Source organism: Manihot esculenta, chromosome 16 (assembly GCF_001659605.2).
Source record: "Manihot esculenta cultivar AM560-2 chromosome 16, M.esculenta_v8, whole genome shotgun sequence".
Lineage (NCBI taxonomy): Eukaryota > Viridiplantae > Streptophyta > Magnoliopsida > Malpighiales > Euphorbiaceae > Manihot > Manihot esculenta.
The window spans coordinates 11,743,860-11,815,948 of record NC_035176.2 but is presented as its reverse complement, the minus strand read 5'-3'; positions in this window follow the sequence as shown (position 1 = coordinate 11,815,948).

The window sequence follows — 72,089 nt, the reverse complement described above, 5'->3', positions numbered from 1 at the left end:
AGTTAGCTTCCTGTAGTCCATGCATACTCTCCACCCATTCTGAACTCTAGTTGGAACAAGTTCTCCTTTAGCGGCTGGTACAATGGTGATTCCAGTTTTCTTTGGGACTACATGCACAGGACTTACCCATTTGCTATTAGAGATTAGGTAGATGATTCCTGCATCTAGAAGCTTGACTATCTCCTTTTTCACCACTTCCATTATAGGAGGATTCAGTCTTCTTTGAGCATCCCTGACAGGCTTGCATTCCTCCTCCATGTGTATTCTATGCACGCATGTGGTGGGGGAGATGCCTTTTATGTCATCTATGGTCCATCCTATGGCTCCCTTGTGCTTCTTCAGAACTTTCAAAAGGCTTTCTTCTTCATGCTGGCTTAGTTGATTAGACACTATTACTGGATGTGTCTTTTCAACTCCCAAGTGCATGTATTTTAGGTGTTCAGGAAGAGGTTTCAGATCTAGTTCTAAGATTTTTTGATCCGCAGTCTGCCGTCTGGGTGGACAGGTGTCTGTCTGCGTGGGATCCCTAGCTGAACTCGATTCCGCTTGCTCTTCTGGTGCATGGCCTTTCTCCGTTGGATGTGTAACGACCCCAAAATGGACCGTCACCGGCGCTAGGATTCAGGTCGGCTTAAGGCCGCCAGAACCCGTAGCAAGCTTGCTATACTCTCTGTGTACCTGAAAAACTCATACATGATCATACATTTTCTGTGAAAATAAAAACTCTTTTCTCTGAACCAAGGCTTAACCTGTGCATGCACTATCTCTGTACTCTGTACTCTGTACCCCTGACTAGAGCTTGCTCTAGATGGGTTAATTCATACCTGTTAAGCCTGATTTTTCACATACAGTATAACATATATACATATACAGATCATGTACAAAACAACATCACTAAGTCAAGCACATTTCTAACTTTATACACAACTATTACATCTCTTTCATATTACATGTTCATTCTAAGCTATTACAAATCTCTTTACTCTTTCTGTACTCTGCTGGACTGTCCCTGTGTATATTGTACACTGAACCTGCAAAACTGGGGTTAAGGGAGTGGGATGAGCTCTATAGACCAGTGAGTAGAATAGTAAAATATTTTAGTAACATATGATCTCATGGAATGCACCATATCACAGACAAGCCACATCAAGAGCAAACCTGTCACCACATAGTCCCAGTAACTCTGTGCCAGGGCGTAGAATCGAGCACCTGGTCTTCCTGTCATATAGATATATGTGTATATAACACCTCTGTACTTACCATTGCCAGGGCATAGTCAAAGGCTCCTGGACTTTGCTATACCTGCCAGGGCATAGTCAAAGGCTCCTGGACTTCTCTATACCTGCCAGGGCATAGTCAAAGGCTCCTGGACTTCCTGTCTGAGACTATTGGATCATTCAGCATTCACTCACATCACCAAATAACGATGCAATGCAACAGATTCGTGGATACTAATGCAATCAACCTATGGCATAATCATGATGCATGAGATATGCTAAAACATTCCATTGTGCAAGTAAAAGAATTAAGTTTAGTTCCACTCACCTCTGGCTAACTGGACTGACTCTGCAGGCTCTGAAAACTCTGGAGCAGAACTCACTGCTGCTCTCTCTGGTTCCTCTGGTCTGTACCTATACAGATAGACTGAAATGAGGGACCAAACTAGCTTATGACCAACTCTATTAAACTCCCCAAGAATCCCCTTAAACGCACTCTAACATCCATGCAAAGCATGCAAAGGAAAGCTGGACAGAACACTTTCGGCGGCAGGTTCGGCGGCCGAAAGTCCTCTCCAGAGACGAAACTCAAGCACCTTCGGCGGCCGAACTTCCACTTTCGGCTGCCGAACCCTTTCGGGGGCAAGTTTCGGAGGCCAAAAGGCACTCCAGAGACGAAAGTCTCAAACCTTCGGCGGCACCTTCGGCGGCCGAACTTCCCTCCAGAGCCGAAAGTCCAAAAGCTCGGGGGCAAGCTTGGGCAGCCGAAGCCACCTCCTCACACCTCCTTAGGGGTTCGGCGGCCGAATGTACCTTCGGCTGCCGAACCTGAGTTCATCAGCAGGGCAGAAACTTGCCCTGCCTCTCGCCAAATGCACCAAACTCCTCTCCAACATCACACCACACTTCCTCAACTTGCATACACTCATGTATATGCTCAAAGGGGTCAAAAACTACCTAAAAACCCCAAACATACAACACAAACAACACAGAAACAAGCTCTATGCACAAAATCATCAAAACCTCTCTTTTTACCCTATTCATGCAACTCTCTCTACAAACCCCATAAAACCTTCAGAAAACATAAAAACAAGCTTAGGATCTTCACTTACCTTGTGAAAACAAGTAGATGAATGATCCTCACGTGGAGTTTTGGAGCAACTCTCCTTCAAACTCTCCAAACTTCACAACTTTGAGTTTTTATCTTAAAACCTTCAAAAGATCATAAAAACTAATCAAATCTTTGCATGATTTCATGAAAACATGAAAGAAGACTCACAAACGACAGAGTTTCACCTCATCAAGTGATAGAAACGGTGCTCATACCGCTTCAACCGACTGAGGGCCATTTATAGGTGGCTGGCCAGACCACCTTCGGCTGCCTATCGTGAAACCGAAAGCCATGCATGTTCGGCGGCCGAACCTCAACTTCGGCGGCCGAACCTGGCTTTTCTGCCTTGGTTCATTTCACTCAAAAACTCATTTCCTTATGCTTTAAAACTATGAAACATACCAAAACATGTTAGAAAACATCACTCTAACCCTTCTAGAGACGTTCGACATCCGAAACTCCATCGGAAAGTAGAATTCCGATGCCGGACTCCAGTCGGGTATTACATTCTCCCCTCCTTAAGAACATTCGTCCTCGAATGTTCCTAACATAAATAAACAATGAACACATAAAAAGGAGGAAACTAACCTCAAAACAAATATGGATACTGCTGGAGCATCGACTCTCGCGTCTCCCAGGTGCACTCTTTGAGATTATGGTGGTTCCACAGGACTTTCACCATCGGAATCTCTTTGTTCCTTAGCTGTCTGATCTGTGTGTCCAGAATCCGCACTGGCTGCTCTCTATAGGTGAGATCTGTAAGACTCTCCACCTCAGGCTCACTCAGAACCTGATTCGGATCTGACACAAACTGTCAGAGCATAGAAACATGAAATACCGGGTGAATTCTCTCCATAGAAGCAGGTAAATCCAGCTTATATGACACATTTCCGATCCTCTGCAACACCTCAAAGGGTCCAATGTACCGTGGAGCTAATTTACCCTTTTTCCCAAAACAAACCACTCCCTTCATTGGAGACACTTTCAGCAATACCCAATTACCCTCCTGGAACTCTAACTGCTTTCTGCGAACGTCTGCATAACTTTTCTGTCTGCTCTGCGCTGTTCTGATTCTCTCTCTGATCATGGGCATTACTCTACTGGTAATCTCTACTAACTCTGGCCCTGCAAACGCCTTCTCTACTACCTCTTCCCAGCAAACAGGGGATCTGCACTTCCTCCCATACAAAGCTTCATAAGGAGCCATCCCTATGCTAGCATGATGGCTATTATTGTAGGCAAACTCTACCAAAGGTAGATGCTGCCGCCAAGAACCGCCAAAGTCTAACACACACAATCGAAGCATATCCTCTATGGTCTGGATGGTCCTTTCTGACTATCCATCAGTCTGTGGGTGGAAAGCAGTGCTAAAATCCAACCTCGTGCCCATCGCACTCTGCAGACTCCGCCAAAAGCGGGAGGTAAACTGAGGTCCTCTGTCTGAAACTATAGATACTGGAACTCCATGTAATCTTACTATTTCATCCAGATATACTTGTGCCAACTTATCCACAGAATAGTTACTCCGTACTGGAAGAAAATGAGCAGATTTCGTGAGTCTGTCCACAATCACCCATATAGAGTCTATCTTGTTGGACACTGCTGGTAAACCCACTACAAAATCCATGGCTATGTTCTCCCATTTCCACTCTGGAATCGGTAATGGGTTAAGCATTCCTGCTGGTTTCTGATGCTCTAGTTTCACCCTCTGGCAAACCTCACAGGCTGTCACAAACTGCGCCACTTCTTTCTTCATGGCTGGCCACCAATAGACCCTTTTCAGATCCTGGTACATTTTGGTGGCTCCTGGGTGAACACTATACCTCGCATTATGAGCTTCCCTCATAATGTCTTCCTTCACACTGCCCCTATCTGGTACACAAAGTCGACTCCCATAGCGGAGGATCCCTTTGTTGTCAAATCTGAACTCTGCACTGTTGCCTGACTGAACAGTCCTGGCAATTTTCATCAACTCAGGGTCCTCATGCTGTCTCTGAGCGATCTGCTCCAGAAACACAGGTGTCACTCTCATCTGTGCGATCAATGCACCTGTACCAGACAACTCTAGTTGTAATCCCTCTTCGAAGAGCTTGTAAAGCTCCATTACGACTGGTCTCCGCTCTGCTATGATATGGGATAAACTGCCTAGTGACTTTTGGCTTAGGGCGTCTGCCACAACATTCGCCTTACCCGGATGATACTGGATCTTACAATCATAATCACTGAGCAATTCGACCCATCTTCTCTGCCGCAAATTCAGCTCTCTTTGACTCAAGATGTACTGTAAACTCTTGTGATCGGTGAAGATCTCGCATTTAACCCCGTAGAGGTAATGCCGCCACATCTTAAGTGCAAAGATAAATGCTGCCATCTCTAGGTCATGGGTGGGGTAATTCAACTCGTGCTTCTTCAACTGTCTAGAAGCATAAGCTATCACCCTATCACTCTGCATCAAAACACAACCCAATCCCACTCGAGAGGCATCACAGAACACTGTGAAATCCTCATTACTAACAGGCAGAGCTAACACTGGTGCTGTGGTCAATCTCCTCTTGAGCTCCGCAAAGCTCTCTTCACACTGGTCTGACCAAATAAACTTCTGGTTCTTCTGCGTCAATTTGGTCATAGGAGCTGCTATCTTTGAGAAGTTCTAAACGAACCTCCTGTAGTAACCTGCCAGTCCCAGAAAGCTTTTAATCTCAGTCACTGTCGTGGGTCTGGGCCAGTTAGCTACAGCCTCTATCTTCTTGGGATCTACCTCAATACCCTCGGCTGATACTACATGTCCCAAGAAGGAAATGCTCCTCAACCAAAACTCACACTTCGAGAACTTGGCATACAAACCATGCTCTCTCAGTGTCTGCAGAACTATCCTCAGATGCTGGGCATGCTCTTCTGCATCTCTGGAATACACTAAAATATCATCGATGAAAATAATGACAAAGTGATCCATAAACTCACTGAAAACTCTATTCATGAGATCCATGAATGCTGCAGGGGCGTTAGTCAACCCGAACGGCATCACTAAGAACTCATAATGCCCATATCTAGTTCTGAACGCTGTCTTTGGCACATCTGCCTCTCTAACTCTCAACTGATGATATCCGGATCTCAGATCTATTTTAGAGAAACAACCTGCTCCAGCTAGCTGGTCAAATAGATCATCAATCCGAGGTAAAGGATACCTATTCTTGATAGTGACCTTGTTCAACTGTCTGTAGTCGATACAAAGTCTGAGGGAGCCATCCTTCTTTCTGACAAAGAGCACTGGAGCACCCCAAGGTGAGGTACTAGGGCGAATGAAACCCTTATCTACCAAGTCCTGCAACTGTTCTTTCAACTCTTTTAACTCTGCTGGCGCCATCCTGTAGGGAGGAATAGAGATAGGTCTGGTATCTGGCAACAATTCTATTTCAAACTCTATCTCCCTACCGGGTGGTAGTCCTGGAAGTTCGTATGGGAAAACATCGAGAAACTCTCAGACTACTGGTACTGTGGCTGGTTCCCTCACCTGACTGTCTAGCTCTCTCACATGAGCTAGAAACCCCTGATAACCCCTCCTAAGCAAACGACGAGCCTGAAGGGCTGAAATCAAACCTCTGGGTGTACCTCTCCTGTCTCCTCTGAAGACACACTCTGATCCATCCTGGTCTCTGAGACTCACTATCTTTTCTCTACAGTCCAAAGTAGCACTATATGCAAATAGCCAATCCATCCCTAGAATGACATCAAAATCTGTCAAGTCTAGAACCACAAGGTCAGCTGGAAGGCATCTACCCTCTATGAACACTGGACTGAAACGACAGACTAACACTGCCACTGATGGATCACACTTAGGTCCACTGACCCAGAGAGGATACTCTAACTCAGACCTGATCAAACCCAATCTCTCTATGGCTCTCGAAGCAATAAAGGAATGAGAAGCACCGGGGTCCATCAAAGCATACACATCTGAACACCCAATGATGAGATTACCTGACACCACTGTGTTCGACGTGTTAGCCTCCTCCTGTGTCACAATGAAAATCCGTGCTGGGGCTACCGGATTTCCACCTCGGGAACCTGCTGCTGAAGTAGAGGCTGCCCCTCTCCCTCTACCTCTGCCACTACTCTGAGGCATGACTGGAGCTACTGGTTGTACAACTGGCTGTACCACACTACCTGAACTCATCTGCTGGGACGGTGCAAAAGTCATCTGCGGACAATCCCGAGCAATATGCCCTTCCTGTCCACATCTAAAACAAGCTGTAGATCCCAACCGAAAAACTCCGCCATGTGGTTTTCCGCATCTTCTGCATACTGGAGCTGTGCCAGAGCTTGAGCCACTACCTATTCCTAGACCTGACTTGACTTTACTCTAGAACTTACTCTTTGTTCCTTTTGCTCTATCCCATCTCTTACTGCCTGACGTGCCTGAACTGGGGGCCTTAGAACCCGAAGCCTGTGCCTTTGACTGTTTCTGAATATTGGCACTAGCTTCCATTTTCCTGGCTGCGTCTACTATAGTCTGGAAACTCTCCTTTTCTGCTGGAAGAATCAAGGAAGAATACCTGGGATGCAATCTCATAGTATATCTCCTTGCCTTCTTCTGATCAGTATCATAGGCTTGACCCACATACTGAAGCAAATCCAGGAACTTATCTGTGAATTCATCAACACTCATCTCATCTGTCTGTCGCAACTGTTCAAACTCTATTACTTTCATCTCCCGAGAACTGTCAGGAAAAGCCCACCCTGCAAACTCATTGGCGAACTCTCCCTAAGACATACTGGTCATCCTGGGTTCCACATAATTCTTGAACCATTCTCTGGCTTTCTTGCATTTAAGTGTAAACCCTGCCATCTCAATGGCTCTACTATCATCAGCTCCCAATTCACTGGTTATCATCCTAACGGATCTGAGGTATTCAAATGGATCATCTCCCGTGTTATATTTAGGAGCATCCAATTTCAAGTACTCCGTCATTTGTACCTTACCTCCAGATGAGCTAGGTTGATGTCTGTCAACAACAGGGGCTACTGGTTCTGGTGGTGGTACTGGGTCATTTGGCTCTGGGTGTGCTGCACTGGGATGGGTAGGGGAAGATGGATACATAGGATACGGTGGATAATAAGAAGGATAAGGCATATATGGCATGTAAGGAGGATATGGGATAAAACTAGAGTACTCCGACATACCTCCCATCGGATACTCTGGGTCCTGCGGAAAGGCTGGATAGCCAAAACTTGAGGCCTGAGCGCCTCCTTGCGACTCTCCCATACCTTCCTCAAATCTGCCTATACCCATGCTGTCATCTATCGACTGGTCAATTTCCATAGCCTCCCTCCTTTCTTCTGATCTTTCTCCTCTTGCTGTACCTCTTCTGCTCTCGTCTACAGACCTTCTAGGGTCTATTGACGTACCTTCCCTGCTAGATCTCTGAGACCTTGCCCTCGGCAATGCAGGAGTACGAGCAGCTGGTCTCTCACTCTCTGGTGGGACTCCAGTCAATCGAGCTGATCGACGAGTTCCTCTCATCTTTACTTTCTGAAAAACAACACATAACATAGCACTTTAGCACATAAACATCACATATCAATAATGCACATGCAAAACTCATGGCATAGCATAGCAGATAGGACTCAAGACCCTATCCTAGTGGACATGATTTCCTATTGTGCTTGACCACTTCTAACCTGTATGAGCCCAACACTGTCTCTATAGGTCCAATCATGTGAACCTAGGGCTCTGATACCAATCTGTAACGACCCCAAAATGGACCGTCACCGGCGCTAGGATTCAGGTCGGCTTAAGGCCTCCATAACCCGTAGCAAGCCTGCTATACTCTCTGTGTACCTGAAAAACTCATACATGATCATACATTTTCTGTGAAAATAAAAACTCTTTTCTCTGAACCAAGGCTTAACCTGTGCATGCACTATCTCTGTACTCTGTTGTAACGACCCGGAAACCGGTACCTCTCTGTAACGGCCCGAACCGCCCGGCACTAGGATCCAGATCGGCTTAAGGCCGCCTAGACCCGTAGTAAGCCTGCTATGAACTCTGTGTACCTGGTAAAATCCCATACATGATCCGACATCTGTATAACTTTTCTTTCAAAACTACCAGACTTAACCTTTAAAACACTCTGTAGGTCCAATCATATGAACCAATATTCAGATATACTAGTCTGAACTACCCCTCAGGGGCTAACCAGTGATGCTCTACCAAGTAACCTCCATGCACTGTGCGCACAGCAGCACAGAACCCACTCTGTAAGGGTCCGCATATCATAAGTTAACTTGGCTACCATAGGGTCGCAGGAATCAAACCCGGTCTTCCCCAATGGCCTCTCTGTGGATCACAGGAATCAAACCCGGTCTTTCCTCTGTATCTGATATATGTCACTGGGTTTTCGAAACACAACATCTATTAAGTCTGGTCTGACTCATTTCTCATCAAGAAACTATAAAACAGGATACATGTATATACTCAAGGGATCAACATACTCATCCTATAGGCAAAAGCACATTCTATCTCATATACACACTGACTGACTATCTATTACATCACTTTACAATATCTCTTTATTTTACATCATGTCCATACTATACTATTACACAGGCAATCTTCTAGCATATACTCTGATGCTCCTACTCTTCCCAGCTACTCTGAAACCTGCAAAACTGGGATTAAGGGAAAGGGATGAGCTACTAAAGCCCAGTGAGTAGAAACACTGAAAACAGTTCATTCATACATACTTTATATGAAATGTGTCACAACTCAAACATTTCACATCTTGGATTAGACATGACCTCAAAACTCCCTCGACGGGCTATTGATGTCGCCTTGGTCCAATCCTCACTATCAATGAATAAACCTGTCACCACATAGTCCCAGTATCTGTATCGTGCCAGGCCATCGACTGGGGTCCTGGTCTTCCTGTCATGCATACATGCAACGTATATTCATTTTAATCTGTCAGGCCAGTGATGAGGTCCTGACTTTCCTTTATAATTATGACCATGCATACTTTTTAATCTTCCAGGCCATGGAATGGGGTCCTGGATTCTCTATACCTGTCTGGGAACTATTGGATCATTCAGTATTTACCCAACTCATATAATAACTATGCAATGCAACATCTTCGTGATTCTAATGCAATCACCCTGATATAAAATCATAGCATCCATGATGCATGAACTATGCTCAAACAAGCAATCTGTTACTTTAATATAAAACATTAAGTTTAGTTCTACTCACCTCTGCTCCTCTAGCAGATACTGAACTGACTCTGCAACCTCTAACTCTGATGACCTCCTCGATCTCTCGGGTCCAGTCCTGAATCAAATGGACTCGAATGAGGTGTCAAACATACTCTATCATAACTCTTAAACATCTTCCCAAGAATCCCTCTAAAACCTCTCAAAACAATCACATAAAACATGCAAAAGAAGGCTGGACAGAACACCTTCGGCAGCACCTTCGGCGGCCGAATGTCCAGAACAGATCCGAACCTTGGGCATGTTCGGCGGCCGAACTCCTCCTTCGGCTGCCGAACCTGAGTTCATCCAGAAACTCAGCTTCACGCGCCAGCAAGCTTTCCAACCCTTCCAAACCTTCAACACATGCATAACTCTACTCCTCAACTCACATATACTCATGTATATGACCAAAGGGGTCCAAAACTACCTATTAACCCCAACAAAACAGAAACTATAACACATAATCATGCTTTATCAATCAAAACACATAAACTCACTTAAGCATGCAACTCATGCATAAACTCTTTACTCCCTCTTTAAAAGCTGGTAAAAACTCATTAAAACAACTAAAAACTTCCCTTACCTCTTGAAGACAGAAGCTGGAACAACTGAACTCAGCAACTTCTCCTCTCCAGCTTCAAACCACCAAAACTCACTTTTCTCTCGTTTTCTCTCAAAAACCTGCAAACCCTTTGGCAAATGACCAAACCCTCTGCATAAGCTGATTAAAGCTTGCAGATGAGTCAAGGGAGACGTGGCTTAACCCCCTCGCCATGATCTGGAGGCAACAGCTGGCCAAATCACGGACTGAGGAGCATGCACAGCTTAGCCGACCACCCCAGCTTCGGCTGCCGAAACTGCATGCAAAACCATGCAACTTTCGGGGGCCGAACTTAACCTTCGGGGGCCGAAACTCTCTTACTTTCGGCGGCCGAACTTAACATTCGGGGGCCGAATCTGCCAAATGTCCCCATGGTCTTTTCTTTTCAAAATCAAATCCGGTTTGATTCAAAACCTTCAAAACTCTTAAAAATCTTTTAGAAAACCTTCACTCTACCCTTCTAGAAACCTCTGACATCCTCGAATTCCACCGGACGGTAAGAATTCCGATGTCTGATCTAGCCGGGTATTACAATCTTCCCCCCTTATAAAACATTCGTCCTCGAATGTAAAAAAACAAACACATAAGCAAGGAAAGCTTATCACTTTTCTCTAAAGAGAAAATCTATACCTCTACTCTACTGATCTGAGTTCATACTCATAACCTTTTTCTGAACTCCACAGCTTTCGCTGCGCTACTCTGATCCTTACTCTTCTCTTTCTCTTAACTAAACTAATCTCTGTGTGAAAACTCTCACTTTTTAATGCTTAACAGATACCAATCTATAATGATATCAATCCGTAATCCGTAATCACACTGGAAACACAACTAGTTATAGATCACCAATCTTTTCTACCAATCAGGAGGTTCGATACCAATCTGATATCAACCTATACTCCTAATCCTTGCCCGCCTTTCGTCTTCCTTACTAAACTGATTTAATCTACTCGCAACAGGTATTACTCCAATCTGTACTCTGATCATACCAATCTGTAATCCAATCTTCTTTGATTAGAACAGAATTGGCTCTACTAACTGTTCTATTAGACCACTAACTCTAACTAGGAGTAACTGTCACTAATAATCAATTCCTAAGGAATTATCTTTCGTTTCCCGCAACCATACTGGAAACATTCCAGGGTAAGGTACTAGGTTAGATAAAACCTTTATCTACTAACTTTGCTACTATTCTTACTCTCTCTCTCTGTCTCTCTATCTGCAGGTACCATCCTGTCGGGTAGAAGAAAAGAATAAGATGGTTCTGTGTCCAGACACCACTCCCATTCTCAACTCTGACTCCCTGACATATGGGAAACCTGACAGCTAGGCTGGGAAACATCTAGTACTCACTAGGAATGGGCACTGAGGCTGATTCCCTGTCCTGATTGTTATATCTGCTCACAAGAGCCGGAACCCTCTGATAACCTTTCCTGAGTCCTATGAGCCTGATGGACTGATATCAAACCTCTGAGCATCTCTTATACTCTGTACCCTGTCCTCTATAGGACTATCTCTGATCCATCCTTAGCTCTGAACTCTACTACCTTGTCTCTGTGGACACAGGTAGTACTATGAGTAGCTAGCCAATACGCCCTAGGTTGACATCATCAGTCACCCCTAGAACCATAAGGTCAGCTGGATAGCATCTACTCACTATAAACTCTAAACTGTACTATCTGACTCTGCATCAGATGGATCACACTTAGGTCCACTGACCGTGAGAAAACATTCTAAGCTCAGAAATCATCAAACCCACTATATCAATGGCTCATAAACAACAAGGAAAGCGAAACACTGAGGTCTAAAACCAACAGCACACACATCTAAACACTTCTAAGTGAACGTATCTGACGTCACCGTGTATGATGTGTTAGCCTCCTACTGGGTCAGGATGAAGATCCAAGCTAAAGCTAATGGAACTTCCCTCGGGAATCCTACGGAAGAAAAGGCTCACCCTTTTTCCTCTGCCTCAACTACCACTAATCCCAGACTATCTCTAATCTCTTTCTGCACTCATTCTTACTTCTCTGTCCATGGGGACATTTGGCAGATTCGGCCCCCGAATGTTAAGTTCGGCCGTCGAAAGTAAGAGAGTTTCGGCCCCCGAAGGTTAAGTTCGGCCCCCGAAAGTTGCATGGTTTTGCATGCAGTTTCGGCAGCCGAAGCTGGGGTGGTCGGCTAAGCTGTGCATGCTCCTCAGTCCGTGATTTGGCCAGCTGTTGCCTCCAGATCATGGCGAGGGGGTTAAGCCACGTCTCCCTTGACTCATCTGCAAGCTGATTAAAGTCAGGACCTCATCACTGGCCTGACAGATTAAAATGAATATACGTTGCATGTATGCATGACAGGAAGACCAGGACCCCAGTCGATGGCCTGGCACGATACAGATACTGGGACTATGTGGTGACAGGTTTATTCATTGATAGTGAGGATTGGACCAAGGCGACATCAATAGCCCGTCGAGGGAGTTTTGAGGTCATGTCTAATCCAAGAGATAGTCCTATAGAGGACAGGGTACAGAGTATAAGAGATGCTCAGAGGTTTGATATCAGTCCATCAGGCTCATAGGACTCAGGAAAGGTTATCAGAGGGTTCCGGCTCTTGTGAGCAGATATAACAATCAGGACAGGGAATCAGCCTCAGTGCCCATTCCTAGTGAGTACTAGATGTTTCCCAGCCTAGCTGTCAGGTTTCCCGCCTTTCGTCTTCCTTACTAAACTGATTTAATCTACTCGCAACAGGTATTACTCCAATCTGTACTCTGATCATACCAATCTGTAATCCAATCTTCTTTGATTAGAACAGAATTGGCTCTACTAACTGTTCTATTAGACCACTAACTCTAACTAGGAGTAACTGTCACTAATAATCAATTCCTAAGGAATTATCTTTCGTTTCCCGCAACCATACTGGAAACATTCCAGGGTAAGGTACTAGGTTAGATAAAACCTTTATCTACTAACTTTGCTACTATTCTTACTCTCTCTCTCTGTCTCTCTATCTGCAGGTACCATCCTGTCGGGTAGAAGAAAAGAATAAGATGGTTCTGTGTCCAGACACCACTCCCATTCTCAACTCTGACTCCCTGACATATGGGAAACCTGACAGCTAGGCTGGGAAACATCTAGTACTCACTAGGAATGGGCACTGAGGCTGATTCCCTGTCCTGATTGTTATATCTGCTCACAAGAGCCGGAACCCTCTGATAACCTTTCCTGAGTCCTATGAGCCTGATGGACTGATATCAAACCTCTGAGCATCTCTTATACTCTGTACCCTGTCCTCTATAGGACTATCTCTGATCCATCCTTAGCTCTGAACTCTACTACCTTGTCTCTGTGGACACAGGTAGTACTATGAGTAGCTAGCCAATACGCCCTAGGTTGACATCATCAGTCACCCCTAGAACCATAAGGTCAGCTGGATAGCATCTACTCACTATAAACTCTAAACTGTACTATCTGACTCTGCATCAGATGGATCACACTTAGGTCCACTGACCGTGAGAAAACATTCTAAGCTCAGAAATCATCAAACCCACTATATCAATGGCTCATAAACAACAAGGAAAGCGAAACACTGAGGTCTAAAACCAACAGCACACACATCTAAACACTTCTAAGTGAACGTATCTGACGTCACCGTGTATGATGTGTTAGCCTCCTACTGGGTCAGGATGAAGATCCAAGCTAAAGCTAATGGAACTTCCCTCGGGAATCCTACGGAAGAAAAGGCTCACCCTTTTTCCTCTGCCTCAACTACCACTAATCCCAGACTATCTCTAATCTCTTTCTGCACTCATTCTTACTTCTCTGTCTCTTGTTCTGTTTTCTGCTTAATCTTACTTTACTTTTTCTGTAACTTATTCTATTCTCTGACTTTCTTACTCTATCCTTCTTCCTTATACTCTTACTCTTAGCATAATTTCACTATGGTCTACAAAAATAAACACCGCAGATCATTTAAAGAAAAATTGAATGACCATACCTGGCAGCTCTGTCTCAGATGTATCAACCTCTCTTCCTTGCCTACTATCCTGAGCTACTCTACCTGTGGGACACTCACGTATCATATGCCCCTCCTGTCCACACCTATAGCAAGCTGTGGTCCCTGCTAAACAAACTCCTCTATGCAATTTTCCACATCTTTCACACTTTGGTTTACCTTGACCAGAACTCATACTAACTTTTAAATTCTTCCAAAACCTGCTCTTTTTCTTACTCAAAGTTCTTGCCCACTTCACTCCTCTCGAGGTAGCTGTACTCCAAGTAGAAGGTTCACTCTTTCCTCCACCTGACATTTCAGTCTTCTGAGTCTGAACATTTTCTTCTTTCATATTCACCTGTACACCTATATCTCTTCTTTGGTCTCCTGATACTCTTTCTAGATTCAGTCCTTCTCTACTTTCCTCAAAAGATCTCTCAGAAGGATCAACATATAGAAACAATCTTGAGCACACATGTTCATATGAAAACACATGAACCTATATCATATACATGCATGTAAAACAGAACATTAATACTCATGCTTATACTCATGAGCATTTCACATCAGCATGCAAACAACTTCCTATCTTAGTGGACATGATTCTGCTTATTGTGCTTTGCCTTTCTATAACCTCGAGACCAACCTCTTTCCAATGTAAAACATCGTACTTTTGAGGAACCTATGCTCTGATACCAATCTGTAACGACCCGGAAACCGGTACCTCTCTGTAACGGCCCGAACCGCCCGGCACTAGGATCCAGATCGGCTTAAGGCCGCCTAGACCCGTAGTAAGCCTGCTATGAACTCTGTGTACCTGGTAAAATCCCATACATGATCCGACATCTGTATAACTTTTCTTTCAAAACTACCAGACTTAACCTTTAAAACACTCTGTAGGTCCAATCATATGAACCAATATTCAGATATACTAGTCTGAACTACCCCTCAGGGGCTAACCAGTGATGCTCTACCAAGTAACCTCCATGCACTGTGCGCACAGCAGCACAGAACCCACTCTGTAAGGGTCCGCATATCATAAGTTAACTTGGCTACCATAGGGTCGCAGGAATCAAACCCGGTCTTCCCCAATGGCCTCTCTGTGGATCACAGGAATCAAACCCGGTCTTTCCTCTGTATCTGATATATGTCACTGGGTTTTCGAAACACAACATCTATTAAGTCTGGTCTGACTCATTTCTCATCAAGAAACTATAAAACAGGATACATGTATATACTCAAGGGATCAACATACTCATCCTATAGGCAAAAGCACATTCTATCTCATATACACACTGACTGACTATCTATTACATCACTTTACAATATCTCTTTATTTTACATCATGTCCATACTATACTATTACACAGGCAATCTTCTAGCATATACTCTGATGCTCCTACTCTTCCCAGCTACTCTGAAACCTGCAAAACTGGGATTAAGGGAAAGGGATGAGCTACTAAAGCCCAGTGAGTAGAAACACTGAAAACAGTTCATTCATACATACTTTATATGAAATGTGTCACAACTCAAACATTTCACATCTTGGATTAGACATGACCTCAAAACTCCCTCGACGGGCTATTGATGTCGCCTTGGTCCAATCCTCACTATCAATGAATAAACCTGTCACCACATAGTCCCAGTATCTGTATCGTGCCAGGCCATCGACTGGGGTCCTGGTCTTCCTGTCATGCATACATGCAACGTATATTCATTTTAATCTGTCAGGCCAGTGATGAGGTCCTGACTTTCCTTTATAATTATGACCATGCATACTTTTTAATCTTCCAGGCCATGGAATGGGGTCCTGGATTCTCTATACCTGTCTGGGAACTATTGGATCATTCAGTATTTACCCAACTCATATAATAACTATGCAATGCAACATCTTCGTGATTCTAATGCAATCACCCTGATATAAATCATAGCATCCATGATGCATGAACTATGCTCAAACAAGCAATCTGTTACTTTAATATAAAACATTAAGTTTAGTTCTACTCACCTCTGCTCCTCTAGCAGATACTGAACTGACTCTGCAACCTCTAACTCTGATGACCTCCTCGATCTCTCGGGTCCAGTCCTGAATCAAATGGACTCGAATGAGGTGTCAAACATACTCTATCATAACTCTTAAACATCTTCCCAAGAATCCCTCTAAAACCTCTCAAAACAATCACATAAAACATGCAAAAGAAGGCTGGACAGAACACCTTCGGCAGCACCTTCGGCGGCCGAATGTCCAGAACAGATCCGAACCTTGGGCATGTTCGGCGGCCGAACTCCTCCTTCGGCTGCCGAACCTGAGTTCATCCAGAAACTCAGCTTCACGCGCCAGCAAGCTTTCCAACCCTTCCAAACCTTCAACACATGCATAACTCTACTCCTCAACTCACATATACTCATGTATATGACCAAAGGGGTCCAAAACTACCTATTAACCCCAACAAAACAGAAACTATAACACATAATCATGCTTTATCAATCAAAACACATAAACTCACTTAAGCATGCAACTCATGCATAAACTCTTTACTCCCTCTTTAAAAGCTGGTAAAAACTCATTAAAACAACTAAAAACTTCCCTTACCTCTTGAAGACAGAAGCTGGAACAACTGAACTCAGCAACTTCTCCTCTCCAGCTTCAAACCACCAAAACTCACTTTTCTCTCGTTTTCTCTCAAAAACCTGCAAACCCTTTGGCAAATGACCAAACCCTCTGCATAAGCTGATTAAAGCTTGCAGATGAGTCAAGGGAGACGTGGCTTAACCCCCTCGCCATGATCTGGAGGCAACAGCTGGCCAAATCACGGACTGAGGAGCATGCACAGCTTAGCCGACCACCCCAGCTTCGGCTGCCGAAACTGCATGCAAAACCATGCAACTTTCGGGGGCCGAACTTAACCTTCGGGGGCCGAAACTCTCTTACTTTCGGCGGCCGAACTTAACATTCGGGGGCCGAATCTGCCAAATGTCCCCATGGTCTTTTCTTTTCAAAATCAAATCCGGTTTGATTCAAAACCTTCAAAACTCTTAAAAATCTTTTAGAAAACCTTCACTCTACCCTTCTAGAAACCTCTGACATCCTCGAATTCCACCGGACGGTAAGAATTCCGATGTCTGATCTAGCCGGGTATTACATCTGTACTCTGTACCCCTGACTAGAGCTTGCTCTAGATGGGTTAATTCATACCTGTTAAGCCTGATTTTTCACATACAGTATAACATATATACATATACAGATCATGTACAAAACAACATCACTAAGTCAAGCACATTTCTAACTTTATACACAACTATTACATCTCTTTCATATTACATGCCATTCTAAGCTATTACAAATCTCTTTACTCTTTCTGTACTCTGGTGGACTGTCCCTGTGTATACTGTACACTGAACCTGCAACACTGGGGTTAAGGGAGTGGGATGAGCTCTATAGCCCAGTGAGTAGAACAGTAAAACATTTCAGTAACATATGATCTCATGGAATGCACCATATCACAGACAAGCCACATCAAGAGCAAACCTGTCACCACATAGTCCCAGTAACTCTGTGCCAGGGCGTAGAATCGAGCACCTGGTCTTCCTGTCATATAGATATATGTGTATATAACACCTCTGTACTTACCATTGCCAGGGCGTAGTCAAAGGCTCCTGGACTTTGCTATACCTGCCAAGGCATAGTCAAAGGCTCCTGAACTTCTCTATACCTGCCAGAGCGTAGTCAAAGGCTCCTGGACTTCCTGTCTGAGACTATTGGATCATTCATCATTCACTCACATCACCAAATAACGATGCAATGCAACAGATTCGTGGATACTAATGCAATCAACCTATGGCATAATCATGATGCATGAGATATGCTAAAACATTCCATTGTGCAAGTAAAAGAGTTAAGTTTAGTTCCACTCACCTCTGGCTAACTGGACTGACTCTGCAGGCTCTGAAAATTCTGGAGCAGAACTCACTGCTGCTCTCTCTGGTTGCTCTGGTCTGTACCTATACAGATAGACTGAAATGAGGGACCAAACTAGCTTATGACCAACTCTATTAAACTCCCCAAGAATCCCCTTAAACGCACTCTAACATCCATGCAAAGCATGCAAAGGAAAGCTGGACAGAACACTTTCGACGGCAGGTTCGGCCGCCGAAAGTTCTCTCCAGAGACGAAACTCATGCACCTTCGGCGGCCGAACTTCCCTCCAGAGCCGAAAGTCTAAAAGCTCCGGGGCAAGCTTGGGCAGCCGAAGCCACCTCCTCAAGGGTTCGGCGGCCGAATGTACCTTCAGCTGCCGAACCTGAGTTCATCAGCAGGGCGGAAACTTGCCCTGCCTCTCGCCAAATGCACCAAACTCCTCTCCAACATCACACCACACTTCCTCAACTTGCATACACTCATGTATATGCTCAAAGGGGTCAAAAACTACCTAAAAACCCCAAACATACAACACAAGCAACACAGAAACAAGCTCTATGCACAAAATCATCAAAACCTCTCTTTTTACCCTATTCATGCAACTCTCTCTACAAACCCCATAAAACCTTCAGAAAACATAAAAACAAGCTTAGGATCTTCACTTACCTTGTGAAAACAATTAGATGAATGATCCTCACGTGGAGTTTTGGAGCAACTCTCCTTCAAACTCTCCAAACTTCACAACTTTGAGTTTTTAGCTTAAAACCTTCAAAAGATCATAAAAACTAATCAAATCTTTGCATGATTTCATGAAAACATGAAAGAAGACTCACAAAGGATAGAGTTTCACCTCAGCAAGTGACAGAAACGGTGCTCATACTGCTTCAACCGACTGAGGGCCATTTATAGGTGGCTGGCCAGACCACCTTCGGCAGCCTATCGTGAAACCGAAAGCCATGCATGTTCGGCGGCCGAACCTCAACTTCGGCGGCCGAACTTGGCTTTTCTGCCTTGGTTCATTTCACTCAAAAACTCATTTCCTTATGCTTTAAAACTATGAAACATACCAAAACATATTAGAAAACATCACTCTAACCCTTCTAGAGACGTTCGACATCCGAAACTCCATCGGAAAGTAGAATTTCGATCCCGTACTCTAGCCGGGTATTACAGGATGAATGGTGGAACTGTCCTGCGATTGGAGCTGAAGAGGTGCGATTGATCTTCCCTTGGCTTTATGCGTTCGGCTGCAGCTCATTTGCTGGATGATGCAGACTATTTCCTTTAGCTTTGGCTCTTTTTGGCTTCCTTTATCTTCCTGGCTAGCCTCCCTGCAAAGATCATTGTTTAGCATATCATCTTGATTCATATCAAAAACTTCTTGGCTCAAGCAATCAATGATATCTAAACCATAAACAGGGGACATGTCATAGGAATATTTCATAGCATCATAAACATTAAACTTTATTACTTCCCCTTTAAATTCCATGGTTAATGTGCCATCATGCACATCTATCTTAGTTCTGGCTGTGCTCAAGAAAGGTCGTCCAAGTAGGATATCTGAAGTAGTATTGTTACCGTCTTCCTTCATGTCAATCACATAGAAATCTGCTGGAAAGACAAGTTGATCTACTTGTACTATAACATCTTCTAGAACTCCTTTTGGGTATACCACAGATCTGTCAGCCAATTGGATCACCACTCTAGTGTCTTTCAGTGTACCTGCATTTAAAGAATTATAAATAGACAGAGGCATAACATTGATTGATGCACCTAAATCACACATAGCTTTCTTTACGCCAACATTGCTAATTTTACAAGAAATAGCAAACATCCCTCTATCTTTGGCTAGTAGTTCTCTCTTTATGACAGCTATCACAACTTCACCTACACTTACCTTTTCTCTCTCGACAAGCTTTCTTCTGTTAGTGCATAGTTCTTTTAGAAATTTTGCGTACCTGGAAATCTGTTTCACAGCATCTAGCAGAGGTATGTTGATCTCCACTTTCCTAAGGTCTCAAGGATCTCTTTTTCTTCTTTTTCTTTTTATGACTTTTCAAATCATTTTGGGAAAGGAGGTGGAATATTGAAACTTACTTGTTGATTTGTATTTTGTTGATGAACAGGTTCGGTTTGCCCAATCGGTCCGGACAGACAGTGTTCTGGCTGCTTTTCTGCAGCAGCTTGTCTTTGCACTTGTGAACTTCCTTCATTAGCCTGGGCATCCTGGAGCTCTTTCCCACTCCTTAACATGATAGCATTTACATTATGCATAGGATTATCTTTGGTTTGGGAAGGTAACTTACCTCGGGATTCAAGCTTGCTTACTGAGGTGGCTATTTGTCCCATCTGCTGTTGGAGACTTTGCTTAGATGACTCGCAGTTGTCGAAGCCGGTCAAAATAATCTTTCCGGTTATCAACAATAATACTACTGTAGATAGTGGTAAAGGATCAAATCCACAGAGAATTGAAAACTAATCTATTTCTCTTAACAAGACCAATAGAATTAACTGAACGAGAAACTGAAAGCAAGCAACTGAAAGCGGAATAAAAAGAAATTGCAGTAAAAGTAAAATGGGGGTTTTGAGATTGATTTGATTAACAAACTACTGAAAGCAATTAAACGAGATAATTCAAATAAAAGAGAAATCAATATGAGAAAGGTCTAGTTGAAGAGATGGATCCACTTCGGTTGTTTGGATTGATCATTGAAATTTATGTTCTTTAGATTAACTTAACAGATCAGTTATGGAGATGGAAAACGCTTCTCACCACCATGTCTCTCCTTATAATTAAATCAATTAGGGAACGTCCTCTAATTAATTACTAATTAACAAATTGCCAAGGAACGTCCTTGGGCCTTAGGCATTAAAACAATTGTCAATTGCATGAAGAAAAAGAGAGATCCAATCCTAGCTACTCAAACACATGAGATGTTGCTAGATCACACAATTTCTTAGTTGTTACATCAAGTGTTCTTATGTCTGAACAATTCAAGTAATTACAGACTTAAAATTATCCAAACTAACAATTAATTACCTTGCAATCAAGAATCAAATGGCCAATTTGATCAAAACAATAAAGTAATAATAGATTCAAGCACCAAATTTTATGAATGTTAAACAAACTAAAGGCAAATAGTTTATGTTCAAATCTCACAATCCATTAAAACAACCTTAGTGTCAACCAATCTTCAACTAGATAAAAAGGTTTCAGCCACTCATGGCTGAAACAAAAACCAAAAATAAAGAAAGGAAGAAGAAGATGAATAGAAGATGGAGCCGGATGAAGGCTTGCGCAGATGGTGTTGCAAAAACGTGGATAGAGAATCGGCTAGCCTTTAAGGAGTCTTTAAATAGGTTTTAGATGCTGACCTTGCTGCCCTAGAGGTACTTGCTGCCCAAGTTGAGTCAAAAAAGGAAAGATTCGCATTCCAAAAATATTCAAAAGGAAAGAGGCGTGCGCTTGCTCTTTAGATAAAAAGTGGCACGCGGAATGGCTTCAAAAGGTAAGAGTGTGCTGTCCAAGATTTTACTTGCTGCCCAAGTGTCTTCAAGATGCTGCCCAAGAGGTACTTGCTGCCCAAGTTATTTCTGGAAAGGAAAGAATCGCGTTGAATGGACTGCAGAGGGAAGGTGGCGCGCAGATGCTCTTCAGAGAGAAGGTGGGCGCGCAGCATGCATGAGCATAAGGGAAAGTGAATCTGTCCAGTCTTTCCTTTATAGGTGGAGCCTTCGTTTGAATTCTGAATGTTGAATGCAGAAGAGGTAAGTGCGTCTTCATGAAATCTTGCTGCCTAAATAGGAAGATATGATTGCTGCAGTGTGTGCACATCTTTGAACAAGGAAAGAAAGATCTGCGATTTGAATTTCAAATAATCTTCTGACTAAGCTTTCCTTATTTGCTTTTGCTTCTGTACTTTCTTTATTTGAAAACTTTCCTTTTATGAAAACTTTCCTTTTATGAAAACTTTCCTTATTTGAAAACTTTCCTTTTTTGGCACTTTTCATATTTGGCACTTTTTGGCAGTTTTAAGAGCATTTTCTCCAGATTGTCTCTTTACACCTAATATCTGCAAAACATGATTAAAACCAAAAAATTAAGCATAAAAGATGTAAATAAACATCAAGAACATAATGATAAAATGGACTAAAATATGCTCTATCAATAGAATTTGCCAATGTCTTCACTACCTCCTCAAGATTCATATTGGAATTTGGAGGTGTTGGTTGGGCTTGATTTCTTTGATAGTTATGGTAGTTGTTAGCCCTTGCATAGCTGAAATTCTGATGGTCCCTCCAACCTGGATTGTAATTGTTAGAGTAGGGATCATGTCTTACCTGGCTATTGAATCCTCCAATTGCATTTACTTGCTGGTCATCCTCATGATTGGGTGTCCTACATGTGCACATATCCCACATGGTCCAGCTTGTTGGGCTTGACCTATGACAAAACTTTTCACAACAGAGGTTAGTTCAGAAATTTGAGAAGTGAAAACAGATGTACTTACCTCACTGACTCCTCTTTGCAGTTGCTTTTCGTCTCCATATTGTCTATAGGCTGCTACAAGTGTTGAGATCAAGTCTCTGATTGCTCGAGCTATTCTATCTTCAATGGAACCTCCACATGCTACATCAATGAACTTCCTTTCGGATGGTAGCAAACCTCCATAGAAGAATTCTATGAGTGATTTGTTAGTGTATATGCCTTAGGCCATTATCTTGGACTTTTTTGTATGTCGTTTTGGTTATTAATAAAAGAGGTTTTTATCATTATTATTTGTTTGCATGTTACATAATAATGATTATCATCCCTGGTTACTTATTATTATGTTGATAATAATAAAATATAGCTAGTACGATTATTGATTGATAATCATGAGATGATTATGTATATGTTGATGTAATTCAATAATCATAGATACTTGTTAGACAATAAAGTATTGGATGGACCCGCATTGAGATCACTACATGGGTCATTGTCATAAGTGAATCTCAAAGTAGTTATGTCTTAGTCCTTTGACTTGAGATTTTCATAATTTCCAACATGAGGACTATTATGTTTTGACATAACCAAACATTGTCTTTAATTAGACAATCATAAAGGTTATGATTGAGCATAATAGAAATTATGTAGAGGATAATGAACAATCAAGATAGGATTTGTCCCTCTCTATGAGAGAGATATCTTCTGGGCCCCTCGATAAGTGAGACTAAGAAATACATGGTCATGCTCAAATGAATTGATAGTGTGATCAATATCATTTGAATTTATCAGTCTACTTAGAGATCGAGAAATCATAAGTTTGAGCATTATAAGTTTGACATTGACCATGACTTATGTTCAAACTAGATATCGTGTGACAAAGGGATTAATTAATGTTCTATTTATTAGGCTTTATTGGACTATTGATCCTCATATTGGTTGGGTAGTCATAATGTCTTGCTAGAGGCCACTTATGACTTATGGGCTTTGTTGGACTGGGCCTATTGCCAATTAATGTGAGCCTATTGGGTCACACGCAAGAACGTTGTTGATGTGCCATATTAATTGGCTAAAAGCCCATTAGTATAATTAATAATAATAAAGTGTTATTATTATATTAATTAATAATAATAAAGTATTATTATTATTAATTATTTATTATTATAAGATAATAATATTTAAAAGATCTGCAGTCTATCTGCAACTATTACAGATAAAGAACTCTATCACATGAAGATATTTGAGTATCTGCGAGATTGTGATAGTGGGTTCTGAACACAACTCTTTTATGAAAAGAGGGTTAGGAAAACAAAAAGACTGAAACATATAAATACTCCTATGAATTGTGAAGGTGATGTTAGTTTTTGGAAATTCAGTCAAAAAGCTGCAGATTGTGGAGCACATAATCTATCCATCATTGAGAGAGCTAGCACTCTAGAAGGATAGAAGACATTCGTGTGGATACCATAGAGGGTGTTCGTTTGAAAAAGCAGCACCATCAGTCCGCCATTGTATCTTCTCCACGAGATTAACAGGTTAGTCTCATATCCATCTTTTGAATTAAACGAAGCACTCGGACTCTGGAAAAAGGAAATCTGAGATTTTTATTTTTTCGCTGTGCAATTTGGGTTGCTATAATCAAGGGATTTCCCAACAGTGGTATCAGAGCCTACCTGTCTTTTTCGTTTAATTTAATTATGTCATGATTGGATATTATATATGCGATATATGAATGACATGATAATCATGAATCAATGATCAGATCATTTAGATAATTTTTGTTAGAAAAAATTAAATTAAAATTTTCTGATCTTCTTGAAAATTTTGGACCTAGAATCAAAATTGTTTTGATTCGTTGTTTTAAGTTTTAATTGTTAAATTAAAACAACAACAATAAAAAAATATATATGTATTATTTTCTGCAAAACGTGTTCTTGATGAACATGTCGCTGCGAATACCTCTGGCATCGCTGCATGTCCAGGATTTGCCATGTCCAGCGAAAGGATGAACGACGCCGAGCACGCGCGTCCCGGAGGATCGCGCGCCCCGGAGGGCCGCCCGCCCCGGGGGGGTCGCATGACCAGAGGATCGTGCGCCCAGTGGGTCGCGTGACCAGTGGATCGCGCGCCCGTGGGTCGCGCGCCCGAAGGGTCGCACGACGGTGAGTCACGAACTGGTGTCGCGCGCCTCGCGCACCGGCGTGTCGTGCGCCGGTGGGCCGCACACTGGTGGGTTGCGCGCCGGTGAGTCGCGCGATGATGGGGCGGCGGCTAGGGCTTCCTCCTGAGAAAGAAGATGCCCTAATTACAATTTTGCCCCTGGAATTAAAATTAGAATAAAATTTAAAAAAAAATTGAGAAAATAAATTATTTTCTTTAGTCTTTAAATCAGATTTAAATGACTATGTAAAATAATTTTATTTTAATTTTATTATTTTTGTTATATATTAGTATGAGATACTATGCATAATAGTCTATATATATATATATATATATATATATATATGTATGCATATAGGATGCTATAATATATATATATATATGCAAGACAAAAATAATTAAAATTAAAAGTTGAACCCTCACTCTAAAATTTTAAGTTTTAATGCCACCTATATATTAAATACCTATCAAGACTAAGATCACCAAAATGCAGGTTTTACCAAAGCAAAGTGCTTAGGTTATCCTAGTAAGATAGGATGAGTAATAGTTACTCATTTATTTAATTTTGGTTGGGCTTAATTAGGCTATCAAAATGGTTTTGGGCCTAAGGCATTAGATGGGGTATAATATGCAATTTGACATATAATATCAACACCTCATAATCTAAGAGTTACATTAGATGTAATTGGTAAGGGGTTACCTACCTAAATAACTTAATTCTAAGTGTCATGCCAAAGCTGACTTAGAATTAGGTGAAATATGGATCTTAGCCCACTAAAATATTATTATTTTGAGGGTTATATTTTAGTGGGAGATTATTATCACCTCAATATTAATTTACTAAATTAATTATATTTGCATATTTTGTAGATAATTATGGCTGCTAATAACAATTCCACCTTATCACTGCGATCCATCCTTAAGAAGGATAAACAGAAAGATAATGGGTCTAAGGGACGAGGTAAACCTAAATGGCAATCCAAGGCAAAAGTTCCTAAGGAAATAGTTTATAAGGAAGGAATTTGCTTCCATTGCAAGGAACCAGGGCATTGGAAGAGAAATTGCAAACTCTATTTGGATGAGTGCAAGAAGAAGAAGAGTAGTGAGACTACGACTTCGGGTATTTATGTTATAGATATTAATTTATATATTTCTACTTCATGGGTATTAGATACCGGATGTGGTTCTCACATCTGGACAAATATGAAGGGTCTCAAAAGGAGTAGAAAACTGAAAAAGGGTGATGTGGACCTACGTATAGGCAATGGAGCAAGAGTTGCTGCCATAGCTATAGGGTCATATGAACTTGTGTTGCCCAATGGGCTTTTGTTAGTTTTGAACAATTGCTTTTGTATTCCTACTTTGAGTAGGAATATTATTTCAGTTTCTATTTTGGACGATGAAGGTTTTTCATTTCTTATTAAGAATAAGAAATGCTCCATTAATAAAGATGATTTGCTTTATTGTATTGCAAATTCATATGATGGCCTTTATGTCCATAATCTAGATGATTCTAGAGACAACAACATCTATAACATAACTTCTAAGAAAGCTAAGCCAAATAAGTTAAACCTAACATATTTATGGCACTGTCGTCTTAGCCATATAAATGAGAATCGCATATCTAAACTCCATAAAGATGGTTTATTAGATTCATTTGATTTTGAAACATTTGAAAATTGTGAATCTTGTTTGCTTGGTAAGATGACAAATGATCCTTTTACTGGACAAGGTCAAAGGGCTTCAGACTTATTGGGCTTAATACATACAGATGTATGTGGCCCACTAAGCATTGGTGCCAGGGGAGGTTATCAGTACTTCATTACATTTACTGATGATTTCAGTAGGTATGGCTATGTCTACCTAATGAAACATAAGCATGAATCTTTTAAAATGTTTAGAAATTTTCAAAAAGAAGTACAAAATCAACTTGGTAGAACTATTAAAATGCTTCGATCTGATCGAGGTGGTGAATATTTGAGCCAAGAGTTTAATGAACATCACTGTAGAATTGTTTCACAATTGACTCCTCCAGGAACTCCACAATGGAATGGTGTTTCTTAAAGGAGAAATCAAACTTTATTAGATATGGTTCGATCTATGATGAGTCAAACAAATCTCCCTTTATCATTTTGGGGTTCTGCCTTGGAAACTGCTGCATTCATTTTAAACCGAGTACCATTGAAAGCGGTTGAAAAGACACCATATGAGTTATGGACTGGCAAGATGCCCGGTTTGTCTTTCCTTAAGATTTGGGGTTGTGAGGCTTATGTGAAACACTCAATTTCAGATAAGCTAGCTCCAAAGTCTATCAAGTGCAATTTTGTGGGGTATCCTAAGGAAACCAAAGGATACTATTTCTATATTCCCTCAGAGAACAAAGTGTTTATTGCTCGAAATGGTACCTTTTTAGAAAAGGAATTTATCTCTCAGAGATTCAGTGGGAGTACAGTACGACTTGAGGAAACTCAAGCATCACAAGAGAGCATTGAACCGCCGCTAGAACCACTTCCAGAACCACAAATAGTTGTGGAAGCTGAAAGGGTGACACAAGTCCCACGCAGATCTGATAGGACACGTCATCAGCCTGAGAGATATGGATTTCTCATGACTGATAGTCGTGAACTTTTGCTCATTGATCAAGATGAGCCTACTACCTATCAAGAGGCTGTGTCAGGTCCATATTCCGAGAAATGGCTTTGTGCCATGAAATCTGAAATGCAATCCATGTATGACAATCGAGTTTGGTCATTAATTGATCCTCCTGAGGGTGTTAAGACCATTGGTTACAAATGGGTTTTCAAGAAGAAAACTGACATGGATGAAAATGTGCATACCTACAAAGCAAGGCTTGTTGCAAAAGGTTTCAAGAAAACTCATGGTATAGACTATAATGAGACCTTTTCGCCAGTAGCAATGCTTAAGTCGGTTAGAATTCTCATTGCCATTGCTGCGTACTATGATTACGAGATATGGCAAATGGATGTCAAAACAGCTTTCCTCAATGGAAACTTGCTCGAGGATGTGTACATGACACAACCTGAGGGTTTTGTAATCCCTGAGAATTCTGGAAAGATTTGCAAGCTTCAGAGATCCATTTATTGATTGAAGCAAGTTTCTCGGAGCTGGAATCTTCGTTTTGATGAGACAGTCAGGGACTTTGGATTCATCAAGAATGAAGATGAACCTTGTGTTTACAAGATGGTTAGTGGGAGTGCAGTTGTGTTTCTAGTCCTATATGTGGATGACATATTACTTATTGAAAATGATATCCCTACCTTACAAAAGATTAAGACTTGGTTAGGGAATTATTTTTCAATGAAGGACTTAAGTGAGGCTGCTTATGTAATACCCGGCTAGAATCCGGCACCGGAATTCCTATTATCTGGTGGAATCCGGGGTGTTGGGATTCTATCTAAGGGTAGGAGTTATGTGTTACTAAGGGTTATGATGTGTTTAAATGTTTTAAGGTTAAGGGAAGTGAGTTTTGAGTTGAAATGACCTAAGGCAGTTGAGCCAAGTTCGGCCGCCGAAAGTAAGTTCGGCCGCCGAAAGTGTTTGGCTTCCGAAGGGAAGTTCGGCCCCCGAACGTTGCATGGTCTTGCGTGTGATTGGGCAGCCGACGATGAGTTGGCCAGCCAAGCTGCGTCATAGCTTTTGACAGATGTTGGCCTCAAATTCTTGCCATGAATTAGCCACGTCTTCTATGACTCATCTGCAAGTGTTTTGAGCAGCTCATGCAGGAGTTTGCTCATTTACCACGTTTTGAAGGGTTTGAAGAAAAGTGAGCTTTGAAGAGTTTGAGAAAGTTTGAGAGTGTGAGAGGAGGTGATCCGTTTTTTCCCTTGTTCAGAGTGTGTAGCTTCTTATTACAGGAGGTACGTGATGTTCTTGAATATGTTTTCTAAAGGTTTTAGGGGGATTTGTGGAAGGAGATGCATGTTTAGGTTTGTAATGATAGTTTTGATGAGTTATGCATGTATACATGTGTATATGTTATGTTTGTTTTGTTGTTTGGGGTTATTAGCTAGTCTTGGACCCCTGTGATCATATACATGAGTATATGTATGTTGAGGAGGTGAAGTTTGCATGGTTTGAGAAGTTGAAGGAAAGAAGGAGATGGTTTGTCGTTGAAACTGAGTTCTGGATGAACTCAGGTTCGGCAGCCGAAAGTTCATTCGGCCGCCGAACCTCTTGCATGGTGGCTTAGGCTGCCACAGCTTGCCCCCGAGTGTTTTGCATGTTCGGCTCTGTTTGGGGGATTCGGCCGCCGAAGGTGCCGCCGAAGGTGCTTGAGTTTCGTCTCTGGAGAGGACATTCGGCCGCCGAACCTGCCGCCGAAAGTGTTCTGTCCAGCTTTTCTTTTGCATGTTTTGCATGACTGTTAGAGAGAGTTTTAGGGGATTCTTGGGAAGTTTAAATAGAGGTGGTCAGAAGCTAGTTTGGTCCCTCAGTTATGTCTTTATGTGTTATACAGACCAGAGAAACCAGAGAGAGCAGCAGTGAGTCCTGCTCCAGAGGTTCAGAACCTGCAGAGTCAGTCAGTCCAATTAGCCCGAGGTGAGTGGAATTAAACTTAATGCTTTTAAATGGCTGACGGAATGTTTTAGCATATCTCATGCATCATGATTATGCCTTAGGTTGATTGCATTAGTATCCACGAATATGTTGCATTGCATTGTTATTTGTTGATGTGGGTAAATGCTGAATGATCCCATAGTCACAGACAGGAAGACCAGGAGCCTTTGACTACGCCCTGGCACGTATAGCAAAGACCAGGAGCCTTTGACTACGCCCTGGCAGGTATATAGCAAAGTCCAGGAGCCTTTGACTACGCCCTGGCAATGGTAAGTTCACAGGTGTTATATACACATATACATATATGACAGGAAGACCAGGTGCTCGATTCTACGCCCTGGCACAGAGTTACTGGGACTATGTGGTGACAGGTTTACTCGTGATGTGGCATGTCTGTGTTATGACGCATTTCATGAGATCATATTTTATTGAGATGTTTTACTGTTCTACTCACTGGGCTATAGAGCTCATCCCACTCCCTTAACCCCAGTTTTGCAGGTTCAGTGTACAGTGTACAGGGACAGTCCAGCAGAGTACAGGAAAAGTAAAGAGATCTGTAATAGCTTAGAGTGGACATGTAATATTAAAGAGATGTAATAGTTGTTGCTTGACCTAGTGATGTATGTGTTGTACATGATCTGTATATGTATATATGTTTTCCTGTATGTGAAAACCAGGCTTAACAGGTATGAGTTAACCCATCTAGAGCAAGCTCTAGTCAGGGATACAGAGTACAGAGTACATGAGTACAGAGTACAGAGATAGTGCATGCACAGGTTAAGCCTTGGATCAGAAAAGAGTTTTATTTTCACAGAAAATGTATGATCATGTATGAGATTTACAGGTACACAGAGAGTATAGCAGGCTTGCTACGGGTTCTGGCGGCCTTAAGCCGACCTGAATCCTAGCGCCGGTGACGGTCCTTTTTGGGGTCGTTACAGATTGGTATCAGAGCCCTAGGTTCACATGATCGGACCTATAGAGACAGTGTTGGGCTCAGACAGGTTAGAAGTGGTCAAGCACAATAGGAAATCATGTCCACTAGGATAGGGTCTTGAGTCCTATCTGCTATGATATGCTATGAGTGTTGGATGTGTATGATTGATATGTGATGTTATGTGATATGTGATGTTATGTGCTAAAGTGGTCTGTTATATGTTGTGTTTCCAGAGAGTAAAGATGCGAGGAACTCGTCGATCAGCTCGATTGACTGGAGTCCCACCAGAAAATGAGAGACTAGCTGCTCGTCCTCCTGCATTGCCAAGGGCAAGGTCTCAGAGATCTAGCAGGGAAGGTACGTCGATAGACCCTAGAAGGTCTGTAGACGAGAGCAGAAGAGGAACAGTTAGGGGAGGAAGATCAGAGGAAAGGAGGGAAGCTATGGAGATTGATCCGTCTAGAGATGACAGCATGGGTATAGGCAGTTTTGAGGAAGGTATGGGAGAGTCGCAGGGAGGTGCTCAGGCCTCAGGTTTTGGCTATCCATCCTTGTTTCAGGAGCCAGAGTATCCGATGGAGGGGATGTCGGAGTACTCTCGATTTGACCCATATCCTACATACATGCCATATATGCCATATCCTCATTATTACCCATCATATCCACCATATCCTATGTATCCATCTTCCCCTATACATCCAAGTGCAGCACACCTAGAGCCAAATGAACCAAGTGAGCCAGTACTACCATCAGAACCAGTAGCCCCTGTTGGTGACAGACATGAACCTAGCTCATCTGGAGGTAAAGTCCACATGACGGAGTATTTGAAATTGGATGCTCCTAAATACAATACGGGAGATGATCCATTTGATTACCTCAGAGCAGTTAGGATGATCACCAGTGAATTGGGAGCAGATGATAGGAGAGCCATTGAGATGGCAGGTTTCACAATAAAATGCAAGAAGGCCAGAGACTGGTTTAAGCATTATGTGGAGCCTCGAATGGACAGTATGTCATGGGAAGAGTTTGCCAATGAGTTTGCAGGGTGGGCTTTTCCTGACAGTTCGAGGGAAATGAAAGTAATTGAATTTGAACAGTTGCGACAAACAGATGAGATGAGTGTTGATGAATTCACAGATAAGTTCCTGGATCTGCTTCAGTACGTGGGTCAAGCCTATGATACTGATCAGAAGAAGGCAAGGAGATATACGATGAGATTGCATCCCAGGTATTCTTCTTTGATCCTTCCAGCTGAGAAGGAGAGTTTTCACTCGATAGTGGACGCAGCCAGGAAAATGGAAGCTAGTGCCAATATTCAGAAACAGTCACAGGCACAGGCTTCGGGTGTTAAGGCCCCCAGTTCAGGTTCTACAGGCAGTAAGAGATGGGATAGAGCGAGAGGAACAAGGAAAGGGTTCTGGAATAAAGTCAAGTCAGGTCTGGGAATAGGTAGTGGCTCAAGCTCTGGCACAGCTCCAGTCTGCAGACGATGCGGAAAACCACATGGAGGAGTTTGTCGGTTGGGATCTACAGCTTGTTTTCGATGTGGACAGGAAGGGCATATTGCTCGGGATTGTCCGCAGATGACTTTTGCACCATCCCAGCAGATGAGTTCAGGCAGTGTGGTACAGCCAGTTGTACGGCCAGCAGCTCCAGTCATACCTCAGACTAGTGGCAGAGGCAGAGGTAGAGGGGTAGCCTCTACTTCAGCAGCAGGTTCCCGAGGTGGAAATCCGGTAGCCCCAGCACGGATTTTCACAGTGACACAGGAGGAGGCTAACACGTCGAACACAGTGGTGTCAGGTAATCTCATCATTGGGTGTTCAGATGTGTATGCTTTGATGGACCCCGGTGCTTCTCATTCCTTTATTGCTTCGAGAGCCATAGAGCGATTGGGTTTGATCAGTTCTGAGTTAGAGTATCCTCTCTGGGTCAGTGGACCTAGATGTGACCCATCAGTGGCAGTGTCAGTCTGTCGTTTCAGTCCAGTATTCATAGAGGGTAGATGCCTTCCAGCTGACCTTGTGGTTCTAGACTTGACAGATTTTGATGTCATTCTAGGGATGGATTGGTTATCTACATATAGTGCTACATTGGACTGTCGAGAAAAGCTAGTGAGTCTCAGAGACCAGGATGGGTCAGAGTGTGTCTTCAGAGGAGACAGGAGAGGTACACCCAGAGGTATGATTTCAGCCCTTCAGGCTCGTCGTTTGCTTAGGAGGGGTTGTCAGGGATTTCTAGCTCATGTGAGAGAGCTAGACAGTCAGGTTAGGGAACCAGCCACAGTACCAGTAGTTCGAGAGTTTCTCGATGTATTCCCAGACGATTTGCCAGGACTACCACCTGATAGGGAGATAGGGTTTGAAATTGAATTACTGTCAGGTACTAGACCTATCTCTATTCCTCCCTACAGGATGGCGCCAGCTGAGTTAACAGAGTTGAAAGCACAGTTGCAGGACTTGGTAGATAAGGGTTTCATCCGCCCTAGTACCTCACCTTGGGGTGCTCCCGTGCTCTTTGTCAGAAAGAAGGATGGATCCCTTAGACTTTGTATCGACTATAGACAGTTGAACAAGGTCACTATCAAGAATAGGTATCCCTTACCACGGATTGATGATCTATTTGACCAGCTAGCTGGAGCAGGTTGTTTCTCGAAAATAGATCTGAGATCTGGGTATCATCAGTTGAGAGTTAGAGAGGCAGATGTGCCTAAGACAGCTTTCCGGACCAGATATGGGCATTATGAGTTCTTAGTGATGCCGTTCGGGTTGACTAACGCCCCTGCAGCATTTATGGATCTCATGAACAGGGTATTCAGTGAGTTTCTGGATCACTTTGTCATTGTGTTTATCGATGATATCTTAGTGTATTCCAGAGATGCAGAGGAGCATGCCCAGCATCTGAGGATAGTATTGCAGACACTGAGAGAGCATGGTTTATATGCCAAGTTCTCGAAGTGTGAGTTTTGGTTACGGAGCATTGCCTTCTTGGGACATGTGGTATCAGCAGAGGGTATTGAGGTAGACCCCAAGAAGATAGAGGCTGTAGCTAACTGGCCCAGACCCACTACAGTGACTGAGATTAAAAGCTTTCTGGGACTGGCAGGTTACTACAGGAGGTTCGTGCAGAACTTCTCAAAGATAGCAGCTCCTATGACCAAATTGACTCAGAAGAACCAGAAGTTTATCTGGTCAGACCAGTGTGAAGAGAGCTTTGAGGAGCTCAAGAGGAGATTGACCACAGCACCAGTGTTAGCTCTGCCTGTAAGTAATGAGGACTTCACAGTATTCTGTGATGCATCTCGAGTGGGATTGGGTTGTGTATTGATGCAGAGTGATAGAGTAATAGCTTATGCTTCTAGACAGTTGAAGAAGCACGAGTTGAATTACCCTACCCATGACCTAGAGATGGCAGCAGTTATCTTTGCACTTAAGATGTGGAGGCATTACCTCTACGGAGTTAAATGCGAGATCTTCACTGATCATAAGAGTTTACAGTACATCTTAAGTCAGAGAGAGCTAAATTTGAGGCAGAGAAGGTGGGTCGAATTGCTCAGTGATTATGATTGTAAGATCCAGTATCACCCGGGTAAGGCGAATGTTGTCGCAGACGCCCTAAGCCGGAAATCACTAGGCAGTTTATCCCATATAGCAGCAGAGCGGAGACCAGTTGTAATGGAGCTTTATAAGCTCTTTGACGAAGGATTACAGTTAGAGTTGTCTGGTACAGGTGCGTTGATAGCACAGATGCGAGTGACACCTGTGTTTCTGGAGCAGATAGCTCAGAGACAGCATGAGGACCCTGAGTTGATGAAAATTGCCAGGACTGTTCAGTCAGGCAATAGTGTAGAGTTCAGATTTGACAATAAAGGGATCCTTCGCTATGGGAGTCGACTTTGTGTACCAGATAGGGGCAGTGTGAAGGAAGACATTATGAGGGAAGCTCATAATGCGAGGTACAGTGTTCACCCAGGAGCTACCAAGATGTATCAGGATCTGAAAAGGGTCTATTGGTGGCCAGCCATGAAGAAAGAAGTGGCGCAATTCGTGACAGCCTGTGAGGTTTGTCAAAGGGTGAAATTAGAGCATCAGAAACCAGCAGGAATGCTTAACCCATTACCAATTCCAGAGTGGAAATGGGAGAACATAGCCATGGATTTTGTAGTGGGTTTACCAGTAGCGTCCAACAGGATAGACTCGATATGGGTGATTGTGGACAGACTCACGAAATCTGCTCATTTCCTTCCCGTACGGAGTAACTATTCTGTGGATAAGTTGGCACAGGTCTATCTGGATGAGATAGTGAGATTACATGGAGTTCCAGTGTCTATAGTTTCAGACAGAGGACCTCAGTTTACTTCCCGCTTTTGGCGGAGTCTGCAAAGTGCGATGGGCACGAGATTAGATTTTAGTACTGCTTTCCACCCACAGACTGATGGACAGTCAGAAAGGACCATCCAGACCATAGAGGATATGCTTCGCCTATGTGTGTTAGACTTTGGCGGTTCTTGGAGGCAGCATCTACCTTTGGTGGAGTTTGCCTACAATAACAGTCATCATGCTAGCATTGGGATGGCTCCTTATGAAGCATTATATGGGAGGAAATGCAGATCCCCTGTTTGCTGGGAAGAGGTAGGAGAGAAGGCTCTTGCAGGGCCAGAGTTAGTAGACATTACCAGTAGAATGGTGCCCATGATCAGAGAGAGAATCAGAACAGCTCAGAGTAGACAGAAAAGTTATGCAGACGTTCGCAGAAAGCAGTTAGAATTTCAAGAGGGTAATTGGGTATTGCTGAAAGTGTCTCCAATGAAAGGAGTGGTTCGTTTTGGGAAAAAAGGTAAATTAGCTCCACGGTACATAGGACCCTTTGAGGTGTTGCAGAGGATCGGAAATGTGTCGTATAAGCTGGATTTACCTGCTTCTATGGAGAGAATTCACCCGGTATTTCATGTTTCTATGCTACGACAGTTTGTGTCAGATCCGAACCAGGTTCTGAGTGAGCCTGAGGTGGAGATTCATACAGATCTCACCTATATAGAGCAGCCAGTGCGGATTCTGGACACGCAGATCAGACAGCTAAGGAACAAGGAGATTCCGATGGTGAAAGTGTTATGGAACCACCATAATCTAGAAGAGTGCACATGGGAGACGCGGGAGTCTACGCTCCAGCAATATCCATATTTGTTTTGAGGTTAGTTTCCTTCTTGTGTTGTTATGTTGTGTTTTAGGAACATCCGAGGACGAATGTTCTTAAGGAGGGGAGAATGTAATACCCGGCTAGAATCCGGCACCGGAATTCCTATTATCTGGTGGAATCCGGGGTGTTGGGATTCTATCTAAGGGTAGGAGTTATGTGTTACTAAGGGTTATGATGTGTTTAAATGTTTTAAGGTTAAGGGAAGTGAGTTTTGAGTTGAAATGACCTAAGGCAGTTGAGCCAAGTTCGGCCGCCGAAAGTAAGTTCGGCCGCCGAAAGTGTTTGGCTTCCGAAGGGAAGTTCGGCCCCCGAACGTTGCATGGTCTTGCGTGTGATTGGGCAGCCGACGATGAGTTGGCCAGCCAAGCTGCGTCATAGCTTTTGACAGATGTTGGCCTCAGATTCTTGCCATGAATTAGCCACGTCTTCTATGACTCATCTGCAAGTGTTTTGAGCAGCTCATGCAGGAGTTTGCTCATTTACCACGTTTTGAAGGGTTTGAAGAAAAGTGAGCTTTGAAGAGTTTGAGAGAGTTTGAGAGTGTGAGAGGAGGTGATCCGTTTTTTCCCTTGTTCAGAGTGTGTAGCTTCTTATTACAGGAGGTACGTGATGTTCTTGAATATGTTTTCTAAAGGTTTTAGGGGGATTTGTGGAAGGAGATGCATGTTTAGGTTTGTAATGATAGTTTTGATGAGTTATGCATGTATACATGTGTATATGTTATGTTTGTTTTGTTGTTTGGGGTTATTAGCTAGTCTTGGACCCCTGTGATCATATACATGAGTATATGTATGTTGAGGAGGTGAAGTTTGCATGGTTTGAGAAGTTGAAGGAAAGAAGGAGATGGTTTGTCGTTGAAACTGAGTTCTGGATGAACTCAGGTTCGGCAGCCGAAAGTTCATTCGGCCGCCGAACCTCTTGCATGGTGGCTTAGGCTGCCACAGCTTGCCCCCGAGTGTTTTGCATGTTCGGCTCTGTTTGGGGGATTCGGCCGCCGAAGGTGCCGCCGAAGGTGCTTGAGTTTCGTCTCTGGAGAGGACATTCGGCCGCCGAACCTGCCGCCGAAAGTGTTCTGTCCAGCTTTTCTTTTGCATGTTTTGCATGACTGTTAGAGAGAGTTTTAGGGGATTCTTGGGAAGTTTAAATAGAGGTGGTCAGAAGCTAGTTTGGTCCCTCAGTTATGTCTTTATGTGTTATACAGACCAGAGAAACCAGAGAGAGCAGCAGTGAGTCCTGCTCCAGAGGTTCAGAACCTGCAGAGTCAGTCAGTCCAATTAGCCCGAGGTGAGTGGAATTAAACTTAATGCTTTTAAATGGCTGACGGAATGTTTTAGCATATCTCATGCATCATGATTATGCCTTAGGTTGATTGCATTAGTATCCACGAATATGTTGCATTGCATTGTTATTTGTTGATGTGGGTAAATGCTGAATGATCCCATAGTCACAGACAGGAAGACCAGGAGCCTTTGACTACGCCCTGGCACGTATAGCAAAGACCAGGAGCCTTTGACTACGCCCTGGCAGGTATATAGCAAAGTCCAGGAGCCTTTGACTACGCCCTGGCAATGGTAAGTTCACAGGTGTTATATACACATATACATATATGACAGGAAGACCAGGTGCTCGATTCTACGCCCTGGCACAGAGTTACTGGGACTATGTGGTGACAGGTTTACTCGTGATGTGGCATGTCTGTGTTATGACGCATTTCATGAGATCATATTTTATTGAGATGTTTTACTGTTCTACTCACTGGGCTATAGAGCTCATCCCACTCCCTTAACCCCAGTTTTGCAGGTTCAGTGTACAGTGTACAGGGACAGTCCAGCAGAGTACAGGAAAAGTAAAGAGATCTGTAATAGCTTAGAGTGGACATGTAATATTAAAGAGATGTAATAGTTGTTGCTTGACCTAGTGATGTATGTGTTGTACATGATCTGTATATGTATATATGTTTTCCTGTATGTGAAAACCAGGCTTAACAGGTATGAGTTAACCCATCTAGAGCAAGCTCTAGTCAGGGATACAGAGTACAGAGTACATGAGTACAGAGTACAGAGATAGTGCATGCACAGGTTAAGCCTTGGATCAGAAAAGAGTTTTATTTTCACAGAAAATGTATGATCATGTATGAGATTTACAGGTACACAGAGAGTATAGCAGGCTTGCTACGGGTTCTGGCGGCCTTAAGCCGACCTGAATCCTAGCGCCGGTGACGGTCCTTTTTGGGGTCGTTACAGCTTATATCCTTGGTATTAAGATCTATAGGGATAGATCTAAGAGGATAATCGGTCTGCGTCAAAGTATTTATATTGACAAGGTGCTGAAAAGGTTCAGCATGCAAGATTCCAAAAGAGGATTCTTGCTCATGTCTCATGGTATGCATCTCAGCAAGAATCAATGTCCTATGACATCTAATGAGCGAGAACGAATGAATAAGATTCCTTATGCTTCTGCTATTGGATCTATCATATATGCCATGTTATGTACTAGACCAGACGTCTCATATGCCTTGAGCACAACAAGCAGATATCAGGTAGATCCCGGTGAAAGTCACTGGACAGCTGTTAAGTATATCCTAAAGTACCTTAGAAGGACTAAGGATGCATTCCTAGTTTATGGAGGTTTGGAAGACGAGCTAGTTGTAAGTGGTTACACAGATGCTAGTTTCCAAACAGACATAGATGACTTCAGATTGCAGTCAGGATTTGTATTCACTTTAAATAGTAGAGCTAGTAGCTGGAAAAGTTCCAAGCAGAGCACTGTAGTAGATTCTAAACCAGAAGCTGAGTATATAGCAGCATCAGATGCAGCTAAGGAGGCAATCTAGTTGAAGAAATTCATCCCAGAGTTGGGAGTGGTTCCCAGCATTGCAAATCCTATGGACCTTTATTGTGATAAAAATGGTACCATAGCACAGGCAAAGGAGCCCAGATCTCATCAGAGATCTAAACACATACTCAGGCGATATCACCTTATTCGAGAGATCATTGATAGAGTAGATATCAAAATATGCAAAGTAGACACAGATGACAATGATAGAGCATAATTTAGTCCATTTTATATTAATATTATTGATGAATATTTACATGATTTCTGCTTAATTTAGTGCTTTTAATATTATTTTGCAGAAAATAGTGTAAAAGGACAATTTGGAGAAAATCCCCTTAAAACTGCCTTATTTGGAGCCAAGAAATAATTGGGCAGCTAAGGACACTTGATCCATGGACCCACACTTGGGCTCACACAATGGACCAATCTTCACATGGCCCGCCACTCACGCACCGTCCACCACGCACATGGGATTCGCACGAAGCCACTGCACCACAATCAATTCACGCGGGCCAAAGCTCTCTGCACGTGGACTGCTTCATCCACTCACGCACATTCAGACATGCGGAAAGCCCACTTCACACGGACCCGCGCATTCCTTCACGATGGCCTATTTCCACCTTGCACTCATGCATATGGACCCGCACAATCAATTCACGCAGCACGTGGACCAAGCCTCCACAGACCCGCTTATGGCCCACTCTTTCTTTGCACATGGGCTCGCACACTCAACTCACACACACGGGCAACAACGCTCACAGCCAAGGGACACACGCGTGCGCAGAAAAAAATTTTCTAATTAGGGGCACTCCTCTACACCTATTTAAAGGCTCTTCAGTGAACGATTACATACAATTCAATACTCGGCAATTCCGCAAGTTTGGCGCAGCTCTCTTCGATTCTTCTTTCTTTCTTTTTCCTTTTATGTTTTTTGTTTTTAATTCAGCCAATGAGTGGCTGATTTCTTTCATCTAGTTGAATATTGGTTGAAGTTTTAGTTGTTTAATGGGTTGTGAGATTTGATCAAATATTGTTTAATTTTGGGAATTCAATATTCATGCAATTTCATATTTAATTCTCATATTATTTTGTTATTGAAATCTACGTTGATTTTTTATTGCAAAATAATTATTTGTTAGTTTGAATAATTTAAGTCCGTAATTGCTTGGGTTATTCTTACATGAGAACACTTGGGATAAAACCCAATGAAATTGTTTGATCTAGCGTTATCTCCATACGTTTGGGTAGCTAGGATTGGATCTCTCTATTTCTTAATGCAATTGACAATTGTTTTGATGCCTAAGGCCCAAGAACGTTCCTTGGCAATTTGTTAATTAGTAATCAATTAGAGGATGTTCCCTAATTGGTTTAATCATAAGGAGAGATAATGGTGGTGAGAAGCGTCTTCCATCCCCATAACTAATCTATTGAATCAACCCAAAAGAACAAAGTGTCTGTGATCAATCCCAATGACTAAAGTGGATCCAATACTTCAACTACAGCTTTCTTATTATTTATTTCTCTTTTATTTTATTATTCGCTTATTTTAATTGCTTTTAGTTGTAACGACCCGAAAATCAGACCGCTACCGGCGCTAGGATCCAGATCGGCTTAAGGCCGCCGGGACCCGTAGCAAGCCTGACATAAAACCTGTAAACCTGTATAATCCCATACATGATCAACAACATACATAAAAATTTAAAACTTTTCTTTCCATTCATACACCAAACTCAACCTGTGCATGCACTGTACATAACATAAATCATAAACATTGATCCCTCTGTGGGATTCAACAGTACCCCCAAATGGGTGACATAACATGTGTTGAGTTGGTTTGCATAAACATCATAAAATTCTCTAAGATCATGTACTAAAAGGGATAACAACAATCTATGGTCAAGCATACCTCTAACATCCATAAACATCTTCTCATTACATATTTAAACTATACTTTTACATTACGTCATAATCATTTATCATGTCCACACTAACTATTACATAAATAAAACTTCATTACTCTATCCGGACTCCTGCTCTATCCTGTACCTGCAAGCCTGGGGGGTAAAGGGAGAGGGGTGAGCTAAAAGCCCAGTGAGCAGAACTATAAAACATATTAACACTATGCTCTATGAAATGCATCATAACACAGACAATTCACAAAGGGTTGGGTGAACTTGTCACCAATTAGTCCAAGCTAACTCTGTGCCAGGCCGTAGCATGGGGTCCTGGTCTTCCTGTCATAACATACATTACTTACCATTTCCCCAGGGCCTCCTCTGGGCTCCTGGTCTTCGAGTCCCATAACCGTGCCAGGCCATAGAATGGGGTCCTGGTCTTTCCTTACTCTGTGCCAGGCCGTAGAATGGGGTCCTGGTCTTCCTGTCATGGACTAATTGGGTCATCCAATATTCACCCACATCAACAACAATCGATGCAATGCGGCATATTCGTGAAAACTAATGCAATCATCCTATTGCATAATCATGATGCATGAAACATGATAAAACATTTAATTTTTCAATTTAAAAGATTAAGCTTAGTTCCACTCACCTCTGGCTGACTCTGACAACACCGAAGCAGCTGAACTCACTGCTGGGGTCCTCGGTTCCTCGGGTTCGAACCTACACAGGTGGACTCAAATGAGGGACCAAACATACTAGAACATATCTCTAAACTACCTCCCAAAAACCCCCTAAAACATCATGAAACAACCATAGAAAAACATGCAAAGGAGGCCTGGACAGGGCACTTTCGGCGGCAGGTTCGGCGGCCGAAAGTCCCTTCAGAGCCGAAAGTCAGGCAGGTTCGGCGGCACCTTCGGCGGCCGAAACTCCCAGACAGAGACGAAACTTATGCATGTTCGGCGGCACTTTCGGCGGCCGAAACTACCAGACAGAGACGAAAGTCTCCTTTCGGGGGCAGGCTTCGGCAGCCGAAAGGCTTGCCTCCCCAGCCATGTTCGGAGGCTGAAAGTCCTTCGGCTGCCGAACCTGGTTTCTGCCAAAGGGCAGAAACTTGGCTCCCTTTGCACATTTCGCCTCCAAACCTTCCAAACATGCATCAAATCTACTCTACAACACACAAACACAAGCATACATGTTCCTAGGGGCCTCAAAACAACATAAGCCCCATCTACAACACTTCAAGCATCCACATTGTTCAAGAACACACATTAAACCCATAAACATAACCATAACCTAAACATGCATTCTACCCCCATATATCTACTTAAAACTTACTTAAAACATGCAATGAGCTTAAGATCAGCTCTTACCTCTTGAAGATCGAGAGAGAGACAACTTAAACTCGGAGTTGGGAGAGATTGGGTTCTTGAACCTCCAAGCTCCAAAACTTTGCTCAAAAGCTCAAATCTTCAAAACAAAGTTAAAACAAATGAAAATCTTGAAAGATTTAGAGGAAGAACATCAAAGATTGGTGAGGGACGGCGGAGAGCTCACCTTGGCCTAAAATGGGGAAAAAGCTCACCCGTTTTCGGCTAAGGGATCCTTTTATAGTGGCTGGCCAGGCCACGTTCGGGGGCCGAATGTGCCTCCGCATGCATGCCATGTTCGGCGGCCGAACTTGAGGTTCGGTGGCCGAATCTGGACTTCCCTCACTTATGCTTTCGGGGGCCTAAAGCACACCCGCAATGCATGCATGTTCGGCGGCCGAACCTGGGTTTTCCTCCAAGGTTCTTTTTATGCAAAAACTCATTTCCTTTCACTTAAAACCATGAAAATCATTAAATCATTTTATGAAAACATGTTCCTACCCTACTAGAGGCTTCCGACATCCGAGATTCCACCGGACGGTAGGAATTCCGATACCCAAGTCTAGCCGGGTATTACATTAGTAGTTTATTAATCAAATCAATCTCAAACCCCCCCATTTTACTTTACTGCAATATATTTTTATTCTGCTTTCAGTTTATCTCATTTTTGGTTTATCTCATTGTTTCAGTTTATTTTATTGGTCTTGTTGAGAAAAATAAATAGGTAATCAATTCTCTGTGGATTCGATCCTTCACCACTATCTGCAGTTATAAATTGTTGATAACCAAGAATGTTATTTTTGACCAGCTTCGACAACCGCGAGTCAGAAAACATTGCAAATCCACTGACCAAACCTCTTTCACAGGTCAAGCATGATCAACACACTAGGTCTATGGGTATTAGATACTTGTATGATTAGGCCTAATGCAAGTGGGAGATTGTTAGTGTATATGCCCTAGGCCATTATCTTGGACTTTTTTGTATGTCGTTTTGGTTATTAATAAAAGAGGTTTTTATCATTATTATTTGTTTGCATGTTACATAATAATGATTATCATCCCTGGTTACTTATTTTTATGTTGATAATAATAAAATATAGCTAGTACGATTATTGATTGATAATCATGAGATGATTATGTATATGTTGATATAATTCAATAATCATAGATACTTGTTAGAGAATAAAGTATTGGATGGACCCGCATTGAGATCACTACATGGGTCATTGTCATAAGTGAAACTCAAAGTAGTTATGTCTTAATCATTTGACTTGAGATTGTTATAGTTTCCAACATGAGGACTATTATGTTTTGACATGACCAAGCATTGTCTTTAATCGGACAATCATAAAGATTATGATTGAGCATAATAGAAATTATGTAGAGGATAATGAACAATGAAGATAGAATTTGTCCCTCTCTATGAGAGAGATATCTTCTGGGCCCTTCGATAAGTGAGACTGAGAAATGCATGGCCATGCTCAAATGAATTGATAGTGTGATCAATATCATTTGAATTTATCAGTCTACTTAGAGATCGAGAAATCATAAGTTTGAGCATTATAAGTTTGACATTGACCATGACTTATGTTCAAACTAGATATTGTGTGACAAAGGGATTAATTCATGTTCTATTTATTAGGCTTTATTGGACTATTGATCCTCATATTAGTTGGGTAGTCATAATGTCTTGCTAGAGGCCACTTATGACTTATGGGCCTTATTGGACTGGGCCTATTGCCAATTAATATGAGCCTATTGGGTCACACACAAGAACGTTATTAATGTGCCATATTAATGGGCGAAAAGCCCATTAGTATAATTAATAATAATAATAAAGTGTTATTATTATATTAATTAATAATAATAAAGTGTTATTATTATTAATTATTAATTATTATAAGATAATAATATTTAAAAGATCTGCAGTCTATATGTAACTATTACAGATAAAGAACTCTATCACATAAAGATATTTGAGTATCTGCAAGATTGTGATAGTGGGTTCTGAACACAACTCTTTTAGAAAAAGAGTTGTAGGAAAACAAAAAGACTGAAACATATAAATACTCCTTCTATGAATTGTGAAGGTGATGTTAGTTTTTGGAAATTCAGTCAAAAAGCTGCAGATTGTGGAGCACATAATCTATCCATCATTGTGAGAGCTAGCACTCTAGAAGGATAGAAGACGTTTGTGTGTATACCATAGAGGGTGTTCGTTTGAAAAAGCAGCACCATCAGTCCGCTATTGTATCTTCTCCACGAGATTAACAGGTTAGTCTCATATCCATATTTTTAATTAAACGAAACACTCGGATTCTGGGAAAAGGAAATTCGAGATTTTTATTTTTTCGCTGCGCAATTTGGGTTGCTATAATCAAGGGATTTCCCAACATGATTTATCTGAAATGTCGTGTTGAGGACAGCCTGTACACAATCTCTTAAATCTTTCCCAATAGTCATACAAATCCTCATACTCTTTTTGTTTAATGCTACTTATCTCTCTTCTTATGCCTATGGCTTTAGAAGTTGGGAAATATTGATTCAAAAAATCTCTAACCATACCATACCAAGATGTGATTGAACTGGGTGGTAAGTAAAACAACCAATCCTTAGCATAATCATCAAGTGAAAAGTGGAAAGCTCTCAGTTTAACATGTTCTTCAGTTATGCCTTGCGACCTTATAGATGAACATACAATGTGAAATTCTTTCAAGTGCTTATGTGGATTTTCATTTTCCAAACCTTTAAATTTAGGCAGTAGATGTATCAAACCTATTTTGAGCTCAAAAGGGACTGTCAGAGGCAGATAGGTAATGCAGAGAGGTGCTTGATCACCTATAGGGGCTGCCAACTCTCTCAGTGTTCTTTCTCTTGGCATTGGTGGCCTCATTGCTGGATTTTCTTGTATTAATTTATCATGGACAGCAGGTTCAGCATGAGCAGCAGGTTGTGCATTGTTTTCAGCCATCTCTGCGGCTGTTTAGCAAAGTTCAGAAGGTTCTGAAGCTGGATCTGCGATGGTGGGTTCCTTGGGGCAGATTCGGTTTCAGTTCTCTCCCAAAGTCGGGTTGCTTGCTTCCCTAATCGCCTGATTGTGCGCTCAATTTCTGGATCATAAGGTAGAGTTTCCTTGTGTCTAGATCTGGTCATGAAAGAAAAATAAATTAGTTAAATCAACTCCCAGGCAACGGCACCAATTTTTGACTGTGCGGTTATCGAAGCCGGTAAAAAATAACCTTTTTGGTTATCAATAATTTTACAACTACAGATAGTGGCAAAAGGATCGAATCCACAGGGAATTGGTACTTACCTATTTTCCTTTTCAAGACCAAGCAAACAAACTGAAAGTAAATAAACTGAAAGTAAAATAAAAAGGGGGGTTTTGAGATTGATTGAGTTAAACTAATACTGAAAGCAATAAAATAAAGCAAATAATTAAAGTAAAGGAATTCAAATATGAGAAAAGCTCTAGTTGAAGAATTGGATCCACTTAAGTTGTTGGGATTGATCATTGATACTTAGGTTCCTTTGTTTGATTCAATAGATTAGTTATGGAGATGGAAGACGCTTCTCACCACCATATCTCTCCTTAAGCATAAATTAATTAGGGAACGTTCTCTAACTAACCACTAATCAACAAGTTTCCAAGGAACGTCCTTGGGCCTTGAGCATCTAACAACTATCAATTGTATTAAGAAATAGAGAGACCTAATTCTAGCTACCCAAACGTATAGTGATATCGCTAGATCATGCAATTTGCTTAGTTTTTACACCAAGTGTTATTGTGTTTGAATAATCCAAACAATTACGGACTCAAAACTATCCAAACTAACAAATTATTACTTTGCAATCAAGAATCAACGTAGATGTAAACAACAAATTAACAATGGAATTAAGCATGAAATTACATAAATACTGAAAAATAAAAGATAAACAATGTGTGTTCATATCTCCCAATCCATAAAACAACTTAAAGTTTCACCTAATCTTCAACTAGAAAAAGAAGTTTCAGCCACTCATGGCTGAAACAAAACTCAAAAAGAAAAGAAAGGAAGAAGGAGAAGTGGCCGACGGTAGGCCTTGGAATGAGTGTGCTCCGATTGGAAGAGTAAAGGGAAAGAGAGTGGGGTGGCACCTTGAAGAGATCTTTTATAGTGTTTATATGCTGCCCTAAGTCTTTACTTACTGCCCAAGTTGGTCTTTCTTACTGCTCAAGTTGGTCTTCCTTGCTGCCCAAGTTGCTGCCCTTGCCGTCTAAGTGCATTGATGAGGTGGAGCCTCTTTTTTGAATTTTGAATTTTGAATTTTGAATGTGCAAGACTTGGGAGGCAAGTATGTCTTCTTTGGCTTCCTTAACAAGCTGAATTTTGAATTTTGAATGCTCTTGGAGATTTGAAATTTGAATTTCAAATTACTTTCCTTATTTATCTCCTCTTCAGTTGCAACTTGGCATGCTTGCTCTCCTTTGTTCTATTTTAGGCAATTTTAAGGGCATTTTCTCCAAATTACCTCTTTACACCATTTTCTGCAAAATAAGATCAAAATCACAAAATTAGGCAAAAAAAAATATAAATTAACATTAATAATATCATGATAAAATGGTCTAAATTTGGACTGATCTATAATCCCATATTAATTTTAATGTGTAATTTGAGAGCAATACAAATTCTGTGTATGAAATTATATAAGTAATTAACTCTGTATGGACTTTTCATTTTGTTCAAGTGAGATTATGACTCTCTAGATTTTTTTTTTCATATTCTTCATGAAATTTCTTCAATTTGCATATATTATTTGTATTTTTCTTATTTCTATGAAATTAGTTATGAATTTTTAAATTTATAAAGGTAAATATGGAATTTTAGTCAATTATAATGCAATACTTGAAATTCAAGAACTAATAACCTGATATTAAGTCACTAAATAAGTTGATCGTTGACGTTGAAATCAGTTTTGGGAAGTGCACTATAATTTTATAATTTGAGTTTTTTACATTTCTGCATTTGATATAGTATCATATCACAAATAATATTGATGCGCAGATTATGACTTTACTGTGACAGTGCTATTGCAATTAGAATAACTCAAAGCATATACATCATTTTGGTATTTTTCTTTTTTTTTTTTTCCATGCATTCTATGCGTGAAGGACATCTTCATAAAATTTTATAATTTTCTAAGTATATTTGCTATTTTTGGTTGAATTTCAATTTCTAGTGCCAACATTATAAAAATTCAGGTAGAATTTTTCAATAGGTCCAATTGTTATAATTTTGTATCTTTTAGTTATTTATTTCTATTTCTTTTTATATTTTAATCTTTGATTGCATGTTATTGGCTTGTGCTTTAGCATTAGAACAGATGTAGAAGGCGACTAGGGCTCCTTATAGAGGCTAGGATTTTGCCGAATGTTGTCTTTCCTAAATTAGGAGAGATTTGCTTCCTTTTCTAGTGTTTTGAAATTATTTATCTTTAGTTCTAGATTAGGATAAATTAGCTAATTTTATTGGATTATAGTGAGAAAACTTGAAGAAAGAAAGAATATCTACTTATCTTAATTTTTCTACCTTAGCCAAATGGCATTTCTCCTTTTGATGAGCAAGTTTATTCTTTGTAGGACCTATAGAGCATATGGTTTAAGGCCATTTGGACATATAGACACATTAAAGTGTCTTGAAGTCCCTTTTACAAAGGGTGATAGGCTTAAGGCCTTATAATAGTTTAGGAGTAGTTAGCTAACTTTTTCTTAGATGGTTTTTATTTCTAAGATATGTAAATTGATTTTTTTTCTCCTCCCTCATTTCTTATGGCCATTGAGATTAATTCTATTCTGCTCCCTTTTTATTTAGCTTACAATATGGATTCTGTTAATTCATTTCTCCTTCCCCTTTTTTGGATGGCTTTATACACTTCACCTAATATGTGTTGGGAAATTCCGAGATTATTGCAACCCAGTTGCGCAGCGGAAAAATAAAATCTCTGCTGATTTCCTTTTCCAGAATCCGAGTGCTTCGTTTAATTCACAAGAAAGATTTGAGACTAACCTGTTAGTCTCGTTGAGAAGATACAATGTTGGACTGATGGTGCTGCCTTTTCAAACGAACACCCTCTATGGTATCCACACGAACGTCTTCTATTCTTCTAGAGTGCTAGCTCTCTCAAATATGGATAGATTATGTGCTCCACAATATCCAATCTTTTAGACTGAGTTTTCTCAAAAACACGTCCCTTCCACAATTCGTAGAAGGGGTATTTATATATTTCAGTCTTTAGTTTTTCCACAAATCCTTTTCCTAAAATGAGTTGTGTTTTCCCACAATTCTTTTTCCTAAAAGGAGTTGTGTTTTTCCCACAACTCCTTTTCCTAAAAGGAGTTGTGTTTATAACCAACTATCACAATCTCACAGATACTCAAATATCTTATGTGATATAGTCTTTTATCTGTAATAGTTACAGATAGACTGCAGATCTTTTAAATATTATTAACTCATAATAATAAATAATTAATAATAATAACACTTTATTATTATTAATTATATTAATAATTAATATTAATAATAATAACACTTATTATTATTAATTATATTAATAATTAATAATAATAATAATAACACTTTATTATTATTAAATATTAATAATAATAACACTTTATTATTATTAAATATATTAATGATTAATAATAATAACATTTTATTATTATTAATTATATTAATGGGCTTTGGACTTTTAGCCCATTAATATGACATAGCACATCAACAACGTTCTTTTGTGTGTGACCTAATAGGCTCACATTAATTGGCAATAGGCCCAGTCCCACAAGGCCCATAAGTCATAAGTGGCCTCTAGCAAGATATTATGACTACCCAACTAATTATGAGGATCAATAGTCCGATAAAGCCTAATAGAACATGAATTAATCCCTTTGTCACACAATATCTAGTTTGAACATAAGTCATGGTCAATGTCAAACCTATAATGTTCAAACTTATGATTTCTCGATCTCTAAGTAGACTGATAAATTCAAATGATATTGATCACACTATCAATTCATTTGAGCACGGCCATGCATTTCTCAGTCTTACTTATCGAGGGGCTCAGAAGATATCTCTCTCATAGAGAGGGACAAAGCCTAACTTGATTGTTCATTATCCTCTACATAATTTCTATTATGCTCAATCATAACCTTTATGATTGTCCGATTAAAGACAATATTTGGTTATGTCAAAACATAATAGTCCTTATGTTGGAAACTATGACAATCTCAAGTCAAAGGATTAAGACATAACTACTTTGAGATTCACTTATGACAATGACCCATGTAGTGATCTCATGCGGGTCCATCCAATACTTTGTTCTCTAACAAGTATTTATGATTATTGAATTATATCAACATATACATAATCATCTCATGATTATCAATCAATAATCATACCAGTTATATTTTATTATTATCAACATAATAATAAGTAACCAGGGATGATAATCATTATTATGTAACATGCAAACAAATAATAATGATAAAACCTCTTTTATTAATAACCAAAACGACATACAAAAAGGCCCAAGATGATGGCCTAGGTCATATACACTAACAATATACATATAATTAAATTAGTAAGTTAGGTAACTCACTGACTCGCGGTTGTTGAAGCCGGTCAAAAATAACATTTCTAATCATCAACAATTTACAATTGCAGATAGTGGTGAAAGGATCAAATCTACAAGGAATTGAGAACTTACCTATTTCTCTTTTCAAGACCAAGAAAATAAACTGAAACAAAAATAATCTGGAAGAGAAATAAACTAAAAGAGAGATAAACTGAAAGCAGAGTAAACTGACAATAAAAGTAAAAAGGGGGTTTTGAGATTGATTTAAGAGATCTAATACTGGAAGCAATTAAATGAGCGAATAATGTAAATAAAAGAGAAATCAAATATGAGAAAGGTCTAGTTGAAGAGTTGGATCCACTTCAGTTGTTTGGATTGATCATTGAAACTTATGTTCATTAGGTTGATTCAATAGATTAGTTATGGAGATGGAAAACGCTTCTCACCACCATATCTCTCCTTATGATTAAACCAATTAGAGAACGTCCTCTAATTAATTACTAATTAACATATTGCCAAGGAACGTCCTTGGGCCTTAGGCATCAAAATAATTGTTAATTGCATGAAGAAAAAGAGAGATCCAATCCTAGCTACTCAAACGCATGAGATGTTGCTAGATCATACAATTTCTTAGTTGTTACACCAAGTGTTCTTATGTTTGAACAATCCAAGCAATTACGGACTTAAAATTATCCAAACTAACAATTAATTACTTTGCAATCAAGAATCAAGTGGCCAATTTGATAAAAAAAAAATAAAGTAATAATATATTCAAGCACCAAATTCTATGAATATTGAACAAACCAAAGACAAACAATATATGTTCAGATCTCACAATCCATTAAACAACTAAAGTTTCAACCAATCTTCAACTATAATTAAAAAGTTTTAGCCACTCATGGCTGAATCAAAACAGAAAATACAAAAGAAAAGAAGAAGGCAAGATGGACCGAAGATGGAGAGAGAGGTGGACTTCCTTGCGTCGAACCTTGAAGGAATTGGGAGAGAGTTGTGTGGCCGGCCACTTAAGGGGCTCTTATATAGGAGTTTAGGTGTTTGCCCTAGGTCTTCAAGTTGCTGTCCACGTGATTCTTGAGCTGCTGCCCATGTGCATGTGTCTCCATGCCACCTATGCACATGTGAAGAGTGAGGCGTGTGACTTGGTCCTTATGTGCAAAGTGTGGGGCTGCCCTTTTCTTACTTGCTGTCCAAGTGTCTCTTGGCTGCCCATATGCTTTCAAAAGGCTGCCCAAGAATCAAGTTGCTGCCCTTCACACATTCTTTGTCGCCTATGCACAAATAAGAAAGGTGGAGCCTCTCTTTGCAATTTGAATTTTGAATGTGCAAAGCATGAGTTGGCAAGCATGTGATCTTTGGATTTAGCTTCCTTAATAAGCTGGATTTTGAAATTCAAAATTTGAATATGAATTTTGATGATTTGAATTTCAAAATATTTTCTTTATTTGCCTCTTCATTTATGGCAACTTGAGATTTGGCTTCTTGAATAAGGAAAAGGCTACTTGAATGTTTGAAATTTGAATTTCAAATTGCTTTGGCTGAATGTACTTTCCTTATTTGCCACTTTCCTTATTTAGCACTTTCCTTATTTAGCTTCACTTGATTTCAACTTGGTAGGCTTGCTCTCCTTTGCTCCAATTAAGGCAGTTTTAGGGGCATTTTCTCCATATTGTCTCTTTACACCTAATATCTACAAAACATGATTAAAACCATAAAATTAAATAGAAATAGTGTAAATTAACATCAATAACATCATAATAAAATGGACTAAATTATGCTCTATCACTCACTTAGTAACTCAAAAGCAACTTTGACATGATAGAGATATAGTTATGTATACTTAGGGGATGATTTACGCTTTGACATGAAAATGACTAAGTAGTGATGACCTTAAAATAAGATGACCACAAAATTGAACTTTAATAATGCATGCTAGAAACCTAGTGAGACCATTTTTTGCTATGTGTGCTAAACTTGAACTTAGAAACTATGCATATTTTAGTTTCCCACTTACGTGCTAATTGATCGATGGTATGAAATGAGCATAAATAAAGGATTAATTAGGAAAACTTGGCAATTCCTTCACAATAAGTTAAAGGAGAACTTGGCATGCTTAAGCTAATGGATGATATAAAATGGATTCTTTGTGTGATCAATACGCGTGTAATAAATAGATTGCATATTGTCTAAAATTTCTGAATAAACACTTAAGGACAAGATATAAGAATCAATGTAAGGAGTTGATACTGGTTCTCAAGTAAAATCCAAGAGAGAAAGGTGCCTAACACTTTCCCTTTCTCATATCCACTATCTCGAACCTAGACCATTCAATTATAAATTAAGAAGGATAATGGATCCCTACTAAGGATAGGTTGTATAATCACATCTTTCTATTTGTTCCCTGCTTTCATTAGAATGACAACTTCTTTTCTTTGCTTTCACCGAGTGCTAAAATATCTGAGTCTTGTAGCAGTGTTATGGGATGACGAGACCCTAACTAGTTATGGAGAATTCATGTGCCCACATAAGTGACTAATAAAGATGAGACAATTATAAACTCATTATTGTCAATAGTGATATTAAAGAGTGCTCAAAGTTTATAACATTAATGTTGCATTTGAAAATGAATTTAATTATATGTGATTAAATTAAATAATCTTTCTTAACACTAGATATGATTTCTATTGTGTATGACTTCGAGTAAATATATGAACTCAGAGTTTTGGATGTATAAACTATCATTTACACAATATTGAATAATATAGACATATGCTCGATGCGAAAAGGAGTTAATACTATAGTACGTGATTCATGCCATGTCTGAGATAAATGTCCAATAAGGGCAATATAAGTTTAATCTCTACTTGATATTACATGAAGCACTAAAGGTTACAAGTATTATTCACATTGTACCCTTATAACTCTGCTTAGTTATTTAAAACTTAATTTATTTCTTATCATCTTAGACTATTATCAAAAAATTGTGTATGATTTGATCCAAAGGGAAATTTCTAGAAAAAAAAAATTAAATTAAAATTAAGAGAATTATGAGAAGAGGAAGATCATTAAGTCCTATCACATTAATTTGAGTTCATTGATTGGCCAATTATATTTATCTTTGAGATAAAAACGTAATTATAAATACAAACATATTGTAAAGAGACTGTGAGAGATATAAATATGATAAATGATCTAAGGTATTACATACTGTGTCTATTCTAAGATTCATCAATCAAGATGCTATACCATCCTAACATATAAATAACATTTGAGCTCTCGAAGTATGTACTAGTCACATAGCCTATTTGTGAAGTAAGAAATTTACAGAATTTAAAATGAGAGTTGACCCACCATTTATGAGTGAGAGATGTTGGAAATTTATGTAACGACCCGGAAATTCGACCCGTTACCGGCGCTAGGATCCAGATCGGCTTAAGGCCGCCGGGACCCGTAGCAAGCCAACATACTTCCTGTAAACCTGTGGAATCCCATACATAACAACATATACATGATCTGTAAAAATTTTTCTTTTCTCTTATCCAAGCAAAACCTGTACATGCACAAAATCATACATAAACCCCACACTGGAGTCCTCATCAAATGCTCCAATGGGGTATCATCATCATACATATCAGCTTGGATAATCATGGTCATTAACATCATTACTCATTAAACACTCTGTACATAATGGGGATTCACACACCTCTAGGTCAAGCACTACTATAATCCTCAATACATCATCAAATCATTCATTACATTACATGGTCATAATTACTCATTACATCATATTCATGTCCACTACTATCTATTACAACATACATGACTTAACTTCACTCTAGCCGACTTCCCGATCTATCCTGTACCTGCAACTCTGGGGATAAAGGGAGTGGGGTGAGCTACTAGAGCCCAGTGAGCAGAATAATAAAACATCAATTTAAATCATGCTTTCATGTATGCGCCATAACACAAACATTTCACAACAAGGATGAACTTGTCACCATTTAGCCCCTATCTTTCTTACTTAAACATGCCGGGGGCGTAGAGCCGTAGCAGGCACACCCGGACTTCCATAATCTGTCATAGTGCCAGGGGCATAGAGCCGTAGCAGGCACACCTGGACTCACATAGGCTATCATGACATACAAGGGCTAATGGATCATTCAACATTCATCCACATCAACAACAAAGTATGCAATGCAACATATTCGTGAATTCTAATGCAAGCAACCTAATATATCTCATGGCATTCATGATGCGTGAATCGTGCTAAAACATTTCATTAATTTGCTTTAAAACTTAAAGTTCATTCCACTCACCTCTGGCTAGCTCTGAATAGACTCTGAAGCAGCTGGCTCACTGCTGGGGGTCTCGGTTCCTCGGGTCCGAACCTACACAGGTGGACTCAAATGAGGGACCAAACATACATGAACATGACTCTAAAATACTCCCCAAAAACCCCCTAAAACATCCTGAAAACATCACATGAAAACATGCAAGAAATGGCTGAACAGGGCACTTTCGGCGGCAGGTTCGGCGGCCGAAAGTCCCTCCAGAGACGAAAGTCAGGCAAGTTCGGCGGCACCTTCGGCGGCCGAAAGTGCCAGACAGAGACAAAAGTCTCTTTTCGGGGGCACCTTCGGCAGCCGAATGCTGCCTCCACAAGAGGGGTTCGGCGGCCGAAACTCCCTTCGGCTGCCGAACCTGGTTTCTGCCAAACGGGCAGAAACTTGGTTCAAATGAACCTCCTGCCTCCCAAAACCATAAATCATGCATAAACTTGATCTACACCAAGCATACTTCACATACATCACACTTAGGGGTCTCAAACTATAATATACCCCAACTACAACACTTCAAACAACACATTTCCAACATACATTGCTCATCAAAGCATCAAAACCCATAAACTCAACATATACCCTAACATGCATTTCTACCCATAGATCTTGCATAAAACTTAGTTAAAACACATAAGGAGCTTAAGATCGGCTCTTACCTCTTGAAGATCGAGAGGGAGACGACCCAAACTTGGAGATCCACGAAAATGAGCTCCTAAGTTCCCAAAGCTCCAAAACTTGGTTTAAATGTTCAAAACTTGCACGGTGAGTTTAAAACTCAAGAAAAATGGAAGAGATTTGGAGGAAGAACACAAGATTTGCTAAGGGAAGGTCGGAAGCTTGCTGTGGCCGAAAATGGGAGAAAACCTCGCCCATTTCGGCTAAGGGTCCCTTTTATAGTGGCTGGCCAGGCCACGTTCGGGGGCCGAAAGTGCCTCCGCATGCATGCAAGGTTCGGCGGCCGAAATTTAAATGAGTCATCTATATGGGTCAACTGAATTTCATCAAAGGACATATCCTTAGGTTAAACATAGAGGGTTGCATCCTTTCAATGTAACCTTTAAACTCTCTACATGTGTGTACGCCTAAGTTGTTGTCTTACACATTTATATGAAAATGCTAAAGTAAAATCACACAATTCCAAATAGAAAAGTGGCAATAAATGTGTAATACCCACCTAATCTCGATGTCAAAATTTCAATTTCTGATGGAATCTCCAGTGGAATCCAAAATCTTGGGATTGAAAATTTTAGAAAAGGGTAAAATGTGCATTTCATAAATGAATTTTAAGTTTATTTTTAAAATGTATTTTGAATATAAAAAATAATTTTCTTATTAAAGTAGCATCTTTGACAGTTGCACATCAATATCGGTTCACCATAAGTGGATTTAAAATACCACCTATAAATAGAACCTCAAACCTGAATTTGAAAGAAATTTATTTCTCCTTTAGACAGAGGTGGGGTTTGTCTCCTCCAATTGAATTCTTTTGTTTTTCAAACTTTAATGAAACAAATTTCATTGGATTCAAGCTTTGAAGCTTCTTCAAACCATTCTCCTCCTCCTCCTCTCCAACCTCTTTCTTTTTTGGGTAGATTATTTCAAGGTAAGTTTTCTTCTTGAAAACTTATTTTCTTCTGTTATAATATAAGAATGCATGTGGTTTTGGGGCTTGGTTTAGAATGTAGGCAAAGTTTTAGTGATTTTTGTTTAAAGCTTTGTTTGAATGTGAGAATGGTTGCTCAATTGTATTGCATGTTGTGTTTTATGAGTTGTGTTGGTTTGTCTTAAAGTCACGATGCTTTTCTAAGAAGATTTTGTGCTTTGGTTGCTATTTTAAATGTGCTTGGAGAATTTGGTTTTGTGCAGAATCAAGTTTTGATATTTTTCTAAAATCAAGGTTCAGCCGCCGAACTTACACTTAAGGTGGCAGCCACCTTTGGGCACCATAAGTGCTGCTAAAGGATGGCTTTCTGGATCTATTCTAAGACTTTTAGCTAGAAAACCTACTGCCTAAAGTCTCCTATTCAACCTCTTTTAATCCTTTTTCTACGTGTTGTCTTTTATACTTTTAGGAGTTTCTTGCAATAGCTTTAATAGTTGTAAAAGTTATGTCTGGTCCCTTATTTTGGGTTCGTTTATATAGGATCAGACTTGAGAGACCGCAAAGGCCAACCATTAGGTAACTGCTTTATAGATTAGAGTCTATCTACAAGAGGTGAGTAGAGCTAAATTAAATTTTATTTAAAGTCAAATAAACTATTTAAAGCATGCTCATGCATTATGAATACTATGAATTCTTATGCATTGTTTTATATTAGATTTATGAATATACTGCATTACACATTTAATTGTTGGTGCTAATGGGTATTGAATGACCCACTAGCCCTCATAATATGATTATATATAACAAGCATGGAAGTTCAGATCGAGGCCTATTCTACGCCCCCTAATATTATGTTAAATGAAAGACCATGGTGCCTATTATATGCCTCTAGCACTATAGATTGTATTATGTTTAAGAGAAAGTCATGAGGAGCACCCATTATAGGTCCAACAGAATTAGAATTGTAGAAAGGTAATATTTGATATCTATTACAATAGAGATTACAACATATTTATACATGAGAGACTGTATCTATAAAGGAAAGGAAATCAAGACTATGACCATGCAATCCCTAAGATTAAGCAACTAATACATCTATCAATATTTACTTCCTATATTAACATATTTACTTCCTATAACCTATATCACTCCCCCTCAAATTGGAGCATAGATGTTAATCATGCCCAACTTGTTACATATATAATCAACTCGAGCCCCATTTAGAGCTTTAGTGAAAATATCTCCTAGTTGTTCTCCAGTTCAGATATGTCCTATTGAGATTATCTTTTATTGGACCTTCTCACGAAAAAAATGATAGTCAATCTCCATGTGTTTAGTCCTCTCATGAAATACTGGATTGGAAGTATTATGAATGGTTGCTTGATTATCACACCACAACTTAGCAGGTACCGAATTTGTGAACCCAACCTCTTTCAACAGTTGGCACACCCACAAGACTTCACATACGGCTTGTGCCATGGCTTGATATTCAGATTCGGACTAGAATGAGAGACCAGATTTTGCTTATTACTTTTCCATAAGACCAGGTTACCTGACTCGCGGTTGTCGAAACCGGTCAAAAATAACCTTTTCAGTTATCAACAATATTACTACTGCAGATAGTGATGAAAGGATCGAATCCACAGGGAATTGAATACTTACTTATCTTCCTTGTCAAAACCAAGAGAATTAACTGAAAGCAAATAAAAGTAAAGTGCAAGTAAAGTAAAAGGGGGGGTTTAGTTTGATTCAATTAACTGAGACTGAAAGCAATAAAAGAAAGCGAATAATAAAAATAATAAAGAGAAATCAATAATGAGAAAGATCTAGTTGAAGAATTGGATCCACTTCGATTGTTGGGATTGATCATTGAAACTTATGTTCTTTTGATTGATTCAATAGATTAGTTATGGAGATGGAAAACGCTTCTCACCACCATGTCTCTCCTTATTCATAAATTAATTAGGGAACATCCTCTAACAAATTACTAATCAACAAGTTGCCAAGGAACGTCCTTGGGCCTTAGGCATCAAAACAACTGTCAACTGCATTAAGAGATAGAGAGATCCAATCCTAGCTACCCAAACGCATGGAGATGTTGTTAGATCATACAACTTCCTTAGTTTTTACACCAAGTGTTCTTGTATTTGAACAATTCAAGCAATTACGAACTTACAATTATTCAAACTAACAATAAACTACCTTGCAATTAAGAATCAAGTGGCCATATTGCTCAAAATAATAAAGCAATAATGGAATCAAGCATGAAATTGTATGAATATTGAATAACCAAAAGACAAACAATGTATGTTCAGATCTCACAACCTATAAAACAACCAAAGTTTCACCTAATCTTTAACTAAAATAAAAGGTTTCAGCCACTCATGGCTGAACCAAAACAGAAAATAAAAGAAAAGAAAGAAAAAGATGAAGAACCCGAAGGTGGAGAAGAGCTTGGTGCGCCGGACCTTAATGGAGCCGAATGGGAGAGGATGTGTGTGGGAATTGTGGCAGCCTTCAAAAAGATCCTTTTATATTGTTTAGGTGCTACCCTAGGTCATACTTACTGCCCAAGTTGTTAAGTGGTTGCCCAAGTGGCTGCCCAAGTGGCTGCCCACGCAAGGCTTGCCAACCAAGTGTGTTTGAATGTGAAGGAGGCGCGCAGCTTGTGCTTCAGAAGGCAAGAGGCATGCAGCTAGGGCTTCAGAAGTGGGGAGTATACTGTCCAAACTTTCCTTTTTAGGTGGAGCCTTCTTTTGAATTTCAAATTTTGAACCTTGAATGCATGAGAGACAAGTGCATCTTCTTGAGATCTTGCTTCCTGAATAGGCAGAACTGACTGCTGAGGTGTCTTCACATTCTGAACAAGGAAAAAGGATTTGCAATTTGAATTTCAAATGATCTGCTGACTGCGCTTCCCTTATCTGACTCTTTCCTTATTTGGCACTTTCCATATTTGAAAACTTTCCTTATTTGGCACTTTCCATATTTGGCACTTTTGGGTAGTTTTAATAGCATTTTCACCAGATTGTCTCTCTACACCTATCTTCTGCAAGATAAGATCAAAACCACAAAATTAGGCAGAAAATGTGTAAATAAACATCAATAATATCATGATAAAATGGTCTAAACTATGCTCTATCATTACCTCTCACAAAAACACAATATCCAGTAGTTGACCTCCTATCAACCTTTGAGCCTGCCTAATCAGCATCAGAAAAGCATTCAATATTTGAGTACCCATAGTTACCATATAAGAGGCCTAATCCTGGGGCCCTTTTCAAGTAGCAAAGAATTTGTTACATAGCATCCCATTGAGCAATAGTAGGAGAGGACATAAACCGACTTACCAGACTCACTGAATATGCAATATCAGGATGAGTCACCATCAAATAGTTCGGCTTGCCAACTAATCTTTTATACATTTAAGGATCTGCAAATGGCTCACTGTCTTCTGTGGTAAGTTGAAGGTTAGGGGTCATTGGAGTACTACAAGGCTTAGCACCGAATTTTTCTATTTCTGCCAACAAATCAAGAACATATTTTCTTTGAGATAAGAAGATGTCTTTCTTACACCGCATAACTTTAATGTCCAAAAAATATTTCAAGGAGCCCAAAAAATATTTCAAGGAGCCCACAATCCTTTGTATGAAATTGTGTTTTAAGAAATTCTTTTAGGGTGTTATGCCAACAACGTCACTTCCTGTGATAATGATGGCATCCACATATACTACAAGTAGAATTACTCCACTATCAGAATTTCTATAAAACACTAAGTGATCACACTTACTCATCTTCATTCCAAACTGTTGGACCATCTCACTAAACCTGCCAAACCATGTTTGGGGACTCTGTTTCAAGCCATAGAGGGATTTTCAAAGTCTACAAACCTTGCCTAAATCCCCCTGAGCAATAAAACCAGGTGGTTGCTTAATATAAACCTCCTCCTAAAGATCACCATGGAGAAAAGTATTTTTAATATCCAGTTGATGTAAAAGCCAATCATGTGTAGTTGTGAAGGAAATAAACAATTGAACAGATGCGAGCTTGGCAACTGGAGAGAATGTATCAGAATAGTAAACTCCATAAGTTTAAGCATAACCTTTAGCCACTAAATAGGCCTTGAGACGAGCAACAGATTCATCAGGGTTTACTTTCACTGCAAACAATCATTTACACCCAATAGCCCACTTTCCTAGGGGCAAGGACATCAAATCCCAAGTATAATTAGCGTCTAAGGCCATCATTTCCTCTTCCATTTCAGCACGCCAACCAGGATGGGATAAAGTCTCAATAATAGCTTTGGAGACTAAAATAAAATCTAAAGCAGTGGCAAAACAACGAGAAGAAGATGATAATTGACCATAAAAGACAAAACATGAAATAGGATGAATCCAAGTACGTTTACCTTTGCGAATAGCAATGGGCAAATCCAAATCAGATGGTGAAGGATTAGTGGGAGCAAGATCTGTCGACAAAGAAGCGGCTAGCAGAGCGAATTTAGAGTCCTCTAAGTGTCTAGAATAAACATGAAAGATGAGAGGGCAACTTGGCATATGAGCGAAAGGTGCAGGAATAGTCTGAGGACGCAGAAAGCGAACAGTGTATAACAAGAGGTCATCTTCCTCCCCCTGGCTATCATAGACAGATGATGGCAAAAAAAAAAAAATAGAGTGGACTCAAAAAATGTTACATCAGCAGACACAAGGTACCGATTAAGATTAGGAGAAAAACAACGATACCCTTTTTGACGTCGAGAGTAGCCAAGAAAGACACATTTGAGTGATTTGGGATCCAATTTAGTAACCTGTGGAGGAACATCATGAACAAATTAAGTACAACCAAAGATACGTGGCTCAATAGGAAATAAAGATTCAGTGAGAAACAACATGTTACAAGGGATATCATTATGAAGGACGGAGGAAGCCATGCGATTGATCACAAAACAAGCAGTGGATACAGCATCAGCCCAAAAGCATTTAGGTACTTTCATTTAGAATAAGAGGGCTCTGGCTACTTCAAGAAGATGTCGATTTTTTCTTTCGACAACTCTATTTTGTGAAGGAGTGTCAACACAGGAAGACTAATGAAGAATCTCTTTTTCTAACAAATAAGATTGGAATTCCCTAGAAAGATACTCTTTAGTATTATCACTTTGCAATATTCGAATGGAAACATTGAATTGAGTTTGAATTTCAGCATAGAAGGCACAAAAGATAGAGAATAATTCTGAATGACTCTTCATTAAAAATAACCAAGTAATGTGAGAGAAAACATCAACAAAAGTAACAAATTACTTAAAGCCATACTTAGACACAATAGGACAAGGACCCCAAACATCGGAATGTATTAACTCAAAGCGGGATGAAACTCGTTTATTGACTCGAGACACTGTAGGTAAACAGTGATGTTTGACAAATTGACAAGACTCACAATCTAAAACAGACAAAGAGTCAAACTATGGATGTAAGTTCTTCAAAGCAGAGAGAGAAGGATGCCCTAAATGACAATGAACATTGAAAGGTGTTAAACGCGTGGAACATGCAAGAGATCTAGGTAGTTGCTGATCCAAGACGTAAAGACCCTCTAACTCATGCCCTTTATCAATAATCTGTTTTGTTGAAATATCCTGAAAAACACAATGATCAAGAAAGAATGAGACACAACAATTACTGCACGAGTAAGTTTACTAACAGAAAGCAAATTAAAGGCGAACCTAGGAAGACATAACACATAGGATACAGAAAGGAAAGGGGTTAAGTTGACATGTCCATAATCCATGACAGAAGATTTATGCCATCAGCAAGAGTAACATAAGAAGACTATGCATGAGACTTAAGATTGGACAAAAAGGTAGAATTACCTGACATATGATCGGTAGCACTAGAATCAATAACCCATTTGGAGGATGATGACATAAGACATGCACTAGAGTTACCTGACTCAGCAATTGCAGTGATAGATGAGTTAGAGGATTTCAGCGATGCCGAGTATTGGGTGAATTGTGCAGTCATCTGTAGATATCAAAATTTCCTGATCAGAAGAGGCCTCAACTGTCATATGCGCCATTTGTGAGTGCTGATTCTTATTCTGAAGTTTTTGGCATGTCTTCTTAGTATGTCCATGTTCACGACAGTAATAATAAATGATTCCACTGGAGTCAGAAGTAGGAATTGCTTCCCCAGGATGCTGAGATCCTCTACCACTATTAAAACCTCCTCTGTGCCCACCTCTATTATTCTATCTGCCACTGTCATTGTGACTAACAAGAGTACTAGGGGTGTGTGAAGGACTTAGAGACTCCATACACAACACCCTAGTGAACACATCATGTAACGATGATATTTTAGAATCAGAAAAGATCTGAGATTTAGCTGTCTTAAACTCTGAAGGGGGACCTGCAAGAAAACTCATAACAGCCATTTGCTCTCGTTGAGCTTGTTGGGTTTTCACATCTATACTAAAAGGCATCAAGACATTAAGTTCCTCGTACACTCTTTTAAAATCCATAAAATAGGAGGTCAAAGTTCTATCATTTTTCTCAGCTCGATAAAACGCTTTACACACATCATAAATATGAGAAATATTCCCTTTGCCAGAATATAAAAATTCCAAATACTCCATTAATTCTTTAACAAACACAGTGATTAATAAGGCTAATTACCTCATTATGAATAGAATTTCGAATCTACAAAAATAATCGAGCATCATCCCTCATCCAATCTCTCCTAGTTTCATCAATTGGAGGATCATTGGTAAGATGATTAATAGAGCATATTTTAGTCCACTTTATCATTATGATCTTGATGTTTATTTACATCTTTTCTGCCTAATTTTGTAGTTTTAATCATGTTTTGCAGATATTAGGTGTAAAGGGACAATTTGGAGAAAATACCTTTAAAACTGCCTTAAATGGAGCAAAGGAGAGCAAGCCTGCCAAGTTGAAATCAAGTGAAGCTAAATAAGGAAAGTTCTAAATAAGGAAAGTGGCAAATAAGGAAAGAATATTCAGCCAAAGCAATTTGAAATTCAAATTTCAAATCTCCAAGTAGCCACCTCCTTATTCAAGAAGCCAAATCTCAAGTTGCCATAAATGAAAAGCCAAATAAGAAAAGTATTTTGAATTTCAAATCTTCAAGATTCATATTCAAATTTTGAATTTCAAAATCCAGCTTATTAAGGAAGCTAAATCCAAAGATTACATGCTTGCCACCTCATGCCTTGCACATTCAAAATTCAAATTGCAAAGGAAGGCTCCACCTTCCTTATTTGTGCATGGGCGGCAAGGAAGGTGTGAAGAAGCTTCTTGGGCAGTTTGGGCAGCCACCTAAGATCAACTTGGGCAGCAAGTAAGGGCAAGGACCACAACTCTTACATAAGCCACACATGCCACACGCCTCTCCCTTCACTCATGCATGGGCGGCAAGACAAGAAGTTCAAGGGCAATTTCGGCAGCCTCTTGAAGACACATGGATAGCAAGGAAACCCTAGGACAGCATCTTAAAAAACATATTTAAGCTCTCCTTAAGCCAGCCGCCCAAGGATCCATCCCTTCTCTTCAATTCGGCCAAGGCAAGGAAGGCTCTCCAAGGCTCCATCTTCAGTTCTTCTTCATCTTTTGCTCTTTTCTTTTTATTTTATGTTTTGTTTCGGCCATGAGTAGCTGAAACCTTTTATTCTAGTTGAAAATTTATTGAAACTAAGGTTGTTTTATGGATTGTGAGATCTGAACACACATTGTTTGTCTTTTAGTTATTCAATATTCATACAGTTCATGCTTGAAATCTATTATTACTTTGTTGTTTTGATCAAATTGGCCACTTGATTCTTGATTGCAAGGTAATTAATTGTTAGTTTAGATAATTTTAAGTTCGTAATTGCTTGAATTGTTCAAACATAAGAACACTTGGTGTAACAACTAAGAAATTGTGTGATCTAGGAACATCTCATGCGTTTGAGTAGTTAGGATTGGATCTCTCTCTTTCTTCATGCAATTAAAAATTGTTTGATACCTAAGGCCCAAGGACGTTCCTTGGCAATTTGTTAATTAATAATTAATTAGAGGACGTTCCCTAATTGGTTTAATCATAAGGAGAGACATGGTGGTGAGAAGGGTTTTCCATCTCTATAACTAATCTATTGAATCAATCAAAAGAACATAACTTTCAATGATCAATCCAAACAACCGAAGTGGATCCAACTCTTCAACTAGACCTTTCTCATATTGAATTTCCCTTTTATTTTTCATATTCTACTTATTTAATTGTTTTTAGTAGTTGCTAATCAAATCAATCTCAAAACCCCCATTTTACTTTTGTTGCACTTTATTTTTATTCCGCTTTCAGTTACTTGCTTTCAGTTGCACTTTTAGTTAATTCTCTTGGTTTTGTTGAGAAAAATAGATAAGTTCTCGATTCTTTGTGGATTAGATCCTTTACTACTATCTGCAGTAGTAATATTATTAATAACCGGAAAGGTTATTTTTGACCGGCTTCGATAACTGCGAGTCAATGATCATCCATTCTGATACTTTGTAAATAAATACGGATAGTCTTACTCCAATCCAAAAAATTAGATCCATTTAATTTGTGTTTCGTGATTTTAGTTATCACATGAATCACATCAGCTACGGTGGTTTTAACTTTAGCCATGAGAACAACCAACCCAAAGCAATAGCAATAAAAGAAACGCAGAATCAGAAAACAGGAGGTGAACAGTACCTGGATGTGAATAGTACAAGAAAACCTCCACCCAACACCCAAACGGCAAATGAACCACAGATCTAACGAGGGTGCTGCGAGGCGACTCTAGCGATGGTGACTGGAGCAGCAACGGACAGGTGATGTGCCTCCATGCACCAGCGAGTGGGATGACAGGAGAACTTTGTCGCGGCACATGAGTCTCACTCACTGGCCGAACGCCCATTGGCTCTTTAGGGAAGCTTCACTAGTGCTCCGGCATCCTTCCTAAGAGGGCGGTGAGATCCAAATATTACCTTATATGGGTAACCCAAATAAACAGAGCCCTAAGTCTTAAAAAAAAATGAACAGGGCCTTAAGTCTCTAAAAATTTAAATTTCTATGGGAGAGGCTCTGATACCATATAGAAAGGTAATATTTGATATCTATTACAATAGAGATTACAACTTATTTATACATGATAGACTGTATCTAGAAAGAAAAGGAAATCAAAACTATGATCATGCAATCCCTAAGATTAAACAACTAATACATCTATCAATATTTACTTCCTATATTAACATATTTACTTCCTATAACCTATAATAGGAATTGTGGAGGGTTACTGGTGATAAGTCTATTATAATGTAAATTATTTGTGATGTGTTGCATATATATGAAAATATTTTATGCTAAACTATTTTATGTATGTTTTCTACTCACTAAGCTAATCTAGTAGTTTATCCATTTCCCCTAACCCCAAGATTATATGAACAAAGATAGAATAGAGAGTTGCAGAGCTTTTGGATACACTTTATATGAAATAGCTATAGTAATGGACATATAAAATTATTAAAGGTTAGGGTTGTGCTATACTCAGAATACTAATATGTTATCCCATTTGTTTTTTGATTGCTTTTATGTAAGTTTTAACTTTGCATGCCATGTTTAATCAAACTTTGTGGTATGTAATTTATGTTGGTGCTAGAGCATTTGATAAAGGCACTTAATACATGATATGTTTTATACTTATATTATGTACATGTCGAGTTTGATTTATAATGATGTTTTCTTATATATTTTGAGATTATAATGGGGTTTTTCAAGTACACATGATGTATAGTGAGCTTGCTATAGGTTCCAATGACCTTAAGTTGATCTAAACCCTAACACTAGTAGTGGTCTTGAATTGGGATCGTTACATATTGGTATTAGAGCCCTAGATTTATATAGACTCACAGATGTTAGAGGACAAGCACAATTAGAAATATACATATGCATTAGGGATAGGATGTAGTGCCCTATTCTGTTATGTATGTATGCTTATACGATGCCATGAATATGTACATCTGCAATAATAATATGTTGTGCTTTTTTATGGGTTCATGTATGTCCACATGAATCATATGCTACTAAGATTTATTGTTGGATGTTTATTTTTCAGAAGACAGGATGCATGGTTCACATCGATCCACAAGATTGACCGGTTCCCTATTTGAGAATGAAGGTATTAATGCCCTTCCCTCTACTACTCCGTCAAGAGCTCAAACAAGTAGAAGCAATAGGAAAAAAACATCAAGAGACCCTTTGATATAGGTAGAAGGAAAACAAATCCAGGTAGGATGTTAGTAGATGACAGAGAATCAGTGGATGATGAGCAAAGAAGAGATAGAAGTATAGGTATGGGAACAAAAAGAAAGGGTGTGGGAGAGTTAGAAGGACGAGCAGAAGACAATTAAGCCTCAAGATCAGCTTATCCACCTTATTATTAGTTCTATGCACAGGGATCTAGGTATCCGATGGGAGGTTCATTGAATTACTCTAGCTACCACCCTTACCCCTCATATATGCCCTACCCACCATATTACCCACCACATCTAACCTACCCCGTGTATTCACCTCTACCATACTACTAGAATCCAGTAAACCGTAACCTAAGGAGTACACCACCACCACCTACACCTCCAACAAAAGTAATAGTTCCTAAAATTAACCATTTAGACCCTACCCAATAATAGGGAACAAGGTTAAGATAATAGATTACCTGAAGTTGGATGCTCCTAAGTATAAGGAGGGAGAAGACCAATTTGGGTATATAAAGATAGTGAAAATGATAGTCAATGAGTTAAGATCAAGTGATAATAGAGCCATTCAGATAGTAGGATTCATTATGAAGTGCAAGAAGGCAAAGGAGTGGTTCAAAAACTATATAGAGCCAAAACTAGATAGCTTGTCCTGGGAATAATTTGCTAATGAATTTGCAGGATAGCCTTTTCTAAATATTTCAAGAGATTTGAAGGTTATAGAGTTTGAGCGGTTAAGACAGATTGAGGAGATAAGAGTGGATGAGCATACAGATAAGTTTCTAGAACTGTTGTAGTATGTGGGGCAAGCCTATGACACGTAGTAGAAGAAAGCCAAAAGGTATGCCATGAGACTTCACTTTAGGTATTCCTCTTTGACCTTAATAGTAGAGAGATAGTGTTTCCATACTATTATAGATGTAGCTAGGAAGATAGAGGCTAGTGTCATCATTCAAGAGGCAGTAGGACAGCAGGTGGCACAATCATTAAGTTCCAAGGTCTCAGGTGCTAGAAAGTTTGATCAAACACCATAGGAAGCAAGAAATGGAGCAAGTTCACTAAGAAGAACAAGAAATAAGTTGTAGAACAGGTTGAAGTCTAGATTGGGCATGGGTGATGATTCAAAGCTTTAGGTCAGATAGCTTTGGATGTGTCAGGTGTGGAAAGCCACACAAAAGGCTTTGTAGGCTTAGGAATGCAACATGTTACAAGTGTAGACATGAGGGAAACATGGCACGTGAGTGTTCGAATGCAGCCAAGGTGACATAGTCCCAACAGAAGGCTTCTAGTAGTATGGCCCGACCAACAAACTTAGCTTCATCTTAGAGTAGAGGGTGTGGTAGAGGAAGAGGGGAAGCCTATTCTTTAGCAGGTTCCTAAGAGGAAGGTCCTTTAATACCAGTACAAATTTTCACCATGATATAATAGGAGGCCAACACATCAAATTTAGTAGTGTCTGGAACTCACTATTGGATGTTCTAATGTGTATGCTCTTATGTGTTGGAGTTGAGTGTGCCCTAGTGCCATATCTTAAGTTTGTAATTTGTAACTCTTATTCCCATGGTAATGAAATAATACATATTGTTACTTATATTGTTTTAATTAATGTATTATTGATCCATTAGCTTATATTAATGACATTATTCTCAAGGGTTGAGAATATGAGTGATGATGATTACTAGTACACAAACTATAAATATGTTCACAATCATGGATCCTTCACTAGACACGAACCATCCAGAGAGATTGTCACCTCTTTCTGTCTCTGTGAATGTAACATCCTAAGACCCATAGCTAGGAATAACGACATAACTAGATTTGAGCAAAGCCTTTTTTCACTTTTAGAGCAAGTGGCATCAGGGGAGGTACTAGCTTATTCCAAGCTACTTGACATACAATCTAACTATAGATAGTGCATCAAAAGTTATGCTTAGAGGTCTTTTATGTTAGTATATTTGCCCTAGGCCATTATCTTGAACCTTTTTGTATGTCATTTTGGTTATTAATATTAGAGGTTTTTATCATCATTATTATTTGTTTGCATGTTACATAATAATAATTATCATCCCTGGTTACTTATTATTATGTTGATAATAATAAAATATAGCTAGTATGATTATTGATTGATAATCATGAGATGATTTTGTATATGTTGATATAATTCAATAATCATAGATACTTATTAGAGAACAAAGTAATGGATGGACCCGCATTGAGATCACTACATGGGTTATTATCATAAGTGAATCTCAAAGTAGTTATGTCTTAATCCTTTGACTTGAGATTGTCATAGTTTCCAACATAAGGACTATTACGTTTTGACATAACCAAATCTTGTCTTTAATCGGACAATCATAAAGGTTATGATTGAGCATAATAGAAATTATGTAGAGGATATTGAACAATCAAGATAGGATTTGTCCCTCTCTTTGAGAGAGATATCTTCTGGGCCCCTCGATAAGTGAGACTAAGAAATGCATGGCCGTGCTTAAATGAATTGATAGTGTGATCAATATCATTTGAAATTATCAGTCTACTTAGAGATCGAGAAATCATAAGTTTGAACATTATAAGTTTGACATTGATCATGACTTATGTTCAAACTATATATCGTGTGATGAAGGGATTAATACATGTTCTATTTATTAGGTTTTATCAGACTATTGATCCTCATATTAGTTGGGTAGTCATAATAATGTCTTGCTATAGGCCACTTATGACTTATGGGCCTTGTGGGACTGGGTCTATTGCCAATTAATGTGAGCCTATTGGGTCACACACAAAAGAACGTTGTTGATGTGCTATGACACATTAATGGGCTAAAAGCCTAAAGCCCATTAATATAATTAATAATAATAAAGTGTTATTATTATTAATTAATTATTATTATAAGATAATAATATTTAAAAGATCTGCAGTCTATCTGTAACTGTTACATATAAAGGACTCTATCCCATAAGATATTTGAGTATCTGCGAGATTGTGAAAGTGGGTTCTGAACACAACTCTTTTGAGAAAAGAGTTGTAGGAAAACAAAAAGACTGAAACATATAAATACTCCTTCTACGAATTGTGGAGTGACGATTTTTAGAAAATTCAGCCTAACAGTTGCAGATTGTGGAGCACATAATCTATCCATCCTTGAGAGAGCTAGCACTCTAGAAGGATAGAAGACGTTCGTGTGGATACCATTGAGGGTGTTCGTTTGAAAAGGCAGCACCATCAGTCCGGCATTGTATCTTCTCGACGAGATTAATAGGTTAGTCTCATAACTTTCCTTTGAAATAAACAAAGCACTCGGATTCTGGGAAAGGAAATGAAAGATTTTTATTTTTCCGCTGTGCAATTTGGGTTGCAATAATCTCTGGATTTCCTAACATTTTATGCATTGCACAAAGAGTAAACATGTTGAAAAAGAGATAAAGTAAAAATGACCAATAATAATATTTTAATATTTTCAAATCCTAATAATTGGACCATAGAAAACTCAAATAAGGAAAAAGGTGTATCTCAAAATAAAGTAGACAATGTAATAAGCAAGTTGGAATCAAGTTACCTTCGGGAGGTGCTTAGGGGTTTTCTGATGTGCTTGCTTGAGGTGCTTATTAAATCCGACGTGCTTAGCTAAGTGAAATGGACTTCTAAAGGCTAAAAGTGTAACATTATTTAGCCAAATATACAAATATTGAAAGTTTAAGAACTAAAATTGAAACATGGTAAAGAGTTTAGTAGGTTAAAGTGCAAATATAGAAAGTTTAAAAGCAAAATTCAAGTTCAGTCTTTCATTTTTGCCACCTCTTCAACCTGGCCCTTCATGTATCATCTAAATAAAGTAAAAAATAAGTGACAAAGCAAAACAAAAAGGTTCCCTTCTTCATTTTGGAAGCCTTGGTCGAAATTCCTCCATGAAAGAATGAAGGTGAGTTAGTTTTCTTCATTTCTACCAAATATAAGGCCAATTTCTTCACCAAATAAACTCCTTTCTTCAACCAAAGTTCATCCTCATATCAAAGGCAAGAGAATAAGCCATAAATTAAAAATTTTGAAGAAGGATATGTTAGAGTTCCAAGTATCCAAAGCTGATCAGTCCAAATTTAGACCATTTTATCATGACGTTATTGATGTTATTTTACACTTTTTCTGCCTAATTTTGTGATTTTCATCTTATTTTGCAGAAAATGGAGTAAATAGGTAATTTGGAGAAAATGCCCTTAAAACTGCCTAAAATGGAACAAAGGAGAGCAAGCATGCCAAGTTGCAACTGAAGAGGAGATAAACAAGGAAAGTAATTTGAAATTCAAATTTCAAATCTCCAAGAGCATTCAAAATTCAAGATTCAACTTATTAAGAAAAGTGCTAAATAAGGAAAGTGGCAAATAAGGAAAGTGCAACCAGCAGAGCAATTTGAAATTCAAATTTCAAATCTTCAAGAATCTCTTTCCTTATTGAGGAAGCCAAATCTCAATAAGATGCACATTCAAAATTTGGAATTCAAAATTCAGCTTGTTAAGGAAGCCAAAGAAGACATATTTGCCCTTTCAAGTCTTGAACATTCAAAATTTAAAATTCAAAAGGAGGCTCCACCTCACTAATGTACACTTGGGCGGCAAGGGCAGCAACTTGGGCAGTAAGAAAGAGCTAGGGCAACACATGAAAGCTATATAAAGACCACCTTATGGAGCCGGACGCACTTTCTCTCTTCTGCACCATTCGGCCGCCCATGTTTTCTCCAAGGCCAAGGCTTCGGCCACCACTTCTTCTTCTTCCTTTCTTTTATTTTCTTGTTTTGTTTCAGCCATGAGTGGCTGAAACTCTTTTTTTTAGTTTTAGATTGGTTGATACTTTAGTTATTTTATGGATTGGGAGATCTGAACACATATTGTTTAACTTTTGTTTTTCAATATTCACGCCATCTCATGCTTAATTCCATTGTTGCTTTGTTATTTTGATCAATATGGCCAATTAATTCTTGATTGCAAGGTAATAATTTGTTAGTTTGGATAGTTTTAAGTCCGTAATTGCTTGGATTGTTCAAACACAAGTAACTCTTGGTGTAAAAACTAAGGAAATTGCATGATCTAGCGATATCACCATGCGTTTGGGTAGCTAGAATTAGTTCTCTCTATTTCTTAATGCAATTGACAGTTGTTAGATGCCTAAGGCCCAAGGACGTTCCTTGGCAACTTGTTGATTAGTGATTGGTTAGAGGATGTTCCCTAATTAATTTATGCTTAATGAGAGATATAGTGGTGAGAAACGTCTTCCATCTCCATAACTAATTGATTGAATCAAACAAAAGAACCTAAGTATCAACGATCAATCTCAATAACTAAAGTGTAACGACCCCAAAATGGACCGTCACCGGCGCTAGGATTCAGGTCGGCTTAAGGCCGCCAGAACCCGTAGCAAGCCTGTTATACTCTCTGTGTACCTGGAAATCTCATACATGATCATACGTTTTCTGTGAAAATAAAAACTCAGTTCTGAACCAAGGCTTAACCCACATACTGAAGCAAATCCAGGAACTTATCTATAAACTCGCCAATGACTTTGCAGGGTGGGCTTTTCCTGATAGCTCTAGGGAGATGAAAGTCATCGAATTTGAGCAGTGAACCCAAGGGTGGAAAGCTTATCATGGGAGGAGTTTGCAAACGAGTTTACAGTACATCTTTAGACAGAGAAGATGGGTAGAACTGCTGAGTGATTATGATTGCAAGATTCAGTATCATCCGGGTAAGGCGAATGTGGTGGCAGACGCCCTAAGCCGGAAGTCACTAGGCAGTTTAACCCATATAGCAGTAGAGCGGAGACCAGTAGTGATGGAGCTTTACAAGCTCATTGAGGAAGGGTTACAGTTAGAATTGTCTGGTACGGGTGCGTTGATAGCACAGATGAGAGTGACACCTGTGTTTCTGGAGCAGATAGCTCAGAAACAGCATGAGGACCCTGAGTTGATGAAAATTGCCAAGACTGTTCAGTCAGGCAACAGTGTCAGAGATCAGAAGTTTCCTGAGATTTTGAAGTTGGGAGAGTTTGAAGGAGAGTTGCTCCAAAACTCCACGTTGGGATCGTTCATCTTCTTGGTTTCAAGAGTTAAGTGAAGATCCTGAGCTTGTATTCATGCTTTATGGAAGATTTTTGAGGTTTTGGGGAAGAGTTGCATGATTAGGGTAAAAGAAAGTGTTTTTGCTATTTGTGTGAGATATGTAACGACCCGAAAATCGGACCGCTACCGGCGCTAGGATCCAGATCGGCTTAAGGCCGCTGGGACCCGTAGCAAGCCTGACATATAACCTGTAAACCTGTATAATCCCATACATGATCAACAACATACATAAAAATTTAAAACTTTTCCTTCAAACATCCAACTCAACCTGAACATACATGTACATAGTCATGATCATAATCGTGATCCCTCTGTGGGATCTCATCAATGCCCCAGCGGGCGATACAACATGAGATGAGTTGGCTTTCATGAACATTATAAAACATTTTTGATAATGTAATAAAAGGGATACCTCATACACAATGTCAAGCACAATATCTAATCCTCAATATCAATACATGACTGAAACTGTACTTTTACATAACATTTATACATTTATCATGTCCACACTATCTATTACATAAACCAGACTTCATTACTCTTGTAAACCTCCTGGTCTACCCTGTACCTGCAATCCTGGGAAAAAGGGGAGAGGGATGAGCTACTAGAG